General features: G+C 36.8%; 1 non-coding gene and 1 pseudogene across 1 annotated transcript; both read left to right on the top strand.

Moving 5' to 3' along the window:
- The first annotated feature begins 25,472 nt into the window (after nucleotides 1–25,472).
- LOC120096411 (small nucleolar RNA SNORA17) lies at nucleotides 25,473–25,603 on the top strand. Its single transcript, XR_015636432.1, has one exon. It is a non-coding gene; the product is annotated as a small nucleolar RNA SNORA17 (small nucleolar RNA).
- An 8,363-nt stretch (nucleotides 25,604–33,966) lies between these two features.
- Mpeg1-ps1 (macrophage expressed 1, pseudogene 1) lies at nucleotides 33,967–35,897 on the top strand (annotated as a pseudogene).
- Nucleotides 35,898–72,089: the final 36,192 nt, after the last annotated feature.

The raw sequence follows: 72,089 nt of genomic DNA, 5'->3' as shown, positions 1-72,089 counted from the left end.
TCAGTTATTTTCTTTTCCAGTGGTCACATTTTCTGTTTACCAAAGTACAAGAAATTGTTATTTGAAATGTGGCTTCTTTTCCCATTGTTTTCTTTCTTACGTAGGCTACAGGAAAACTCATTAAGTCTGTGCCTCAAATTTTTGAATTGTAAAATGCTAGAGATGTGGAGCACATTGTAGGAAAAATTTAGACTACCTCACAAAGGTGGCTGTCTTCCATTTCTTTTTTTTATGTCCTTGTTTTTATTGAATATTTTTTTATTTACTTACATTTCAAATGTTATCCCTTTTTCAGTTACCCACCCACAACCCCCCTATCCCATCCCCATCCCCCTGCTTCTATGAGGGTGTTTCCCCACCTATCCATCCACCCTCTCCTGTCTCCCCACCCTGACATTGCCCTGAACTAAGGGTGTCCAGCCTTGGCAGGACCAAGGACTTCTCCCATTGGTGCCCAACAAGGCCATCCTCTGCTACATATTCAGATGGAGCCATGGATCTTTCCATCTGTACTGTCTATGTACTGGTTTTGTCCCTGGGAGCTCTGGTTGGTTGGTATTTTTGTTCTTATGGGGTTGCAAACACCTTCAGCTGCTTCAATCCTTTCTCTAACTCCTCCAATGGGGACCTTATTCTCAGTTCAGTGGTTGGCTGTGAATGTTCCCCTTTGTATTTGTCATGTGCTGGCAGCATGTGTTGAGATTTTGCTACAGTGGTGAGAATAGTCACTATAAACCCATATCCAAGTATTTTTTTTAATCTTCACATGTAATGTTCTCAATTTACACTTAGTATAAGGTGATAGAATTTGAAAAGTCATTTATCGTTGTCTCCCAATATTGTCAACTTCTTGCTTTACCTAAGTCCTCTGAAATCTTGATTGCTGTAGGAAAACATTTTAAAAAATCCTTTTGATCTATGTACCTTGATAGTTACTAATGTTAATGAAATGATTTTAAATAAAACCAGTGCTAAAATTCTTGCAAGATTTATGTAAAGAAGAAATTGTAGAGGGAATTCAAATTTCAACAGTAAATCACTGTGCAGGGCGGTATATTTTAGGTAGGATTTGTTTCCCTATTTCCATACTTACATACAGTTTCTTCTATTGTTGCCAACTGCAATTTAGTAGATGAGAGTTAGTTTTGATAATATAAAGTACTTCAGAGGGAAAATTATCCTGGAAATTATGTTTCTATTACTTCTACTGTCTAATAATAAAGGAAAATATAGTAACTAAGAGAATATCACAATATTGATAATATCCAATATTGGGAGTTAGATTATAGATATTAAAATGTGAAAAATTTACATTGATTACATAATTTGATATATGAATACTGTGAAATTTTTAAAAATATATATTGGCAAAATTATGCTCAAGGTTATCATTGTTATTGCTGCTGTTAATTTTGTCATTTAAGTGCATTTTATGGAAAACAAATTATCCAGAAATTTTTATTTGAAAAATAAAGACACAAGATGATTACATAACTTACATTATCTTATTAATTTAACATAATTATAGATAATATTATTACTATATGCATTTATCAGTAGATATTTTATCCATTATATCTTACTGCACATACTTTTATTATTATCTTTCTTTACTATTTCACAAGTTGAGAGCTACATTGCAGTGACCATTAAAGATGAATTCTCTGAAGAACATCTGTAAGTTTTTCATCCTATTTAATAGATTATGGAATCAGACATACCAGTTTGCAGTCCTTTAATAGAAAGTTGAATTTAATGGCTTCGTGTAGATTTATATTCCTTACTTGTTAAAAAATCAAAAGTATGTATATATTCCTGTCTCTCTCCATTTTCTATTTTTTCTGCCATGCTTGTCTTGCTAATGATTTTCCTTTCCATTTGATTTGGTGGCTGCATTATTTAATTGTCTCACTAAGAAAGAAGGAAGAAGACATAATGTATTTGAAATTTTTGTTGTGATAGTTGTTGTTAGGCTTCGATGTAGATTTACATTTTGCTTTAAGTGAACTTTAATTAAAAAAATGGATAACATGTTAAAACACAAACAAAATTTTACAAAATATTTGAATTTAATTCACACTTCACTTTACCCAATTGAATCAAAAATTCAAACTATTGCTACAAACTGATTGCTGGAAAACATTGCTGATTAACATAGACTTTTGGAGTTCTTTATAGAATGGTGTCTATTAAAGAAAACAGCAAAATTCTGAATGTAAACGAAATAATAAAGCACAGGCAGCCCTATGGAGAAGCTAGAGGAAGGACTGAAGGAGCTGAAGGGGTTTGCAACCCCATAGGAAAAACAACAATATCAACCAACCAAACCCCAAGAGTAAACCACCATCCAAAGAAGACACATGGAGGGTCCTGTGGCTCCAGCTGCATAAGTAGCTGATGATGGCATTGCCTGGCATCCATAGGAGATGCACTTGGTGCTGTAAAGGTTTATTTTTTCCAGTGTTATAGAATGTCAGGGTGCTGATGTAGGAATACGTGGGTTGGAGCAGGAGCATTTTCATGGGAGCATGGAGTAGGGAGGAGTAATGGGAGGAGGGAAAGAGGATACCATTTGAAATGTAAAATTAAAGAAAACTACTCTTGAGCACCACAAAAAAAAAAAAAGGAAATGATGTTCAGGTTGTTTAGGTTCATTCAGATTCCAGCCTACAAATAGATTTTAATACAATAATCAGATACATTTATTTCCGTCTTCTCATTGATTAAACAATAAAATAAAACTTACTGTGGCAAGAATATGAAAATTTAATATGATTATGTGGATCACATATTAAAATACCTGCTTCATATTTGTTTACAATTAGAAAGTTTGGGCTTATGTAGAAATTATAAGCTGCATTTAATAAATACCAATTGTTGTGTCATGGGAATGCATTAGTTTGCAGTTATTAAAACTAAAAAGGAATTCTCAAATAATTGTATTAAGCCATAAGTTCAAGTAAAATAAATGGAGCATCAAGGAGTAATCTATGAATGTTCCATTCTACAGCCATATCCTACTCTATTTATTTTTATTTCATGAAATTTAATTTCATAGTTTGACTCCATGTATTTCCATTTAGTCTCTGTAATTCTCTTTTATAATTAATTCTGTTTTTTATTTTTACACACAAGATTTTATTCCCCTCCCGTTCCACCCTCCTACTTTCCACATCCCATACCTCCTCCAGCCCTGCTCCACGCCCCAGGTCTCCACTAGGATGTCCCCACCCAACCCACACCACCAAACCACTAAATTCCCTGAGGCCTCAAGTCTCCTGAGTACTAGAAGCATCTTCCCTGACTAAACCCAGACACAGCAGTCCTCTGCTTGGAAAAAAAATATATATATATATATGTATGTATGTATATTGGGGTACTCATTTCAGCTGGTGTATGCTGCCTTGTTGGAGAGATATTGGGGTTCCAAGCTAATTGAGACTGCTGATCCTCTTACAGGGCTGCCTTCTTCCTCAGGTTTTTCCAGCTTTTCCCTAATTCATCTACAGGGTTCAGCAGCTTCTGTTCATTGGTTGGGTGCACATATCTGCATCTGACTCTTTCAGCTGCTTGTTGGGTCTTTCAGAGGGCAGTCATGATAGTTCCCTTTTTGTGAGTGCTTCATAGCTTCAGTAATGCTGTCAGGCCTTGGGGCCTCCCCTTGAGTTGGATACACTTTTGGGCCTGTCCCTGGATCTTTTCTTCCTCAGGCTCTTCACCATTTCCATCCCTGCAGTTCTTTCAGACAGGAGCAAATGGATCAGAGTTTTGACTGTGGTATAGCAACCCCATCCCACACTTGATACCCTGTCTTTCTGTTGGAAATGGGCTCTACAATTCCCTCTCCCCTCTGTAAGGACACTTCATTCAGGGTCCCTATATTGGATTCCTGAGAATCTCTCACCTCTCAGGTCTCTGGTACATCCTAGAGGGTCCACCCAACCTCCTACCTCCTGAGGTCTTCTGGTTCCATTCTTTCTGCTGACTCTCGGGCTTCAATCCTTTCCCCCACCCAATACTAGATCATGTTCCCCTCTCACAACCCTTGTCCTAGTTCCCTACTCAGTCCATCCCTCCTTCTCCCTTGTGATTGCTTTCTTCTCTCTCCCAAGTGGGACTGAGGCATCCTCACTTGGACAATGCAGCTTGTTGAGCTTTCTGAATTCTTTGGACTGTATCTTGTGTATTCTGTACCTTTTTTTCGGCTAATATCCAAATATTAGTGAGTACATTCATGTTCTTTTGGGCCTGAGTTTCCTCACTTAGGATGATATTTTCTATTTCCATCCATTAGTGAGGATTTCCTACTTCTTAATCGCTGAGTAGTATTCAATTATGTAAATGAAGCACGTTTTCTGTATCCATTCTTCTGTCGTGGGACATCTGGGTTGTTTCTATCTTCTGGCTATCACAAATAAGGCTGCTATGAACACAGTGAAATAGGTGCTTCTGTGACATTTTGGCACATCTTTTGGGTATATACCCAGGATTGGTATGGCTAGGTAATACGATGTCCAATTTTTTGAGGAACCTCCAAATCGATTTCCAGAGTGGTTGTACCAATTTGCAATCCCACCAACAAAAGAGGAGTGTTCTCTTTCTCCACATCCTCTCTAACATGTGTTGTCACTTCAGGTTTTGATCTTAGCCATTCTGATTGGTTGAACCTCAGGGTCATTTGATTTGCATTTCTCTGACCACTAAGGAATTTGAACATTTCTTTAGGCATTTCTCAGCCACTCGAGATTCCTCTGTTGTGAATTCTCTGTTTAGTTTTATACCCAATTTCTGACTGGTTTCTTTCTTTTTTTTTTTTTAGTGGTTAGTTTCTTGTGCTCTTCATATATTTTGTATAGTAGCCCTCTATCGAATGTGGGGTTAGCGCAGATTTTATTCCCCAGTCTTCAGGTTGACAATTTGTCTTATTGACTATGTCAATTGCCTTCCAGAGGCTTTCCAGTTTCATGAGCTGCCATATATTAATTCTTGATCTTAGAGTGTGAGCCTTTGGCTGGGTCAATGAGTTCAAGGCTCTTTCTCATTTTCTCTTGTGTTAGATTCAGTATATCTGGTTTTATGTTTAGGTCCTTGATTCGCTTAGACTTGAGCTTTGTGCCAGGTGACAAATTTGGGTCTATTTTCCTTTTTCTACATACAGACAGCCAGTTAGACCAGCAACATTATTGAAGATTCTTCCTTTTTTTCCATTCTATATTTTCGGCTTCTTTGTCCAATATCAAGTGTGCATAAATTTGTGGTTTTATTTTGCGGTCTTCAATTCTATTCCATTGATCTACCTGTCTGTCTCTGTACCAGTGCCATGCATTTTTTTTATCACTATTGCTCTATAGTAGAGCTTGAGGTCAGGGATGGTGATTCCTCCAGTTGTTCTTTTATTGTTAAGAATTTTTTTTGCTATTCTGCTTTTTTTTTTTTTTTTTTTTTTTTTTTTTTTTTTTTTGCCTTTCCAGGTGCATTTGAAAATGGCTTTTTCCATGTATTTGAAGTATTGCATTGGAATTTTGATGGTGATTCCATATCACCTTTGGTCGGTTAGCCATTTTTATTATGTTAATTCTTACAATCCATGAGCATGGGAGATTTCTTCACTTTCTGATATCTTTGATTTTTTTCTTGAGAGACTTGAAGTTATTGTCATGAAGATTTTTCACTTGATTGGTTAGTATTACTCTAAGACATTGCATATTATTGTGGCTATTGTAAAGGGGATTGTTTCTCTAATTTCTTTCTCAGCCTGCTTATCATTTGTATAAAGGAAGGCTACTGATTTAGTTGAGTTAATTTTATACCCAGCCACTTTGCTGAAATTGTTCATCAGCTAAAGAAACTCTCTGGCAGAATTGATGGGGATGCTTAAGTATATGATCATATCATCTACAAATAGTGATACTTTTATATCTTTTTTACCAATTTATATCCCTTTGATCTCTGGGTTGTTTTAATGTTCTTGTTAGCACTTCAAAGACTACACTGAATAAATGTGGGGTTGGTAGGCATCCTTGTCTTGTACCAGATTTTAAGTGGATTACTTCAAGTATCTCACACTTTACTTTGATACTGGTAGTTGGTTTACAGTAAATTGTTTTTATTATGTCTAGGTATGGACCTTGATTTCCAGATCTTTTTGATACTTTAACATGAAGGGGTGTTGTATTTTTTCAAATGCTTTTTCTGCATCTAAGGAGATGATCATGTGATTTCTTTCTTCTTTGAGTTTGTGTATATAATGGATTACATTAATGGGTTTTCACATATTATAACAACTTTGCATCCCTGGGATGAAGCCTACTTGATTGTGGTGAATGATTGTTTTGATGTGTTCTTGGATTCAGTCTGCATGGATTTTATTGAGTATTTTTGCATCAATATTCATAAGCAAGATTTGTCTTAAGTTCTCTTTTTTGGTGGGTCATTGTGTGGTTTAGGTATCAGAGCAATTGTTGCTTTATAGAATAAATTAGGTAGTGTTCCTTCTGTTCGCATTTCATGGAATAGTGTAGGGAGACATATTGGATTTGGGTGTGGCCGCTTTGTGACTGCATAACTCAAGGTGGCTGCTATGTGACTCTGGGCTGTATGGCCACAGATGCTCACCCGTAGGTGGCTGCTGTAAGATTATGAGATTGTTGGACTAAAGCCTCTCCCAGGAAGACCCCGGGAACAATCACAGGATGTTTCAGCCTGAGCAAAACACCGGATGTCCCTGAGCAGATTCCTGAGATGGGTTCGACCTTTTCAAAGAACATGTCCCCGGAAGACTGTTGCCTCTTTGTTTAAGGAGGATATCTTGCAGTTTAGTGATTCACCCTATAACCCTGGGCACTTCACAATACTCCCCCACCCTAATCTTCAGGTCCCCCTTCTATTCCTGTCTCAGAGCTTTAAATGCTGTACATTTCTCTCAATAAATGAGACCTTGACAACAGAACTTTTCCTTGGTCTCCTTCTTTTCTCCACCCCTTTGACTTACAGGTAGAAAGCCTCTTCGGGACCATGAATAACTGGGTCTCCGCTGGCGGAGGCAGAATACTATGACAATTATTTGTATTAAGTCTTCTTTGAAGGTCTAGTAGAATTCTGAACTAAATCTATCTGGCCCTGTGCTTTTTTGGTTGGGAGGTTATTGATGTTTTCTATTTCCTTATGGGATATGAACCTGTTTAGTAAGTTTACCTGCTCTTGACTTAACTTTGGCTTTTGGTATCTGTCTAAAAAACTGTCCATTTCACCTAGATTTTCCAGTATTGTTCAGAATAGGTTTTTGTTATAGGATCTGATGATTTTCTGTTTCAGTTGTTATGTCTACCTTTTGTTTACTGACTTTGTGAATCTGGATATTGCCTCTGTGCCATTTATTACTTTGGCTAGGGGTTTAATTTGTCTTTTTAATTCCCTCAAAAAACCACTTTGCTTCTGTTGATTCCTTGTATTTTTCTCTTTGTTTCTATTTGGTTGACTTCAGGCCTGAGTCTGACTCTTTCCTACCTTCTACTGCGCTTGGGTGAATTTGCTTCTGTTTATTCTAGAGTTCTCAGGTGTGCTGTTAAATTGCTAGTGTGAAATCTCTTGAGTTTCTTTACAAGGGCACTTAGTGATTTAAATTTCCTCTCAGAATTGCCTTCATTGTGTCCCATAAATTTGGCTATGACGTGTCAACATTTTCACTATTCTGAGAAGTTTTTAATTTCTTTTTTTTTATTTCTTCCCCCAAAAAATTATCATTGAGTAGACAGTTGTTCAGTTTCCACATGAATTTGGGTGTTCTATTTTTTCTGATGTTATTAAAAACCAGCTTTAGGGCAGGGTAGACAGATAGGGTGCATGAGATTATTTCAATCTTCTTTTACTGATTGATGTTTGCTTTGTGACCAATTAAATGGTTGATTTTGGAGACAGTATTAGGAGGTGCTGAGAAAAAGGTGTATTCTTCTGCTTTAGGGTGAAATGTTCTATAGACATCTGTTAAATCAATTTGGTTCATAATCTGTACTAGATTTAGTGTACTTCTGTTTTGTTTCTGTTTCAATGATCTTTCCGTTGGTGTTGAAGTCTCCTATCACTATGGTGTGGGGTTCAATGGGTGTTTTGAACTTAAGTAAAGTTTCTTTTTAGAATGTGGGTGCCCTTGAGTTTGGTGAACAGATGTTCAGAACTGAAATTTTCTTTTCATGGGTTTTTCCTTTGATGAATATAAAATGTCATTCCTCATCATGCTTAATAACTTATGGTTGAAAGTTTATTTTATTGGATATTAGGATGGCAACTCCAGGTTGTTTCTTGGGACCATTTACTTGGAAGGCCTTTAGCCATCTTTGTACTCTGAGATAGTCTCTGTCTCTTATTGAGGTAGGTTTGTTGTGTGCATCAAAATGCTGGCTCTTGTTTACGTATCAAGTCTGTTAGCTTGTCTTTGTTGAGATGAGTTGAGTCCATAAACACTGAGGCATATTAAAGCTAGATGATTGTTGGTTCCTGTTATATTTGTTTTCGTAGGTGGTTTCATGGGCTTGTGGTTCTCTCCTTTTGGCTTTTTTTGTGAGATGCTTAATGTCTTGTCTTTTTTTTGGTGTAGGTACCTTCATTTTGTTGGCCTTTTCCTTCTAGGATCTTCTAGGAGTGTTGGATTGCTAGATAGATACTGTTTGAATTTCCTTTATTCCTGTAATATTTTGGTTTCCCCATCTATGTTGATTGAGTTTTGCAGTGTGTAGTAGCCTGAGCTGGCATTTGTGTTGTTTAAGAGTTTGTATGATCTCTGACCAGTCTCTTCTGGTTTTCATAGTCTCTGTTGAGAGGTCTGGTGTAATTCTAGTAAGTCTTCCTTTGTATATTACTTGGCTCTATAACCTTGCAGATTCTAATATTCTAACCTTGTTCCGTGGGTTTAGTGTTTTGATGATTATGTGATGAGCAGATTTGCTTTTCTGGTCCCATTTGGTTGATGTTCTATAAGCTTATTGTACCTTTAGGGCCATCTCTTTCTTTAAGTTGGGGAAGTTGTCATCTTTGATTTTGTTGAAGATGTTTTCAGGACCTTTGAGCTGGGAATCTCCAGCTCCATTCTCCTCTATTCCAATTATTCTTTGATTTTGTCTTTTCATTGTGTCCTGAATTTCCTGGATATTTTTGGGGTAGAAGTTTTTATATGTTTAGAATTTTCTTTGACAATTGTGTCAATCTCCTTTTTATATATTTTTCTTTCTCTCTTTCTTTCTTTTATTCTTGCTTTTTTATGAATTGGATTTTTTTATTAACATTTTGAACATTATTGCCTTTCCCAGTTTTGTGGCCATAAGCCCCCTATCCCATCTTCTTTCGCTTCTTCTATGAGGGTTTTCCCCCACCCCAATTACCCCCTTTCCCACCCCTCTGACATTCCTCATGTGTCAATCTCTTCTAAGGTATCTACTGCACCTGATATTCTCTCTTGTATTCTGTTGGTGAGACTTACATCTGTAATTCCTGACCTCTTTCCTAGGTTTTTCACTTCCAGATTTGCCTCCATTTGTGTAATATTTTATTTTTTTATTGTTTCTACTTCCACTTTTAGGTCTTGCACCACGTGATCCAATTTCTTTACCTGTTCGATTTGTTTTTCTTTATTTCTTTAAGGAATTATTTTTTTGTTTCCTCTTCCAGGGCTTTGACCTGTTTACTTGTATTTTTTTTTTCTGCCTTTCTTTCAGTGAGGTATTTATATCCTCTTAAAGGACTCTAGTATCTTCATGAGATAGAATTTTAGGTCAGCATCCTGCTTTTTCAGGTGTGTTGGTATATGCAGGGATTGCTGTGGTGTCAGTTGCCCATGTGCCCTGTATACAGAGGTACTTCTGCGATGCCTTCAAGCTGTGGAGTCCTGAGTGCATTGGACCCCTGGGATGCCTCAATCTATGGTGTCAGATACCATGGGTGCAGCAGATCTCCTTGGATACTTTATTAAATGGTATCAAATGCTCTAGGTGCTGACAATCTTCTGATATGGCTTCTTCTGGAGAGCAGACTAGCTATGAGTGAAATGCTCTGAGTGCAGTACATCCTCTGGTATGCCTCAGGAGATAGCCTCTTCCTGGGAAGAGCAGCTATGGGACAGTGGGAGGGTGCTTACCAAATGGTCTGATTGAAAGAGGATTCTCTGGTATGCCTCAAGATATAGCCTCTTCCAGGGAGCAGACTAGCTAACTGTCTGTCCCACCACAAAGGATCAGGTGGAAGCTAGCCTCTGGATTTCTATGCTTCAAACAACCTCAACAGTTGTCATTTTTTGAAAAAGACAGTGTAGCAACAAGTTAGTCCCAGCACATGGGAGTCAAGGGGAGGTAGATTTCTGTGAATTCAAACTAGACTTGTTTGCACATGAAGTGCCCAGTTAGACAGGATTACATAATTAGGTACTGTCAACAAGAAAAAGAAAAATGAAAAAATGCATTCTAAGACTTAGTTTAATTTCAAATTATTTGTTTGGCAAGCTGAAGATGGATGATACAGAAAAATTAATTTCATATAGTAATCAAAATTCCCACTATTCATGGATTGACATGTTTGACTGTTTTTGTGTCTTCTATTTCTTCACATTCTGTCCAGAAGATGTCCTGACATACTCGAAATTTTTATGGACACAATTTCCTAATCTTCTATCTAAGTGACATTTGTTTCTTCTTCATACAAATGAGCCTGCAGAGGACCAAATCAAATTCAATACTTTTTAAATATTTTTTTTCTCAGAGCTGGGGACCGAACCCAGGGCCTTGTACTTGCTAGGCAAGCGCTCTACCACTGAGCCAAATCCCCAACCCCCATATATTTCTGAATGTTATTATTTTGATTCAGTTATTTTTTTCTGAGGCAGTCCTATAGTAGTAAATATTTGTACTGCTAAGTTTTACAAATAGAAGTAATGTTTAATTAGACACATTAGATTATATACCACAGAATTATGTATGGATAATTTTGAGTGAAAACAAAAGGATTCAAAAGCATGTAAACCGGGATGATATTTTGAAAAGCTAAGTAGGATTGGGCAGTCATGATGGTCTATGCTTGTAATCGCAATGTTGAAAAGCAGAAACTGCTTTCATTAGTTCCATCTATTCCTGGCCTTTCTGACAGTCAGAAGTCTGTCTACAAGTATAGCAGAGTATCATTATGAAGCATATCTCTTCTTTCTTTCTTTCTTTCTTCCTTCTTTCTTTCTTTTTCTTTCTTTTTACTTCCTTTCTTCCTTTCCTTCTTTCATTCTTCGATGAATATTTGACTCCTTTGTTGTTTTCTGTGCCATCCATCCTCTGTTTTCTGGTAATCCACTTAGTGTCAAGTTGGAATTTCTCTTAGGACATTGGTCTCAAGCTGATCAAAATACTAGGTTAGCCATCCCACAATTTCTGTCCCCATTTATGCCAGCACATTATACTTATGGTACAATTGTAGATCTGTTATATTCTGCAGATCGAGGACAAATTGGTTCTGTGGGTTTCTGGTCCAGCTGGAAATGCTCAAAGTGTTACAGCTCTCAGAAGCAAAGCCCACGCAAGGTACAAGATCTGCCTGCTACTGTGGCAACACCAATGCCAGAAGCAGAGGATGGTTACAGCAGGTGGGGAGGGCAGTGAAGGGCAGTGGCATTAGCCTGCTTTGCCAGGTAGGTCCAAGATCCAGCAAAAAAAAAAAAATAATAATAAATGCTTCGGGAGAAAAAACTCTTCCTCAAAGTGTTACAACTCAGTAAATTATCCACTCTCAGGACATTCTCAGCGAAATAACTTTTGCACTTTATTGCATCTATATAAGAACTTTATAAACATGGAAGAGTAAGTTGGGATACAGAAGTAGATGGTTTTGCTCAGCTTAAGATTGCTAGTGATGCTCTACTTGTATGGGGTAGGACTTCAGGTGTTTTCCCTAGTGATTGATTGCCATGGCCCTCTCAGTGGACTGTCATCATTACCTTTTCCAAAGCAAATAGAGTCAGGCAGGGAGTTGGCCCCACTTCTACCTTTTTCAATTCTGACTTTCATGGAGTTTGTGATCACATAACCTTACCAGTTGTTCTGTCTGGTAGCACAATCCACTTGCCCCACATAGATCAAAGCTTTCGTGGCTGGTTTGGGGTCCTAATCCCTCTACGGGAAGCATTGTTCAGCTACAGGAGATGGCTGATTCAGGCTTCATATCCTCCCTTACTAGGAATCTTAGCTAGGATCACACTAATTGATGCCTGGGAGTTTCCATTTCACAGTTTCTACCTTGCCCTCAAATTCCCTCCCAATTTTAGTTGTCTCTCCCAGTAATCCATCCTTCCCCATATCATTCCTCCTCTTTCTATCCTCACCTACCCTGATTACACCTGCAATATCTATTCTGTTTTTACTTCCCAGGGATATCCATGCATCATATCTTGACCATTCCTTGTTATGTAGTTTCTCTGGGTTTTTATATTACACCATGACTACCCTTTGATTTAGAGTCAACACCAACTTATAAATTATTATATACCTATATTAGTGTTTCTGTGTCTGAGTTACCTCACTCAGGATGGTTTCTTTACAGTTCCATTCATTTTCCTACAAAATTCATGATGTTTTTGTTTTTAATGAATGAATAGCATATGAATGTATAGATGTATCATTTTTCTTTATCTATTCTTCAGTTGAGGAAGATTTAGGTTATTTCCAGCTTTTGACTATTTTGAATAAAGCTGCTATGGCTGTAGTTGAGCGAGTTTCCTTGTGATGTAGTGGGGTGTCTTTTGGGCATATGGACATTGTTGATATAGATGGGTCTTGAGGTAGCTGGTATCCAAATTTTCTAAGAAACTGCCATAGTGATTTGTAAACTGGCTGTACAAGTTTCAGCTCTCATGAGCATGCATTACTGAATTTTGGTAAGCTTTCATGTTTTCTAGATAGCTATGAGTTTGTTTTGTCCACTATTAGGTGGAAACTTTATTTATTTATTCTTCTATCATACAATACACCCCAACAACAGTTTACCTTCTGTTCACTTCTTCCTATTCCTCCCTATCACATTTTCCATATTCATTTAATGTCTTAAGTTTCTCTTCAGAAATAAACAGGCCTCTCAGTATATTAAGATACAACAGAAGTAGCCACAAACCATATCAACGCCAGACTCACAACTCTGTAAGAAGAAAAGGGTCCCAAGTGTAGGAAAAAGAGTTAGATACACACCCACTCTCACATTTAGAAATTTAGTAAAACACAAATGTCACAATTATAGCATATTATAACAGATATAGTCAAGATGCATGTAGGCTCTGTGATTGATGTTCCAGCCTCTGTGAGACCCCACAAACCCTGCTTCGTTAATTCAGTTAGCTATATTTTCATGCTGTCCTTGGTGCCATTTCTTCAAGTACTCAAGTTCCAAAGGGAACAATCAGATAGAGAGATTTTGGCTCTCTCTTCACCTAAGGTTTGCTTAAAAGTCTCTGCATCTGCTCTCATCAGATGACCTAGAAAGTCTCTTTGATGATGGATGCTCTAGTCACTTATATGTGAGTATAGAAGAATATCATTAGAATTTTTATTTTCATTCGTTGTCTGTTCTGTCTCTGGGCTCTTTCAAGAAGTATGCTAGCCAAGCAGGCATGGGCTCTATCTGTTGGCATGGGCCTGAAATTAGACCAGTTATTGGTTAGTCACTTCCCCTAATTCTGTGTCTCCATTGCTTCAGAGATCTTACAGGATGGACAGTTTGCAAAAGAAAGGTTTTATGACTGGGTCGATGTACCAGTCCCATACTGGATACAGAGAATGACCATCACAGACTCCATATCCTCTATTACCATTAGTCCTTGATAGGATCACACTCCTACCAACCTGAATTTCTACTGAAATGTGTTTCCACATTGCTACCCAAATGTCCTCCAATTCCAGTCATCTCTCAGTATATTCTCCTCAGTATATTTTCTCAGTATATTTCTCATCTCCCAAACCTGTTCCCCACTGTTACCGCCCCCTAGCCCTCTCACAAAATCCATTGTATTTCCCCTTCCTAGGTAGATCTATGTAATCCCCTTTGAGCTTACCTTGTTATTTTGCTTTACTGGTTGTACAGATTGTAGCATAATTATCATTTACTTAATAGGTAATAGCTATCGATATGTAAGTATATACCAAATTTGTCTTTCTGGTTCTGGGTTACTTCACCCAGCATGACTTTTTTTTTGTTCCATCCATTTGCCTGAAATATTATGATCTTCTCTGTTAAACAGCTCAATAATATCCCAATCATATAAGACCACATTCTATTTTCCATTCTTCAGTTTCAATATATAGGCTGTTTAGAGGTTTAGGTTATTATAAATAAAGACAACATGAAATTAGTCTTTGCAGTAAGATAGATTGTCCATAGAATATATGGTATAATTGGGTTTTGAGGTACATGGATGCCTGGTTTTCTGAGGAATTATCACATTGATTTTCATAGTGGTTGTACACATTTGTACTCCTATTAGCAATAGAGGAGTGATCTGCTTCGCACACTTACTAGCTGTCACTGTGCTATTGATCTTAGAGATTCTGACAAGATTAAGGTAGGGTCCTAAAATACACTGGTTTTCATTTCCCTGATAGCTACGGGTTTTAATTATTAGCCATTGAGATCCCTCTATTTAGAATTTTCTGTCTAGTCCTATAACCCATTTCTAAATTAGATTGTTTGGTTTGCTGATTTCTAGTTTTTGAATTCCTTATATATTTAAGATATTATCCATTTGTTAGATATGGAATTGGTGAAAATCATTTTCTAATTTGTAGGCTACCAGGAAAGTTTTACCATTTTGTGTGTGTGCTACTCAGCACTAAATATGAGGATGCTTAGTGAAGTATTTCATGAGAGATTAAATTAAATTGACATCTGTAAATTCATGCCATCCAAACATAGAATTTAATATATATGTAATATATACATAATATATACATGCATTCATACATGTGTGTGCATGTGCATGTGCGTGTGCATGTGCGTGTGCATGTGTGTGTGTGTGTGTGTGTTTGTGTGTGTGCTATTATTGAGTCAGTCTTTGTAGTGGAAATTTCTGGTTTCTACACCAACTCATTTGTGTCACAGAAAGCAAACACTTGTGAAGGCACATGATATGTAGAAAGAATATAAATTGAACCCCATAAACAGTGAGAGGAGGGTCTTGTATTGCTATGCTGTGCAACCCTTCACTGGTCTACATTGGTCTTTGTTGATATTCACTAAGTAGAGAGATGAATGTCAAAGAACTTATTGTGGTAGTCCAGATGCTATGACTGACTTGTGCTCATTGGGCAGAGTCTTGCTATTTCTGCTAGATTATGCCACCTCTACTATTTCAAATGTGATGTTTCTATTGAACTGGACTGATGTTATCCTTACAGTGAAGTGCAGAATCACCCCCAAGGAACTATTTTTAAACAGACACCCAATACCCTTTTCCTATTAACCTTCTTTTATACCTACCACTGGTTGGTGGGTTAGAAGGGAGGTTGAAGTGTTTAAGAATGTTAAATAAAATAAGTTTTGAAAAAAAAGTCTAAGTCTACAAATCTCCATTTGCACTTGTGACATATTGGGATGAACATCTATTACATACCTTCCTCTAAATTTACCTTGCTAAATATTCAATACTACGTGAAACTTTCCCTTGCTTCATCTATTTTTTCAGAAAACTTCAATTAGAGAATTCAATGTCATACATAGTACATTTTACAGGGTGTCTGCTGTCTGCCATGAGTGCTTAGTAAGAAATAATATGACTTTTGGCCTTAATTATATTCTGAGCATGTGGTGAGGCTTTACTTTATTGATCTCTCATTCAGTTTATTTTGCATTACACTGTCCGTGCACTCAGTGTAGATGTGCAGTTGCTTGTTTTATCACTATTTCTTTGTAAATGATTTTTTTCATGTGTAAAGATTGCACAGCAAATAAAAGATTCCATGGTTAAAATTAAGCATTATTGATTCCCATATTTTTCATCATGGTTGCATTTTTCTTGGGAGAATACAATTATATCCAGAAGTTACGGCAATTATCCTGAATACCTAATATTACTAAGGTGGAAATTTGAAAAGTTATTTCCATTACTGGATTTTGTTTTTTCTATATATAAAATATGACATATGTTTTGCATAAATTCTGTTGTCGTTTATAAAAGCTCTGATATATATATATATATGTATACATACATATATATATGCAATTTTATAAAATGTTCTTGAAAATAAAATTCCTGATACATTATATATTACATTTGTATATTATTTACATTTTTTGCATTATGTACTCATTATATAACTATATTAAAGCATATATAATATACAAAGTATAGTGTTATATGTATTTTTCATTATAACTTCTTTCCAGTTAATATTAAAGCATAAGCATTTATAATTTTTTAGATATCGTAGGAAATCACTGTCAAAGTTATCAAATAGTAGCTCTTACCTTTTGAAGGAACAACATTTAGTTTATGCTTCATATTGTTGGTAAATACTTCAAAATAATATACATAGTAGAATGTATTTTCTATCTACCATATTTATCAATAATGATTATTTTATTAAAAATATATAACTATGCTGTTGGGTGGATAAATTATCATAAAAATCTTACATTTTTTTATTCTTAACTCTGATCAAACTATAGTTTAGAACACGTCAGTCTCTCACCATTGTGTCTCTAGTATGGAAAAATAAAACTCATGATTGCTATTTTTATTAAATTACAATTCAATATACAGCGTCTTTCAATAAGCTTTGATGATATCTGCTGGGTATAGTACTAAAAAGCATGCTAACCAATTTTGGTTGCACACCTTACGCTGTAGTTTGTGTAATATAGGTTATATCAGTTTAAATGCAGTGGGATGGGCCTGGAAACACATTTCTCTGAAAACTCTTCACACCCACACGCACACCCATGCGCACTCGCACTCGCACACACATACACATACACACACACACACGCACACACACACACACACTTACAAGCACATACGCGCATGTGTGTGTGTGCGCGCACACACACGATCAAAAGTTATGAAGTCATCTTGAAATTAGTAAAACAAACAAACCAAAAAGCTAGAGCCCAACCAAGAAATGGATAGCCTGATTGTTCCCGGTTAATTGCGGCTGAATACATCAATAACCAGAGTAATTCTACAATGGCTATCCCTTATGAGGGATGAGGGGTGAAAACTAAAATACTCAGGTGACAAGGCTGGAGCTAGTAAGTGAAACATTTTCTAGAAGCTACTGATCTCTAAATCATGATGAAATCTTAGCAACTCTTGGGCTACCATTAGTGTAAGAACAGCAATGACAGCAACAGATCAAAGCAACTGGGAAGCAAGAGGAAGGGTCACATCTCTTATTATTTTTTTCAACCTTACATATTCACCGTTTCTTCTTTTCCACATTATCTTCTTCTTCCTCCTCCTCCTCTTCCTCCTCCTCTTACTCTTCCTCTTCCACCTTTTATGTCTCCGCCATCTTCTTCTTCACCCGCTCCCCCTCCTTCTCTTTTACCCCTTTGCTGCTGCTGCTGCTGCTGCTGCTCCTCCTCCTCCTCCTCCTCCTGGTACTGCTTCTCTTCCTCCTCTTCCTCTTCCTCTTTTTTCTTTATGGACTGCTACTAAAATGTTCTGCCTACAATTAAGTGAAGATTTCTCCCCTATTCAAGGCAATCAAGAAGATTCTTCTAGAGAACATCCTTACTCATTTAATTTTATTTGATATTTGAGCCTACAATAACACTCACCAAAACTTCTAGGCATGTTTACTCAATAGAATGTTTCCAATTAAGATGGAATCATGAAAATGATGTCATGTTTTCAATAAAGACTGATATTTAATGTGGAAGAAAGCCTCCTGCCTATTCCATAATTAAAACGTCCAAATAAAAGTGTTCCTATTCTAAGAAGCAGAAATTTCAATATAGTAAATAGTCAAGAAAATGTATTTACTCTACATAGTTTCTGTTTACTTATCAGAGTTTTCTGGTCTAAATAGTCACACAAATTCTCCTGCTTTGGAAAGGAATGTGCACTCCAAACAGTGAGTTGCATCCAAGGACATATTATTTGTAAAAAGGTCTCACATCTCTTTTTTTTTTTAAAGATTTATTTATTTATTATATATAAGTACACTGTAGCTGTCTTCAGATACACCAGAAGAGGGCATCAGATCTCTTTACAGATGGTTGTGAGCCACCATGTGGTTGCTGGGAATTGAACTCATGACCTCTGGAAGAGCAGTCGGGTGCTCTTAACCGCTGAGCCATCTCTCCAGCCCAAGGTCTCACATCTCTTAAGCTATTTCAACAAGATACTCTAGTATCATTGTGATTGCTTTAACAATGTATGGTTGTTGCTATTATTATATTATCGTTATTTTACAAATTATCAAATGATTTCTTCAAAGATACAGATTAGTGATTACTAATCCAACAGAAAAGCTACACTGTAAATTCTATCCTTCCTCACTATTGAAGTATATATGATATATGTTTATTAATTTAGGTGGCATTTTCACATAATTTCACAAGAAACTAAAAATGTAGAGGTAACTATCCTGTCAGCTTTGGCTCAATTATATATCTTAATACACAATGCTGCCATTTCTAGTAGCAGTCTGCTTCTTTACATGGTGAAATCATTGTATACCTCAGCATTACTTTACTTCTGCTGTCCCAATTTCTATGGCTAGTAAACCATACCAGAGTCTTTTTTCTTCAAACATTTTGTAAATTTTTTTCAAGTACTCTACTTGATTTCTCTCTCTCTCTCTCTCTCTCTCTCTCTCTCTCTCTCTCTCTCTCTCTCTCTCTCTCTCACACACACACACACACACACACACACACAGTCTTATCGTTACCAAATACCAAATACTGAGATATTGTGTACTTTTTAAAAAATATATTCCAACATACAATGGAGATGAATTATTTGATCAAAATTACTTAGAATTGTTTTAATTAGTACCTAAATATATGTTTTTTGGTTTTTTTTTAAATGATTATCAACTTGAGTACTTCTTATTTATATTTCGATTGTTATTCCCCTTCCCGGTTTCCAGGCCAACATTCCCCTAACCCCTCCCCCTCCCCTTCTATATTGATGTTCCCCTCCCCAAACTATATGGGCTTCCCCTCCCCATCCTCCCCCCATTACCACCCTCCTCCCAACAATCACGTTCACTGGGAGTTCAGTCTTGGCAGGACCAAGGGCTTCCCCTTCCACTGGTGCTCTTACTAGGCTATTCATTGTTTTATAGCTATTGCTTTTATTAATTTATAATCTAATTGATTGCCTGTCAAAGATTATAAGCATCATTTCAGTCATTCATATTTGTTTTAGATCTTTCAATATGGCAGAGTATATGATGGGATTTTTTTAAAAAATAAATGCTCTGCACTACACTGAAAGGTGCTTATGCTATGGTTCTAATGCACTCTAACATTATGTTACAGTCAAGTATTCTGACAATGATAGTCAAATCTTCATATCTAATTAATAGTTATTATTAGCATATTTTGTCTTATATTATTTAGAGGGCTGGGACCAAGTCATTAAAATGATAGGATAATTTAATCATTTAATTTTTATATCAGCTTTATTGTAGAAATATAAAACATAAAATGTTGTTGATTTGGCAAATGTTTTTCCATGGTAAATATGTATTCAGGCTTATTAATAATTTTTGCATTGCAGTTTAATTTGGTATGATATTTTCATAATAATATTAGTGCTGAATAGCATAGATACATATATAATTGATATTATTTCTTTTCTATTCTACAAAATTCCATATGTAAACAAACTTATTTGGATCATTTTGTATAGTTTTGCAATATTTAATTTGAGCATGTAACATGTTTTGTTTTTTCATTTTGTTTTGTTTTTATGTTTCAATGACAGTAACCATTCGGTTTTTATAACTTGTCTTTTTCCATTTTTAACCTAATTTTCGATAAATTTTAAGTTTTTAAATATGTCAGAGTTCTTTCATTCCATGTTCTCTTTCACAAAATAAAGTGAAATAACATATTGTATAAAGGTGCTGATACAAATCTGAGAACCTGAGTTTGATATTCATATCCTATCACTGAAGAAGAAAAGGGATACTGAAATCGGTCCTGTAATATTTGCAAGTATATATAAATGAAATGTAAAAAAAGGAACATTTATTGGTATATATTGATTAATATATGTATCTAATTTTAGAAATAACTGGCATTACTCTTATGTAGAAATATAGGCATAATTAGATTGTCATGAGTTTGTCATGCATGTTATTATATTGCTATTGTTACTTTTTCTGAAAGAATTATCTGAGTTTGCTTTTTTCCTTTTTTGCTTTTTTCTTTTCTTTTCTTTGGAATCTGGGCATATATCTTGATTTATTATTTTTCTTCAAAATGTCCTATACATTCTCCTTATTTCCATTAATTTACATGTACTGATATCAGAATAATAGTATATTTTCTGCTACATTTTCACATTTTCAAAAAAGAAGTGAAAGTACTTTCATAGAGAATGAAGACTATTTTAGTTAATTTTCCTACTGACAATTTTATTACATTTGTTTTCCTAAACACACACATATATAGGTATCCATCAATCATTTTCATATTGTGATTAATTTCAAAGTAAATTCATTTCATAGAAATGATTCAAATTTCTTCTAACATGCCTTGGAGTGCACATTTCTCTCCAACATGCCCAACCTTTTAGTACAATATTTCAGGATATCTCCTAAGTTAATAGAATTCATCAAAACATTTGTCTTTGTCTGAACTCTGTACCTCTAGCACTCCTAAGATGTCATAGCTCAGTGCACAAACTATAGCCAGGAGCAACATTTCATAAAACTTTCCCCTACCCTACTCCCTTTCTCCCACATTTCTGCTCTGTTCTTTTCCTAACATTTAAAATATAATGTAAGTTGTACATGACATATTGATTCTGTATTCTCTTTGTACTCATATATGAACTGGTTAGAAGTTGCTCATGGATTAATCCGTGAACTAATCTTGCTACTGCCAAATGCCTTTGGCAGCTTTACCTTTTAATGTCTATCATATTTACTTGGTTCTTAACTAATGAACACTGCTCTGCCATCCATAACTTTAATCCTCTTCTACTATTAGAATTTTGCCTTTTTACATACACTTTGTTAGTAAATAAACATCAGAAAGAATAGTTTTTATTGGGTCATGTATAGATTTGCATGAAATATTTTAATGATTGGCTTCCTTACAAACAAGGTATGCAATTGTGTGCTTTTTGGTTTGCTGTTGCCTGCGCTCATAATATGCTGTCTAGCAATTATGTCACAGTTGCTCTTTCATTGACACCTTTGTATCATCAAAACTTTTCTTATTTCTTGAGAACTTCAACTTCTAATAACTCTAAATCTTGTAAACACTGTTTCATGTTTATAGGATTTTGCTTTCCTACAATATGAACAAAATTATTTAAAGTAAGAAATACTTGGCCAGGATGCACGTTCTTTCTTATATAAGAATATAGGTAAAGAGATATCTAGTTGGGTAATAAAACATCTCACTTTGAAAATATGTTATTTATTTAATTAAAGATCTTTATTTTTCTAAACAGTTTTTATATAGCTGATAATATATACTTTGCAATCCAGATTATAAAAAATACACTATAAACAGTCATAGCAAATTAGGCCTGTATCGTCAGCAATGACTTTCCAGGTAACAGAATCCATTGTGTTTATGAGGAAAAAAAAAAGCCAAGTCTCATAGATGTTTGGTTTTTACCTTGAATATGTTTACAAAAGGCCTCAGAGATAATCAGTAGCATGCTGCTTAAATCCTATAGAGAAACTGTAGCATAATAAATATTAAAATATGAAATTTTCTTTTGGAATATAATTTTGTTATATGTTAGATTTCCTAGTGCTTGGATAGCTACACTTAGACTCTTTTTTTTTGTTTCATCTTTATTAAGTTGGGTATTTCTTATTGACATTTCAATTGTTATTCCCTTTCCAGGTTTCTAGGCCAACATACCCTTAACCCTTCCCTCTCCCCTTCTCTATGGGTGTTCCCCTCCCTATCCTCTCCCCATTACTGCCATCCCCGCAACAATCACATTCACTGGGGGTTCAGTCTTGGCAGGAACAAGGGCTTCCCCTTCCACTGGTGCTCTTACTATGCTATTAATTTCTACCTATGAGGTTTGAGCACAGGGTCAGTCCATGTATAGACTTTGGGTAGTGGCTTAGTCCCTGGAAGCTCTAGTTGGTTGACATTGTTGTTCATATGGGGTCTCAAGCTCCTTAAGCTCTTTCAGTCCTTTCTAAGATTCCTTCAACAGGGGTTCCCATTCTCAGTTCAGTGATTTAATGATGGAATTCGCCTATGTATTTGCTGTATTCTGACTCTGTCTCTCAGGATAGATCTACAACCGATTCCTGTCGGCCTGCACTTCTTTGCTTCATCCATCTTATCAAGTTTGGTGGCTGTATATGTATGGGCCACATGTAGGGCAGGCACTGAATGGGTGTTTCTTCTGCCTCTTTTCTAAATTTTGCTTCCCTATTCCCTGCCAAAGGTACTCTTGTTCCCCTTTTTAAGAAGGTATGCTAACACTCTTATCGACATACATATACACTCACTTTGTCCCCTCTAGACATGTCTAAATCTACAAGCATCAATCTCTCAACTCCATGAGCTGTCTACAGCAATTACTCATGAAAAGATTATTTCACAGCAATACTGATAATATACTGGTTTTAATCTTATAATTTCAAATCAGACGCTCAATTAAAATCATATTCACTAGTCAAAGAAATGCTTACACATATATGTTTTACTCTACTTGAGAAAAATATTGACTAGCAACCCTCATGTCTTTTGGAAAAACAAAAATATTTTTCCTTTTATTATTCCTATCATATTTTTACTGTGAACACAATGTCTCTTGCTTCATAGGAAAGAAAATGAACAACTTAACATATGTATCTTCTTTTCAGAGTAAAAGTGCAATGAGCATTGTCAGGACTTTTCAAGCACCATAAGGAAACAACCTTATAAAAACACCAATCATTTTTTTCTTGCTTTGAGAATATTTGTTTTTCTTTAATAAAATGTTTTTGATTTTGGAATTACCAATGTCTCAGAAAAAAATTACAACAAATTTCTCTAAAAGCATTGCATAGTTGCTTTTTGGATGTTGAATAATACATAGAGGAAAGAAAGAAAAGATTTGGCAAAGATGTGCTCATAAATTAAATGAAAAATCACCATGTTGTTCTTTGCCAAATTGCTAAAATATGTGTGTAATATTGCTTATGTAGGTTTAAGTTTTCCAATACCACGTCACTCATGATAATCACTATGATTGTAATAAATTATATCTATAGTTTAACAGTTTAGAAACTGGTATATTCTAGTGAAACTTAGAGTACATTTACTTTGAAAATGAATATTTATTTCAGGTTTCAGTATTTAAATAATGAAACATCGTGGAAGTCAATGTTAAAAAATGTATGGCATATGTGATTTATATCTTAGTAAGATCTTGTGGTAATAGATGGGAGTGAATCATCTATATTATAATGTATGATGTTTTTTACTTATGAGAAAATGTATTTTCTAGAGTTTCAGTCATGAATAAATTTACAAGGTCTGAGTACACCTAGAAAAATTTATAAAGCACTTGGACTCTTGGGCTGTAATCAACTACGTGAGAACAAATGATAACTTTCTGACCTCGGAAAATTTACTTTTCCTTGTTTGTCCCAGTTTCTGACCTATAAGTTTGTATAATATGAACAATAATTTGATTAGGTAATTTTAAATGACGAAGTGGCAAAAAAACCCCACAATTTGCCATCTGTTGTAAGCCCCAAACATAAAAACTCATGAATTTGATTTAACGATTTGTAATAGAATACATTGATTAACTTTCTAAATCCTCTGGGCTCAGACTATTTTTTTCTATGAATTCACTTTAAAAATTAATTTGCCAAGAATTTTGATACATATGTAAAATCACAAACTCAGTCTGGCTTACATAAAGAGACATTTTTTTTTTCTAAAAAGAGGAGAAAGTAGAAGAAATAGAAGAGAAGGAAGAAGAAACAAAATCTGAAAATTTTTCTCATGAACATTGCATTTTCATTTATACAATTTGATTTTTCTTGTTGTATTTATCTTTTCAAAATCTGAAAAGTAGGGATTTTTTACAAATACAAAAGCTACAATATTCTCTGTGATTCTGATTTACTTAGTTAAAACTGAGATGGTAGTGAAATAAAAGTGCATCTTTGCAAAATTTTATGCACAATGATTTAAAATTTATTCATTTCTGTTTAAATGCTTGAGTGTTTTGCTTACATGTAGTTAAATATAATATATAGTGCCTGCAAAGACCAGAAGAGGGTACTCATTCCTCTAACACTGGAGTTACAGTTGTTTGTGGCCTGGCTCCTTGTTTTCATCTTCACAAAGACAACTAACTGAGGTAGCTCTCCAGCTTCCAAAGAGATTTTTTAAAAATAAAATATTCAGAATGATTTGATTCTTTGTTTAGTTGATGTTGAGAGAGATATGAACATTTGCTATTCAATGGGAAAGATGTCTTAAAATTTAGATACTGTATTATACTTAATAATAAATATTTTAATGTATGTGAATTTATTATGAACATAAATTATTCAATTTTTTTCATACAAAGGAGTTAATTCAGACACACTGTCTATAAAATCAATGTATTTTACACTTAAAATAAAAGTCTGTAGTTAGCAATACTGAAAAATTAAATCTTTCCATATTTTTGGTGAATAGTAAGTTGACTGTTATACTATACATATTCGAATAACATTATAAACCTTGAAATTGCATCTGTAAAATTTTAGAGTTATTTGACTCATCAAAGCCACAGCTTCTATGGTGTTTCATTTGCTACCTTATAAAAGTAGATACTTTGCAAATCTGATAGAACATATAAGTAATTTTATGGTATTTTTCCTGAGATATGGAGTTTATAAATGAGAACAGAAGAGCATAGTCAGCCAGCTTAGTTCCTGGCTATAGTCTCTGGTCTAAAGAAGTCTCGATGTTTCATGAATGTTCCCATAATCTTATCTGCAGACATTTAGAAATTTCCTGAAATGTAGTGGAAATTGCAAACCTAAATTGTTTTCATTATAAATATTTCAGAAAAAGAAAATTTTGGCTGGAGAGATGGCTCAGCAGTTGGAGCACTGTCTGCTTTTCTAGAGGTACTAAGTTCAATTCCCAGCAACCACATGGTGGCCCACAACCATCTGTAATGGGATCTATTGCCTTCTTCTGGTGTGTCTGAAGACAGTTACAATGTACTCACATACAATAAAATAAGTAAAACCTAAAAATAAAAAAAAGAAAAAGAAAAGAAAAGAAAAACAAACTAAATAAAAACTTGCTTTCCTGCCTCTACAGGCAAGGTAAGTGTGGCAGTTGAATCATATGTGCATTAGTAGGTGGCATAGAGAAGAGGTGATATGTTCATGCCCAGTATTATACCTGTGGGAATATGAATGATTAATAACCTAACATTCCCTGAAAAACTCAAGCCTGAGAATATCACCAGTCTGTTGCCAGGTAGACCTGGAGAGGTTCCCAGGACAGGAAGCTAGCTGGAGACTACACAAAGCCCTCTTGGGATCACAGGTCCCAGGCCAGAGTAAGCCTGAAACAGTGGAAGAGAATGCCAGGGCAGAGAGGCAAGAGTGGGTGGGTAGGTGTGAACATGCTCATAGAAGAATGGTGATAGGATAGGGTGTTTCTAGAGGGAAAACTGGGAAAGATGATAACATTTGAAATGTAAGTAAAGAAAATATCCAGTTTAAAAAAAAGTGTCCACTTAGGCTGACTTGGTGAGGAGTGAGCTTGAGAGAATAACCGGATTAATGTCATGGGGCACAGTCAGGTAGCAAGACTGAGATGACTAACAGCCTGTTGCTGCTCAAGCAGTTTGGCGTATCAGTTATAGTGTATGTAGATCATGCCTTAGATGACCGCAGTCATTCAAAGACCCCAAGTAAGAGGTAAAGAAATAGATGAGAAAGAGAAACAGAACGGTGTTCAATGAAGGTGCAAAGAACTGGAGATTTTAAGGTAGGGAGAAAAAAACCTGTGTGAGTAGCCTATGATGCCACGCAGGACAATTGTGGGATCCTGGCTTGTGCTACTACTGGAGATCATGCCTAACTCCATGCCCCTGCAGCAGCAATGGTTTGTAACCAACACCAAAACCTGGGAGGACAACTATGAACTTGGTTACCTTCTATCACACTTGTCAATATCTGAGGCCTATACATAACTAGCCCCACCTCTTACCTGGGCTTCCTGCAGGCATCAGACCAGGAGAACTGATCATGCTCCTAGACTGCTTCAGTACTTTGGATAGCCTCCAACAATACCATTACTGCCCCTTAGGAGGAGCAAGGCCCTGAGGGTAGAGCATGAGAGTACATGCCTCTGCTTTAACACTGGCAAGGGAGTGACATATTCTCTTAACCCTTACCTTCTACTGAAGGTAGGAGAGCTGTCCCCATGTTTATCAGAGAGGGAGAGCTGGTCTTGTCTCTTACCAGTTGCACTCAGGAGAGCATGCACTATGTTTCATGACAGTGGCAAAATAGAGCGAACCCAAGGTATGGGGCTTGTGGGTGAGATGGCCTCAAAGGCATGAGAGCCAGAGAGCCAGTGGCCCGACCTGTACAGATAGCTCTCAGGCCCAGAATAGAGGCTTAGCTTTGGCTCACCCCAACATTTCTATCATCAATTAACCACTATAGTGCCTTAGCGGGCCAGACCAATAGATCAAAAACTACAATATATCCATGCCACAAGGCAACAGCAGGATGTCTGAAAAGAATCCCAGTGAAATTCCAGTATTGATAAAGTAGCAAAAGCTAGAAGACTCTTCATAAAGCAAGGACTCCTTGCAGTAAACATTTACAAGTAAAGAAGTGTGAACAAAATGGTATACTGTAGGACATACTGTGACATTCTACAGCTTCCACAACAAAATTTTTATTTTTTTCTCTGTTGGTGGTGGGAATTTCAAGGGTAAAAGGCACCTACAAGAGGAAGGAAATGAGTAGAGGTGGGTACACAATGGGAAATTCACAAAAAACCAATAAAAATTTAAGTAAGTACAATATTCCAAAACTAACAAACAAAATTTGTATTCTTTTGGTATAGTCCTCCATTTCTTTCTATTTTCCTAATATGTTCTTCTTTACACTTAAAAATACTTTTTCTTAAAAATATTTCTTTTACCATAGACACATATAAATATAATTTATAATGGAGAAAATTAATTTCATTCAATCACACTTAAATGGCACAAATCATTGGTCTAGTCTTTGTTATGGAGTAGTGGTGTTGAATGAATAGTGACTGTAAATGATGTTAAAAGGAAGTCTGATAATAATGTCTAGTAGCTCAAACACAGCTGCATCTGTGTCGTGAGCGTACATTTATTATAATATGTCAACACTGATGGATCATTGTGTTCAAGCTCTCTCTTGCACAGCCACAAATGACTAGAAAAAGAACCAGAGAAGTAAAAAAAAATCAGTCACATTGTTTTTGTTAACTTTCAGATTCTTTATCTTATTATATTAGTAAATATTAAAATATTTATTGACAAAATGATAGAAATATATTTGAAGAGAAATCATTTGCACTTCATATGCAGTTCTTTGCACAGCTCATGTTTTCAGAATTATTCTGATCTTCATGAGTTTTAAAGAAAAAAAAACTATAACACTGATTTCTGTATATTACAGGCTTGTTGAGTGAGGCTAGAGTTAGGGAGCATGAACAAGTAAGCTACCAGGTACATTCACCAGTAAAACAATTCCCTTTTGTCAGCTATAGATGTCAATTGCTAGGAGAGAGCAGCTCACCCAAGGGCAGCAATATGCTTGAAAAGTTAAATCATAAATCAGTCAGCGAACACCCCCCAAATGATCTATTTCCTCTTAATTAAAACATCTCCTATTTAAGATAATCTTTATATTTCTACTTTTAAAACACTGCAAACGACAAGTAGACCAAAGAGGATAGTACTCTTTTCCAGGTACAGTTTTTATTTAACTTCTTATTAAGTCTTTTAAAGGAGCATATGTTTCTTCTTAATCTTTCCACCATCTATTTATATCTGTTCCACAATTTCATCTTTAAAACATCTGATTATAAAAAGAAAAACTTGCTAATGAGCACCTTTCCTTCTCAAAGCCACAAGAAAAGTAGAAGAGAGTCATATGCAGTTGAAATCACATTGTAAGTTAATAATTACAATGACACATACCACACAATCAGCTGTTAGGACTAGCTGCAAATTAAATGTTTAATTTTTAATTTATGTTAGTATACAAGTATGTGTTCAAATAAAATTTAATATTAAAAGTAATCATAAGACCCCTCCCACTAATCCCCTGTGTGCTGAGTTAACCTGAAGCATAGCAATGAGAAATTCACGAAGATGAAATTTCAATCCTGACTATTTATGCTCCAAATATAAGGGCACATACATTCATAAATGAAACCTTACTAAAGCTCAAAGCACACATTACACTTCTAACAATAATAGTGGGAGACTTCAGCATCCCATTCTCAGCATTGGACAGATCATAGAAATAGAAACTAAACAGAGACACAGAAAAACTAACAAAAGTTATGAACCAAATGGACTTAACAGATATTTATAGAAGGTTTCGTGATAAAACCAAAGAATATACTTTCTTCTCAGAACTTCATGGTACCTTCTCTAAAACTAACTATATAATCGGTCATACAAATGCCACAACAGACCCAAGAGGATTGAAATAATCCAATGCATCCTATCAGATCACCACGGACTAAGGCCGGTCTTCAATAGCAACAAAAATGACAAAAAGTCTGCATGTAAATTGAAGTTGAACAATGCTGTTCTCAATGATGACTTAGTCAAGGAAGAAATAAATAAATTAAACACTTTTCAGAATTTAATGAAGATGAAGGCACAACAACTTATGCGAACTTATGGGACATAATAAATACAGTGCTAAGAGGAAAACTCATAGCTTTGAGTGCCTCCAAAAAGAAACCAGAGAGAACATACATTAGCAGCTTGACAGCACATCTGAAAGCTCTAGAACCAAAAGAAGCAAATACACCTAAGAGGAGTAGATGTAAGGAAATAATAAAACTCAAGGCAGAAATCAATCAAGTAAAAACAAAAAGAACTATACGAAGAAAATCAAACAAAATCAGGAGCTGGTCCTTTGAAAAAAATCAACAAAATGATAAATCCTTACCCAGACTAACCAGCAAGCACAGAGAGAAGATCCAAAATAACAAAATCAGAAATGAAAAGGGAGACATAACACCAGAATATGAGCAAATTAAAAAAAAGTCATCAGATCCTACTATAAAAGTCTATATTCAACAAAACTGGAAAATCTGGGTGAAAAGGACAATTGTCTAGGCAGATATCAGGTACCAAAGTTAAATCAGGAACAGATAAACCGTCTAAATAGTCCCATAACTGCTAAAGAAATAGAAGCAGTTGTTATATGTCTCTCAGACAAAAAAAAAAAAAAAAAAAAAAAGCCCAGGACCAGACAGCTTATTGGACAATTCTATCAAACCTTTATAGAAGAACAAATACCAATATTGTCCAAATTATTCCACAAAATAGAAACAAAAGTAACACTACCCAAGTCCTTCTATGAATCTACAAGTATGATTATACTTAAACCATACAAAGACTCAACAAAGAAAGAGAACTTCAGACCAATTTCCCTTATGAATATGGATGCAAAAATACTCAATATAATTCTCACAAATTGAATCCAAGAACACACTCAAACAATCACTAAGATCATGTACTCTTCATTCCAGGGATACAGGGATGGTTCAATATACAGAAATTCATCAACATGATTCACTATATAAATAAACTCAAAGAAAAAAAAAGCACATGATCATCTCATTAGATACTGAGAAAGCATTTAACAAAATTCAAAACTCCTTCATGTTAAAAGTCTTGGAAAGATAAATAATTCAAGGTCCATACCTAAACATAGTAAAATTAATACACAGCTAACCAGTAGCCAACATCAAAATAAATGAAAAGAAACTTGAAGCAATCCAACAAAAATCAGGGACAAGACAAGCCTGTCCACTCTCTCCCTACTTATTCAATATAGTACTCAAAGACCTATCCGGAGCAATCAGACAACAAAAGGAATTAAAGATATAAAAACTGGAAATGAAGAAGTTAAATTATTACTATTTGCAAGTTATATGATAGTATACTTAAGTGACCCCAAAAGTTCCACCAGAGAACTACTAAGTCTGATAAACAACTTGAGCAAAGTGTCTGGATATAAAATTAACTCAAACAAAACAGTAGCCTCCCTTTTCTCAAAGAATAAATAGTCTGAAAAAGAAATTAGGGAATGAACACCCTTCACAATAGTCACAAATAATATAAAATACCTCAGTGTGACTCTATCCAAGCAAGTGAAAAATCTGTATGACGAGAACTTCAAGTCAGAGAAGAAAGAAATTTAAGCAGACATCAGAAGATGGAAAGGTTTCCTATGCTATGAATTGGCAGCATTATTATTATAAACATGGTCAAGTTGCCAAAAGCAATCTACAGATTCAGTTCAATCCCCATCAAAATTCAAACTCAATCCTTCAAAGAGTTAGAAAGAGCAATATTCAAATTCATTTGGAATAAAAAAAAACAAAAACAAAACAAAACAGGATAGTGAAAACTATCTTCAGCAACAAAAGTACTTCTGGGCAAAACATCATCCCTGACCTCATATTGTATTTCAGAACAATAGTGATAAAACTGTATGGTATTGTTACAGACACAGGCAGGTAGATCAATGAAATACAATTGAAGACCCAGAAATGAACCCACATACCTATGGTCACTTGATCTTTGACAAAGGAGCTATCACCTTCCAGTGAAAAACAAATAGCATTTTCAACAAATAGTGCCGGTTCAACTGGAGATCAGCAGGAAGAAGAACACAAATTGATCCCTTCTTATCGCCCTATACAAAGCTCAAGTCCAAGTGGATCAAGGACCTCCACATAAAAACAGATACACTTAAACTGATAGTAGAAAAACTGCGGGAGAGCCTCAAAGAAAATAGGTATTGGGGTTGGGGATTTAGCTCAGTGGTAGAGCGCTTGCCTAGCAAGCGCAAGGCCCTGGGTTCGGTCCCCAGCTCCGAAAAAAAGAAAAAAAAAATAGGTACTGTGGAAAATTTCCCAAACAGAACACCAATGGCTTATGTTCTAAGATGAAGAATCAATAAATGGGACCTCATAAAATTGCAAAGCTTTTAGAAAGCAAAGGACGCTGTCATTAAGACAAAATGTCAACCAACAGATTGGGAAAAGATCTTTATCAGACCTACATCAGATAGATGGGTAATATCCAATAATACAAGGAACTCAAGAAGTTAGACCCCAAATAATCAAATAACCTTAATAAAAATGGGATACAGAGCTAAAGTGAGAATTCTCAGCTGAGGAATATTGAATGGCTGAGAAGTACCTAAAGAAGTGTTCAACATCCGTAGTCATCAGGGAAATGCAAATCAAAACAACCCTTAGTTTCCACATCACAACAGTCAGGAGTGGCTAAGATCAAAAACTCTGGTGAAAAAGGTGCTGGGGAGGGTGTGCAGACAGAAGAACACTTCTCCATTGTTGTGGTTGCAAGCAAGTACAACCACACTGGAAATCAGTCTGTTGGTTCCTCAGAAAATTGGACATAGTACTTACTTGAGGACTCACCTATACCACTCCTTGGCATATACCTAAATGTTGCAAACATAGAACTACGACACATGCTCCACTATGTTCTCAGCAACCTTATTTATAATAGCCATTATCGAGAAACAACACAAATGTCTGTTAAATAGGAATAGATACAGAAATTGTGGTCTATCAACGTAATGGTGTATTACTCAAATATTAAAAGCAATGACTTCATGAAATCCATAGGCAAATGGATGGAAATAAAAAAATATTATCATGAATGAGGGAACGACAACACACACAGAGACACACACAAAAACACAAAACATACATGGTATACACTCACTGATAAGTGACTATTAGCCCAAAAGCTCAGATTACCTAAGTTTCAATGAGCAGACCACATTGATTTCAAGAAGGAGGATGACAAAAGTGGGGATGCTTCAGTCCTTGAACAAAAAATATTCATAGAGAAGATATGGAGACAAAATGTAGAGCAGAACTGAAGGGGTGTCCATTTAGTTCCTAGTGTACCTGGGGATCCAGCCCATATGCATTCAATCACCAAACCCAGGAACTGCCAGGAAGTGCATGCTGACAGGATCCTGATATAGCTGTCTCCTGAGAGGGTCTGAGACCAGAGCATGAAAAATACAGAGGGGAATGCTCATAGCCAACCATTGAACTGAGCAAAGGGTCCCCTTTGGAGCATTTAGAGAAAGGAATGAAGGAGCTGAAAGGGCTTGCAACCCCATAAGAACAACAATACCAACCAACCATACCTCCCAGAGACTGAACCATCATCCAAAGAGTACAAAAGGGCAGACCTATGTCTCCAGCTGCATATGTAGCAAAGGATGGCCTTGTTAGGCACCAGAGAGAGGAGAAGGCCTTTGTACTGTCAAGGCTGAACCTCCCAGTGTAGGGGAATGTCAGGGCAGGGAGGCAGGAAGGGGTGAGTGGTTGTGTGGGGGAAATGGGATAACATTTGAAATGTAAATAAAAAAATCCAATCACACACACACACACACACAAACACACACAAAAGGGAACTAGTATCACTGCCTGACAAAAAGAGAAGGAGGTAGGTGTCGAGCAAAGAATACTCATTATGTTTTCCTGACAATAGAAGTAATGAACTTAATATTTTATTCTAAGTAATAAGGATCATCTTTCCATTTTTCTGTGTTTATGCTGATGGGATGAAAAATTTAAACATGTGGTCAGCTACTGCTTAATTTATAATTTCACAAATGAAGAAGGTCAGATAAATGTTTAGACACATGTACACGTGTTCCTGGGACACTGTATGCTTTGAGTAAACCCAAATTTATAGTGTTACTTTTATCTTCTCTTAAATATTTCTATTGGAATGGAGAAAATCAGAGCAGTTTGGAACCCCTCACCACTACTCAGGATGCTCAGGACAATTCAGGCTGAGTTCTCCCAGAAGATAGCATGATTTGCTGAGTAGTTCTGCCCTATATATCTCCAAACCAGTACTGTGTGAGTTTGTAACACTGAGATTTCACTAAGTATGCATCTGGGGTCCTTTACCCTTTCATTCTCAGAGGACAGCCTCCAACTTCAGTATGCCAATGAGATATCGAAGATTTGTCCTAGACCCAGAAAAGCCTGCCTAGTGGAGGCAGGGTAGGTAAATCATCAAAAGGTTGCTACTAACTCCTGTATTTTCTGTAAAAAGAAACGAATATTGCATTTCACAAAAGAAGAGCAAGGAAGACTTTGAAGTCAATCAAAGAGGGAGCCAAAAGCCAGACAGAGCCTTCTGACAGAGATGATTTAAGGTGTTGAATCCATACTTTTACTGTGTGACAAACCACTTCAGCAGAAGAAAGACAGGGTGATGGACACTGAAGAAGGAGGGTTTGGTGAAGAGTGTATATGTGCATATCCAGTGTAAAATAATTTTTACAAGGTACTAATGTTCTCTAATATTCCAGCCAACTTTCATTTCTCTATTTTGCAATTAGAGCAGCATAAGGAGTAACTAATGGGTTTAGGTGAACTGTAGAAATTTTTGTTTCAGCAACTGCATTCTTTCCCATCCTTCTATTTGCTCTAGTCTTGCTGGTAAATGCTTTTGGCTGGTATTTGGCTGGAAACGACTGCACCATGAGCAGCTTCATGACCATTGCCCTCATCTGGATTATGACAGCATTTTCTGAAGCAGACAAGTTTCTTAGAGACATGAGTATGACTGGGTTTCAAATATGCAAGGATACCTTGAACTTCCCTGTCTTGGAGGTTCTACCAGGAGGAGGCTAGGATAATCTGAAAAACACAGACATGGAATAGGTGATGGACTTGACATATACCAACTGTAAGACCATAGAAAGAGAGCTACCTGGAGATGAATTCAGAAATCCTGGAATCCTGGAAGAATTGCCATAGTACCACCTCAGTTTGTGTCCACACAAAGCTCTCTCTTTTCTCTAAAGTCTATGACAAGTTTTCTACTGACTTCCAAAAGATGAAGACCTTCAAGTAAAGGACCAAGCTGTAACTACCTGTGTTCAGGTAAGAAACCAAATTTACACAGTCAAAACCAGCTCAACTTCAGAGTGCAGCTTGGGGTTTACAAAAGCACATATGAAGATCTGTGACCAACTAGAGAAAAACCAGAGGAAGATGGCCACCTACATGGCAGAACTCTCAGTCCTCAACTACAGCATACATGTAATCACTAGTGTATATGCTGGGTCTGCACTGGTTCAAGAGGATCACATAAGGTCCTCCTTCCTCCTAGACAACCAGAACAGCCATTATACTGTGACTGCTTCTGCTGGGATTACCTTCTTAAACATTGTGAACGTCAACATTGAAACAGACTACACCTCTCAGACTACATTGACCAAGAGCTACCAGTCTAACGGAATGAACTCCAGGGTTCAGAGCTTTGGAGGGGTCCTCTTCTATCCAGGCATCACCTTAGAAACCTGGCAGAAGGGCATCACTAAGAACCTAGTGGCAATAGACTATGCTGGCTTTCCTCTGCATTTCTTCATTAAGCCTGACAAACTGCCTGGCTTGCTGAGTCCCCTGGTGAAGAAGCTGTCGAAGACAGTGGAAACTGCTATGAGACACTATTATATTTTTAACACTGACACCGACTGCACAAATATTGACTCCCCAACTTCAATTTTCAAGACAATATGGACTATGTTTCATTGATGCAAAAGTAACTACCTTCACCTTTGGTGGAATTTATCAGGAATGCACTGAACTTTCAGGTGATGTTCTTTGCTAAAATTCGGAGCAGAAGAATCTGAGCACTGGGGACTTCTCTTGTTCCTCTGTCTATACCCCACCATATGCTGTTTCAGACCCATGAGAAGGGTTATAGTCACCTAGAATGCAAAAAAAATGCACCTTCAAGATTTTCTGTAAGACAGTGTGTGAAGATGTGAGTGGCCAAGGCTGAATTCAGGGCTTATTGGTTTCTGCCACTGGCCAAGAACCTAACTCAGGACTTCCCTTTGGAGGTGTCTTCACTATCAAGAGCATCAACCCTCTGACAAATGCACAATCATGTCCAGCTGGCTAAATTCCAGTAAACCTGTTTGATAGCCTTAAGGTATGTGTGTCCCTGGATTGAGTTGGGGTACAATTTTTCAGTTCCCTTTGGAACCCTGATGGTTTCTTCAGTTGAATAATGGGGAACACATTGGTAAATTCTGATACAGACAAAGACATAGAAACACCATCTCTGAAAATGTGTCCTGGGGGCTTCAGCCAGCACCTAACTGTTATCAGTGAAATATGCCAAGTTTCCTGTGTCAAGGCTGAAATCTTTACAGGAGGGTCCCTGTTCCTAGTCAGGGTCTGACCTAACACTGAACCACCACTCAAGAGACAACTTGCCACCAACACTGTCATAGTGACCAGTAGTGAGACTGCCAAATCCTGGATTAAGGATCCTTAGACCAACCAGTGGAAACTGGGAGAGCCTCTGGACCTTCATAGAGCCATGACAGTCATCCATGGGAACAATAATGGAATGTCAGGAGGGGAAGCTGCTGGAATCACTTTGGCAGTCATCATAGCACTAGGAGTTGTCATTACCTTGGCCATCTAGAGTACTCAGAAGTATAAGAAGGAATACCTGGAAATTGAGGAACAGGAGAGTTTGCTTGGAAGCTTCGCAACAGATGTACCAGCCCCTAATGGAGAACAGGATGCAAGTCCAGTTTATTGTCCCCAAAGGAAACAGTTTCCAGACACAGCTTCAAGTACATCTTTCTCTTTGTTTTCTCTGCTTCAGCCTTCCTAGGTACTGAAGTGACAGTTGCAATAGGAAGAAAGCAGGTATTATAATGCTGGGAATATATGTTTAGGCCACTGCACCAGGAAATTAAAGGATCCATGTTAATGGGTGTGTGGAGGGGTAAGCTAAGGTGTGTGTGTGTGTCCATTTTCCTGTTATCTTTACCTGAATGCATGTGCATGAAAAGAGGAGAGGTGGGGAGCTTAGATTTGGAGATTTTGCATTTAGTCTGAATTTGAAAGGCTTTCCAGTTTGTGAGCTGAAGACATTTGTGCTTTAAGTAAGTTATTACTTTTATTTTGTTTTCAAAAAAGCCTTGTAGGTTTCAATCTAGAGAAAAACATGCCCCTGTAATGCCACAGGAGGCCTACAAGCCCCCTGCTCTTTAGCTTTAAGGACTTGGTGTTGATTGACAATATCCTTCCCCCATGAGTTACCCCAAAAGCATGTGAAGGAGAGGTGGGTGGGGTTTATATTTCCCAACTTTCTCACAGCTAATCTAAGTCAGTCTTGAGCTTCTGAACAGTGCGAACAAGTCTTCAGGAAAAAAATATGTAACATAATTTTCTGTTAGTGGGTGAAGGATGAAAAAACAGGAAACAATAAATAAATTAATGATAAAAACTGGGGTTCTAGAGACTAAAAGTGCATTCCAGGAAAGTTTGAATTCTCAGATCTGTCAAGTAACAACACTATAAATGAAGAATTGAACAGAACTCTAGTTTGGATAGATCAAGCAGTATGGTTTCATGTTCATGTGTCAAAAATATAACTCCTTTCTCTCCATGAACAGCCTTTATCCTTTTCTTCTCATCACAGCCAAGGATGGAGAGAGATGCACATAAACACCCTATATTGCAACAAGAAGCTTTAACTTTCCCAGGGGCAAAACTGCACTTAAGTACTACTTCCTCCCTAAATCTAAAACTGTGGAGAAAGTGCTGTCTTCTGTCTGTTTGATTTGCTTTTTTACTTTGCTAAGAAGAGGACTTAGGTGATTAAAAATAAAACAAAACTGGTGTCACTAAGTTAGCTGGAAAAGGCTGTGACATGCATTTCAGATCTGGGATGGCTTCCAAGGGACATCTAGCAGGAACCATGATTGACACCTGGCAATTGTTGGGGGTTTACTCAATTTTCACATCTGATAATTTAATTGTCTACAACATGAAATTCCTCCACAGATGTCTTAGAAATTATGTAACTATTCACCATAGCACATCTTCAGTGAGCTATCTTCTATAAAAGATGATGTGTTCTCTCTTTAGTATTTACAGTCAAGGGCTTGTGCACACAGTAAGCCCTACTGAAGAGCTCCAGGTATTTCAGTCTCTGGTAATGGGGATAAATTACTCATTCTTTTTCAGTTTAGATCCAGAGAGAAATGAATGACTGAATTTGAACTGAATTTGAAGTCCTACCAACTGTCTAGTCAAGAATGCTGATTGTATAAACTCTCCATTGAACCTGCCCCTTGAGCATTAAAATGTTTTCCTTAACCTCTGTGTGCTTTGTGGTTTGGAGGTATATTTTAATGTTTCATTGAAGCCAGTCACATTTCTGAAAATACTGCCTTCCTTTTGTAAATTCTTTAACAATTACTAAGCCTGAAAAACAAGACACAGCAGAAGACTCCCAGCCCTTTATTGCACAAAATCCTGTTAATGTTTCTAACATTTGTTCCATAAACATGTAGCTCTATTAAGAAAATGTATATAAATATGCCTGAAAGTATGTATTTAGCAAAACAAATGTTGTCATCTCTTTAGATGTTAGTAAAGTCTTGGAGATACTTTCAATACCCCATTGCATTAAAACTCTTGAAGACAGCAGGGATTCAAGGGTCATACCTAAAAACATATATATGTATAAGACAATACACAACAAGCCAATAGCCAAAACAAAATTAGGAGGAGAAAAACTTAAATTAATTCCACTACAATTAGGGACAAGACTAGGCTGGGCATTGTCTCCATATCTATTCAATAAAGTACGTGAAGTTTCAGCTAGAGCAATAAGACAACTAAGGCAGATAAAACAGGTATGAATTAAAAAGGAAGAAGTAAAAGAATCGGTATTACCAAATGGAAATTTATCAACGAACTCCTTTAGCTGATGAGCACCTTCAGCAAAGTCACTGGAGACACTGTTAAGTAAAAAACAACAATGTCTTAGTTAGGGTTTTACTGCTGTGAACAGACCATGACTAAAGCAAGTCTTATAAAGACAACATTTAATTGGGGCTGGCTTCAATTTCAGAGGTTCAGTCCTTTATCATCAAGGCCTTTATCACATGGCAACATCAAGGCAGGCATGGTGCACGAGGAGCTGAGAGTTCTATATCTTCATCTGAAGGCTACTAGCAGAAGACTGACCTCCAGGCAGCTAGCAAAGCCCACACCCACAGTAACACACCTACTCCAACAATGGTACATATACTACAACAGGGCCACACCTTCTAACAGTGCTACTTCTTGGGCCAAGCTTCTACAAACCACAACATAAGACAATGATGTTCTTGAAAAAGAAATTGAAGAAGATCTCAGAAGATGGAAAGTTCTCCATGTTCATGGATCTGTGGGATTAACATAACAAAACTGGTCATGTTGCCAAAATCATTCTACCTATTCAGTGCAATTCCCACCAAATTCCAAAACATCTTTTTCAGACCTTGAAAGAGCAATTTTGGCTTCATGCAGAACAATAAAAGTCCCAGGATAGCTAAAACAGTCCTGTACCATTAAATAAATTTTGAAAATATTAGAATCCTTGATTTCAAGTTGTACTACAGAAGAATAGCAATAAGAACTGCATGGCCTTAACATAAAAAGAGAGAGGTTTAAAATAAAATTGAAGACCCATAAATAAACCAACATAGCTACTGACACTTGATTTTAGACAAAGAAGCCAACACTTTGCCAAGTAAAACAGAAAATATATTCATCAAATGGTGTTCTAACTGGATGTCGTCTTTTGGATCGCCCTATTCACATTGTAGTCTACCATATCAGGACTGATTTCCTGGGGCAAAATGTAGGACTTATTTTCTTAGTCAGTCCTCCTTTTCTCTGTCTGATCTGAGAAACCCAAATATACATACACTACCATAGAAATGTCACATAGTCTTTGTCAAAAGTACAGGTTCAACTTTCTTGCTCCAAAAAAAGAGCCTGCTCTGTGGACCCATGAAATTCCAGGAATGCTTTTCCATGCAAGGGAGTCATTTTCCGTGGTATGTTTAAGCTCCAGCTAATGATGCACTTTCACCCTAAAAAAAATTCCTTGCCACTATCCAAGGTTCACAGAGCATTTGTTTACCCCAAATAAAGCACACAAGCTATTTACCTGAATATAGTCTAAGATAGCTGTTTTACTGATTATCTTCTAAGAGAACTGTAACCCTACTGGAAAAGGTTTTCTCCAACAACACTGACTGCTGGACAGAAATCTGACTGACCTACCTTTTCTGGACTTCACTTTATACTTTCTTCTTTGCTGTGTAGTACTCCCTATATATCCTGAGGGAGAAGGGGTAACTCAGAACCACAGTCTACATATAGAATAATGTAAATAAATCCATATTAAATATCCAGATCCTCCTAATTTAATAGAAGAGAAATTGGGGAGTATCCTTAAACACATTGAAACAGGAAAGGACTTTCTGAACAGAATACAGACATCTCGGGTACTAAAATAAACAATTAGCAAATAGTACCTCATGAAACTAAAATTCTTTTGTAAAGGAAAGGATACTGTCAATAGGACAAAACAACTGGCTACATAATGGTGAACAAACTTCATCAATCTCAAATCTGACAGAAGGCTAATATCCAAATTATATAAAGAACTGAAGACTTTAGACACAAACAAATAAAATAACCCAACTAAAAAGTATAGACCTAATCAGAGAATTCACAATACAGTAGAAGAATGGCCAAGAAGCATGGAAACACTTGCAGCAGTTGAACAGTACCTGAGTGGGGGGGTGAGCATGATTAAAGGAAAGACAGAAAGAAGACACAGACTTAAGAGTTAGATTTGGGATGACTGTCAATGAATACTGACACTGTCCTGACTTTAGTTTACATAAACTTTTTATATCCCAATGTGCCATGGGAAGCAATACCACAAGATAGCAGAAACATTGCTGACATATACACAGAATATCTGTTTTTATCCATAAGCCTCCACATTCCTTCCATCAAAGACAATATAATGTGCAGTCCCTAGCCTTGAGCCTCAAGCTTATCTCCTCCTATCATTCCATGCATCAGAAGGCCAAGAAATCTGCCAGCAAAATGGCCTTTACTCTGCCTGGCAGGCAGACTTTCACATTGCATCTACTTTGTATTTACTCTGCCTCAGAGAACCAAGCAAATGCCTCCGTAAGATATATTCACCATCCTTACTCATGAAGGAAATGCAAATAAAAGTGACTCTGAGATTCAATTCTACACATGTCAGAATGGAATGACTAAGATCAAAAGCTGAAAGAACTTCACATGCTGGTGGTGATCAGGAACATCGCTGGTGGAAGTAAAAACTTGTACAACCAATTTAGAAATTACTTTTGTGTTTTCTCAGGAAATTAGAAATTGATCTACCTCAAGATTTGACTATATATTTGAACATATATTCAAAAGATGCTCAATCATGCCAAAAGGACAATTGTTGATCCATGCTCATAGTAGACTTACTCACAGTAGTCAGAAACTAGAAAACCCCAAATATCTCTCAACTGAAGAATAGACAAATAAAATGTAGTGCATTTACACAATGCACAGAGTAACACCAAGCTGTGGAAAACAGGGTCATCATGAAATTTGCAGGCAATTGATAGGAACTAGAAAAAATATCATCTTTAGTGAGGAACCCAGACACCAAAAGACATAAATGGTATATTCTTACTTATTATTGAATATTGGCCATATAGTACATGATAACCATTCTATAGTCTGCAGACTCAAAGAAACTAAGCAGCAAGGAGGACCCAAGGAAGAATGATTGAAATTCACTCACAAGAGGAAATAAAATAAACATAGGTGGTTATTGCAGGGAAGGACTGGCTAGGAAGCAGGGAAGGGAAAGGAACTGAAGTGGAAACAAAGGTGAGAAGAATGGGAGAGGGGTGAGCAGAAAAGGCTAGGAGAGAAAATTGAAATCTTTTGGGAAGCATCTCTGGGAAGAACCTGAGAATTGCAATGGGGCAAGTTGCTGGGATTTTAAGGGAATGGCACTTGCCTAGACTCCTAGAAGAGGGGACATGGAACTGGGAGTACAGTGTCCTGTAGCAAGTTGGAATTTCCAGTAGAAGAATGGGGTCCCCAACATACCCACAGAAACTTGGGTCCAAAGTATTTCCTGTCTACAAGATGTGCAGGAATAAAAATGGAGTAGAGATTGAGAGAATGACCAAACAATGACTGATCAGCTTGAGACAGGTCCCATGGGAGAAAGCCAAATGCTGACACTAGTAATTAGAAGTTGATGTGCTTGTAGAAAAAACTTCACATAATTGTCTTCTGAAAAACTTTATCCAGCAGCTGGTAGAAACAGATACAGAGACCCACAGCAAAACATTAAACTGATCCCTTGGAGTCTTGTGGAAAAGATAAGGAAAGACTAAGAGACTGGGAAAGAAGAGCAAAAGAGACTAACCTGAAACCATAGCAGCTCACATAGTCTGAACCACAACCTAAACAACATGTATGGTGTGGACCTCGGTCCCCTACACATCTGTAGCAGATATGCAGGGTGCTCTTCATGTGCATACCGTAAAAGTAGGAGCCAGGCTGTCTCTGACTTTTTCTCTTCCTTTGAATCCCTTTCTCGTAGCTGTGCCACCTTGTCTATGCTCAGTGGGAGAAGATTCACCTAGTCCTACTATGACTTGATGTGCCAACGTGGGATGGTCATCCCATTTTTTGAGAAGAAAGGGAGAAGGGAATAGGGAAATAAGGATTGGACTGGGAGGAGGTTTCTCTACTCAAGCTCTTAAGTGAATAACTAACTAATGAAAAAATTATAAACACAACTCCTATTTTTTAAAATAAATGTGACATGAAATTTTAAATCTTGTATATCATTTGAAATTTTAGATTCCATTACTCTTTTGTTGGTCAGCATTGATTCTTTGTATATATTGAAAACCAGTCTTTGATTAAGGAAATAAAATCCATGCTCAGAATCTCAAGATTTTTGTATTTTCCCAACCTTAAATATCATTTTTTCAAGAAGAAACCATAAGATAGAAGGTACATTGGGAACTAATTTGAATTTGAAATATCTACTTTGGCAACACAATTTGAATCTAAGAGCTATAGGAAAGTATGTCTTTTCAGAAAAAGAAAAATATATTAGATGTAACTTATTATTATTAAGAGTCAAATGTTCCTTTACAATGCCAATTTTTCTAATATTTATAAAATTAATTTCTAAGCACTCAAATTTGATTTATATCTAAATACTAATTACATTCTCTTTTAATTCCTTCACTTGTGATCCTGAAATTGATCAAAATAATATTTAAAGTAATTAATTTCTATCAATAATAAAGACAAAATTGCATTAGTAATTTCAATTGTTTTGATACAATAGTACACTTGTTTTATATGATCAGATATGGTCAATGCTATAAAAATCTATAGTTAGATTGTGTTTTCCTATTTAAAATAACTACACAAATAAAAACTAGTCTATATATATATATATATATATATATATATATATATATATATTATTAACTTGAGTATTTCTTATATACATTTCGAGTGTTATTCCTATTCCCGGTTTCCGGGCATATATCCCTCTAATCCCTCCCCCTCCCCTTCTTTATGGCTGTTCCCCTCCCCATCCGCCCCCCATTGCCGCTCTCCCCCCAACAATCTAGTTCACTGGGGGTTCAGTCTTAGCAGGACCCAGGGCTTCCCCTTCCAATGGTGCTCTTACTAGGATATTCATTGCTACCTATAAAGTCAGAGTCCAGGGTCAGTCCATGTATAGTCTTTAGGTAGTGGCTTAGTCCCTGGAAGCTCTGGTTGCTTGGCATTGTTGTACATATGGGGTCTTGAGCCCCTTCAAGCTCTTCCAGTTCTTTGTCTGATTCCTTCAACGGGGGTCCTGTTCTCAGTTCAGTGGTTTGCTGCTGGCATTTGCCTCTATATTTGCTGTATTCTGGCTGTGTCTCTCAGGAGCGATCTACATCCGGCTCCTGTCTGTCTGCACTTCTTTGCTTCATCCATCTTGTCTAATTGGGTGGCTGTATATGTATGGGCCACATGTGGGGCAGGCTCTGAATGGGTGTTCCTTCGGTAAAAACTAAGTCTTAATAAGTGTGTTAGTTACTTTTCTGCTACTGTGGTTAAATAACACAAGCAAAAGCAATGTAATGAATAGAGAAGTTCCACAAGGAAGGTATTCACAATGGCAGGAAGGCAGAGCAGACCAGCAAAATCAAGTGCCTGACTGTTTTCCTTTCATTTGTTTCCAGGAAGCAGAGAAAATGAACCGAAAAATTGGAGACCTGCTAAAACTTCAAAATCCTGCCTGGGATTTCCTCCATATTTCATCGAGCAAGTATTCACTTCTTTTTTTTTGGGGGGGGGAGTAAACTGTTTTTTATTTAATAACACTTCGTAAAACTGATGACAATTTATATAGAAACAATAAAAATGATTAGCCTTTTTCATTAAAATGTTCATGATAGTATGTTGTGGAAGATAATTCTATTGTAGAATTTATTTTTTTTTCAACTGGGTTATACATTTTATTGACTTCATAAATTTCCAAAGCAGTCCCACCTGCTTGGGATCAAATATTAAACACATGATCTAAGGTATACATTGCCTGTTTAAACCACACTGCCATCTTAGGTATACATAGATATTTCCATCTATAAACAGATTTTCCAGGTATTTAGAAATTTCTCCAAGATTTTGATGATTTTTAATGCTCTCTAAAAGTTTCTACTTTTATTAATGCCTTTAATGAAAACCTTCAGACTGAGTAAACTGTCAGACATTTTCCTATTTGTTTATAATTGACCACCATCAGTCAATATTATTTTACATTAGAAGAAATGAACTTTGTCCACAAGCATGTAGTTCATATTCATGTTGTACATATCCAACCAATATGTAGGTGGTCCTCATGTCTTTAGTTCAGTGTATCAAAAGACTTTAAGTCAAAGCATATTTTTCTGCATCTGACTATTTCCTACTTCCTGGTTGCCTATGAACAATTAACTGATTCCCTAACAATACATCTTGGTTTTTTTTTTTTTCTTTTTGCAGGTGTAGTCTGGATTTATTTCAGGGATGTATTTTTTTTATTAACGAGTATTTCTTATATACATTTTGAGTGTTATTCCCTTTCCCCTTTTCTGGGCAAACATTCCCCCCCTCCCCTTCCTTATGGGTGTTCCCCGCCCACCCTCCCCCCATTGCCGCCCACCCCCAACGGTAAAGTTCACTGGGGGTTCAGTCTAAGCAGGACCCAGGGCTTCCCCTTCCACTGGTGCTCTTACTAGGATATTCATTGCTACCTATGAGGTCAGAGTCCAGGGTCAGTCCATGTACAGACTTTAGGTAGTGGCTTAGTCCCTGGAAGCTCTGGTTGCTTGGCATTGTTGTACATATGGGGTCTCAAGCCCCTTTAAGCTCTTCCACTTCTTTCTCTGATTCCTTCAACGGGGGTCCTATTCTCAGTTCAGTGGTTTCCTGCTGGCATTCGCCTCTGTATTTGCTGTATTCTGACTGTGCCTCTCAAGAGCGATCTACATCCGGCTCCTGTCTGTCTGCACTTCTTTGCTTCATCCATCTTGTCTAATTGGGTGGCTGTATATGTATGGGCCACAGGTGGGGCAGGCTCTGAATGGGTGTTCCTTCAGTCTCTGTTTTAATCTTTGCCTCTCTATTCCCTGCAAAGGGTATTCGTGTTCCCCTTTTAAAGAAGGAGTGAAGCATTCACATTTTGATCATGCATCTTGAGTTTCATTTGTTCTAGGCATCTAGGGTAATTCCAGCATTTTGGCTAATAGCCACTTATCAATGAGTGCATACCATGTATGTACTTCTATGATTGGGTTAGCTTCCTTAGGATGATATTTTCCAGTTCCAACCATTTGACTACGAATTTCATAAAGTCATTGTTTTTGATAGCTGAGTAATATTCCATTGTGTAGATGTACCACATTTTCTGTATCCATTCCTCTGTTGAAGGGCATCTGGGTTCTTTCCAGCTTATGGCTATTATAAATAATGCCGCGATGAACATAGTGGAACACGTGTCTTTTTTATATGTTGGGGCATCTTTTGGGTATATGCCCAAGAGAGGTATAGCAGGATCCTCAGGCACTTCAATGTCCAATTTTCTGAGGAACCTCCAGACTGATTTCCAGAATGGTTGTACCAGTCTGCAACCCCACCATCAATGGAGGAGTGTTCCTCTTTCTCCGCATCCTCGCCAGCATTTGCTGTCTCCTGAGTTTTTGATCTTAGCCATTCTCACTGGTGTGAGGTGAAATCTCAGGGTTGTTTTGATTTGCATTTCCCTTATGACTAAAGATGTTGAACATTTCTTTAGGTGTTTCTCAGCCATTCAGCATTCCTCAGCTGTGAATTCTTTGTTTAGCTCTGAACCCCATTTTTAATAGGGTTATTTGTCTCCCTGCGGTCTAACTTCTTGCGTTCTTTGTATATTTTGGATATAAGGCCCCTATCTGTTGTAGGATTGGTAAAGATCTTTTCCCAATCTGTTGGTTGCCGTTTTGTCCTAACCACAGTGTCCTTTGCCTTACAGAAGCTTTGAAGTTTTAGGAGATCCCATTTGTCGATTCTTGATCTTAGAGCATAAGCCATTGGTGTTTTGTTCAGGAAATTTTTTCCAGTGCCCATGTGTTCCAGATGCTTCCCTAGTTTTTCTTCTATTAGTTTGAGTGTGACTGGTTTGATATGGAGGTCCTTGATCCACTTGGACTTAAGCTTTGTAGAGGGTGATAAGCATGGATCGATAACCTGGTCAAGGAAGAAATAAAGAAAGAAATTAAAAACTTTTTAGAATTTAATGAAAATGAAGGTACAACATACCCAAACTTATGGGACACAATGAAAGCTGTGCTAAGAGGAAAACTCAGCGCTGAGTGCTTGCAGAAAGAAACAGGAAAGAGCATATGTCAGCAGCTTGACAGCACACCTAAAAGCTCTAGAACAAAAAGAAGCAATTACACCCAGGTGGAGTAGAAGGCAGGAAATTATCAAACTCAGAGCTGAAATCAACCAAGTAGAAAAAAAAAGGACCATAGAAAGAATCAACAGAACCAGAAGTTGGTTCTTTGAGAAAATCAACAAGATAGGTAAACCCTTAGCCAGACTAACGAGAGGACACAGAGAGTGTGGCCAAATTAACAAAATCAGAAATAAAAAGGGAGACATAAGTACAGATTCGGAGGAAATTCAAAAAATCATCAGATCTTACTATAAAAGCCTATATTCAACAAAACTTGAAAATCTGCAGGAAATGGACTATTTCCTAGACAGATACCAGGTAACGAAGTTAAATCAGGAACAGATAAACCAGTTAAACAACCCCAAAACTCCTAAGGAAATAGAAGCAGTCATTAAAGGTCTCCCAACCAAAAAGAGCCCAGGTCCAGATGGATTTAATGCAGAATTCTATCAGACCTTCATAGAAGACCTCACACCAATTCTATCCAAACTATTCCACAAAATTGAAACAGATGGAGCACTACCCAATTCCTTCTATGAAGCCACAATTACTCTTATACCTAAACCACACAAAGACCCAACAAAGAAAGAGAACTTCAGACCAATTTCCCTTATGAATATCGACACAAAAATATTCAATAAAATTCTGGCAAACCGAATCCAAGAGCACATCAAAACAATCATCCACCATGATCAAGTAGGCTTCATCCCAGGCATGTAGGGATGGTTTAATATACAGAAAACCATCAACGTGATCCATTATATAAACAAACTGAAAGAACAAAACCACATGATCATTTCATTAGATGCTGAAAAAGCATTTGACAAAATTCAATACCTCTTCATGATAAAAGTCCTGGAAAGAATAGGAATTCAAGGCCCATACCTAAACATAGTAAAAACCATATACAACAAACCAGTTGCTAACATTAAACTAAATGGAGAGAAACTTGAAGCAATCCCACTAAAATCAGGGACTAGACAAGGCTGCCCACTCTCTCCCTACTTATTCAATATAGTTCTTGAAGTTCTAGCCAGAGCAATCAGACAACAAAAGGAGGTCAAGGGGATACAGATCAGAAAATAAGAAGTCAAAATATCACTATTTGCAGATGACATGATAGTATATTTATGTGATCCCAAAAGTTCCACCAGAGAACTACTAAAGCTGATAAACAACTTCAGCAAAGTGGCTGGGTATAAAATTAACTCAAATAAATCAGTAGCCTTTCTCTAGACAAAAGAGAAACAAGCCGAGAAAGAAATTAGGGAAACGACACCCTTCATAATAGACCCAAATAATATAAGGTACCTCGGTGTGACTTATAACCAAGCAAGTAAAAGATTTGTACAATAAGAACTTCAAGACACTGAAGAAAGAAATTGAAGAAGACCTCAGAAAATGAAAAGATCTCCCATGCTCATGGATTGACAGGATTAATATAGTAAAAATGGCCATTTTACCAAAAGTGATCTACAGATTCAATGCAATCCTCATCAAAATACCAATCCAATTCTTCAAAGAGTTAGACAGAACAATTTGCAAATTCATCTGGAATAACAAAAAACCCAGGATAGCTAAAACTATCCTCAACAATAAAAGGAATTCAGGGGGAATCACTATCCCTGAACTCAAGCAGTATTACAGAGCTATAGTGATAAAAACTGCATGGTATTGGTACAGAGACAGACTGATAGACCAATGGAATAGAATTGAAGACCCAGAAATGAACCCACACACCTATGGTCACTTTATTTTTGACAAAGGAGCCAAAACCATCCAATGGAAAAAAGATAGCATTTTAAGCAAATGGTGCTGGTTCAACTGGAGGTCCACATGTAGAAGAATACAGATCTATCCATGCTTATCACCCTGTACAAAACTTAAGTATTCATTTCTTAAAGGATGCAAAACTTCCCAAACAACAGAAATGACTGAGGAACTAACCATTGATGTACATAAGCCTATGGGAGCATGTCTTATTCAAACCACTGCAGTAGAGCAAATTAAAATTGAAGGTAACATTTTATATTTGACATTCTAAAAGGACACTGTTCAGGGTGAAGTAGATTTATGTAAGAGGCATCATAGTATGCTCACTGAAAGGGAAAGGCTGTGGGAAGAATTAATTAGACAGGATTATTTGTTCATTACACTCAGGGCAGGTCAAAATTATGGGACTGTTTTATCCTGGAAATATAAAATAGGTTTTTATAAACCACGCGCAGATGCTCTTTTGACTGATGTAAAAATGGACTGCTTCTTAATGTATCTTTTAGGAGATGTTTTGTTCAAATCCACTGTGTTTGGTGGAAGAAGAAGGACAGGAGGACTGTGTGAAGAATAAGTGCCATTTCCACATACCTTCTGTTAGAACGCCTAGCCATTTGGAGGCAGAAGAAAGCTGCACAGAAGAAAGAGCCTGATGTTTTCTACTGCAGCGTGAAATGAAATAGAACAAGCTAAGAAACCACATTACCAAAGAAGGGATCATTTTTTCTCTGCCCTCCCCTATATCGTGTGAACTTTCTGCAGCCTCTTAATTGTTATTCATCCACAGCAATAACAAGAATAGAGATTGCATATGAAAGACCAGGTGTCTTTGATACTATTTTATGCTTTTTTAACATTTAGTAAAGGGTGTGTTTCATCGTTTAACGTTGATTAAAGGAAGAGTTTACACTAGCATCTAGCTTAAACTAAAAAAAGGACTAATGTTTTTTAGACCATCAGATTTAGGATGAACATTCACTGTTCCTTTACTGAAAACTAGAGGTTTTGGATGGGGGATGAGGCTGTCTTTGTCTTTCAGATGTGCAATTTGGTGTTCCTGAAGGAACATTTGGTGATCTGAGCTTAAGACTGCACACAACTAAGAAGATCACCAGGATTCTTATATGGAGCTGCAGTTAAAAGGCAACTGTGAATTCATGTGAGAATCTATCCCTGGACTTTCATTCATAGGAATCAGTATTCTTTTATCCTTTGAAAGTACAATTTGTTTCGGAGTTCCAAATAATAACTAAAATCAACTTATTTTGCCACTCAATATGACCCATATAGCTGATAGTAAATACCATTTATCTGCTTTCTAGTTTTATGTATTGCAAACCATGGGGCAAGGAACAAAAAATAAATTGTGATGGTTCAATGGAAGCATTAGAATAATAGAATGCAACGAGGGTAAAATTATGGTGTTAGCTCAATTATGTTTTCTTTATTACTGGTGATGCTTCCAGAATATCATTTACTGAGAGGAAGAAAGACAAGATGTGTTTTGGGAAATGAGACATAGCCATGCTTGAGTGTATTATTATGTCTCCAAGGGCTCAAGAAACTACTCAGGCTATATTTTTGTGTTTTTATCCAACCATCTGCTATTCAAATGTTTCCTATTAACTATGGCCACTAATGGTTTAACCTTTCTAAATCCTTCAAACGTCTTTTTGACAGTCAAAAAGAAACTGAAAATAAGCAACAGGAATGTGAAAAAAATCCACTTGGAGCCTTATATCCTTAAATCATGCAATCACCCAAGTGAGTACTATGAGCACTGTCCTATTTTTAATCTAGCTACATTATGAAAAGTCATGAAATAGCTTTCTTGATATTTTATAACCATCAAATGTAGAATTTAACAGCAGAGCAAACATTGTCTGACATCCACCTCTTAGGGAAGAAGAGACAATATGGAAGATCTAAAGCTTAACCAAGATGACACCAGAAGCGGAAAATGAATGCTAAGTGTGATCCTGTGTGTTAGACTGAAAATCACAGCTGAACAAAATGTCTTGCCTGTCATAAAAATAACTTCTAAACATATTTCAAACCCAAATGCTTATTTCTTCCTTTGTAAGAGCATACACAATGTAAATCTGTTCTATGCTCTTTGTATTAGCTGAGGAAAGCAGCTATTGTGTCACAAATCAAATACCTTCACATAGTATCCTCCTTTCATTCAGTCAAAAATGCAAAGGATATCAGAGTTGTCTGAATAAATGATTCTTTTTCTTTAACACTGCTACTGAGGAGCAAGGTTTACAGCTTTTGAAAAATAAAGAACTTTCAGAGACTAAGAAGGGAGCCCAAATTGTTTATCCTCACTGTGTAAAGAAGATAAGGCAGTCAACCTGAACATGGTTACATTATTCTTGTAGTACATTATACATGTAAAGAATTGGTAACGATTACAAACATTTTTAAATGACAGAAATCCTCCAGTTCTGCTTGACATATATTCACTGTATAAACTTAGCAAATTTTAAAGAATGATACATTGAAAACAATGATGTTTAGTTATTGATAAATAGTCTTTCAGAAGAATAAATATGCAAAAGGGGCAGAGATATGCTGAAAAGAAGTAAGACTTCAAATAGAGTGTTAGAATAGTGAAATTATTTGCAATAAAAGCTTAATTTACTTACACTTCAGTTATTTATGATAAGTACTTAGTAGATTCTGGAACCTTTCTCTGTATATTTTACTTTTTAATTCTCTGTGTGTGTGTGTGTGTGTGTGTGTGTGCATGTGTGTGTGTGTGTCTGTATGTTTGGACTACTGAAAAGTGTAAAAACAGAATGCAAACGATGGTCTTGGGGCTTTGGAGCTTAGGTACAGGGATCCATACGCTGCCTGACAGGGGTGCTTGGTGCAGATCTCAAGTTTTCTTTAAGAGCAATACAAATTTTTCTCCTATGCAAGCCTAGCTATCCCTATGTATATCAATCAAAGATTTTAACCTGCCTTTTCGTGTCAGTGGTGGTATTGTAGACATGTACCACAACATGCTTCTCTGATTTGCATTTTAAACCATTGGTCCATCTCTCTAGCACCCATGGGATCTAGAATCTGTTTGGTTCTCCTTTCACAAGTTGTCAGCTATGAAAAGAAACAGAACACAATTATGTTCAAGCCTAAGTTTTGTTTATACGACCCTCTAGGAAAAAACAGGGGCTTTTCAGAAATACCCGATTACGTGACATGGAAAATAGGAATGTCCTCTAAATAAATCCTACACAATAAAAATAAGTAAAAAAAGTTAAAGATCAAATACTGAGAATCTCTGAGTGCAACAAAACCATAAATATTCATGAAAGTAAACTAGAAGATGGAAAGTAACAAGGAATGTGAATTTGAGATATGCAATCTAAAAACTAGACATTAAAAATATTGAAAAAATCATTTATACATGAGGTTGGAAATTTACTAACTTGATTAGTCATCAATGTCTAAAGAAAAGGAAGCAATTACATGAGGTAGAAAATAGAAAACATTTTTTTATTTTAGCATATTGTATTTATTAGTTGTTTTACTTTGATTTTTTAAGCCATTATACTTTTTAGATTATAATATAATGACAAATTCCCCTTCTAATTTACCCACTCCAAGCACTCTTACATACCCCTCCAACTCTGTATCAAATCCATGATTTAAATGTTATTGCATCCATACATTTACATGTATATATATATATATGCCTAAATATAACCTATCCTGTTGAAATAATGTTGCCTTTATTAATGTTCTCAGGCTGGCCGTTTCTCAGTGGACAACCAATGGGTTTCCTGTTTCCTGAGGAAGTTGAAATCTCCTGCTTCTAGCTTTTCAAATTTGCCCGTAGAAGAGCAGAAACAGGCACCCTTGAGAGATAGGAGGAGGGAAGACCCTTTTCTAGAATGTACCAAAGACCTGGAAATGAGAGACTCTTGGGACTCAATGACAGGAATCTTAGATGAAATGCCCTACAGTGCGGAAAAGGAACATGTGGAGTCCACTTCCATTAGAAAGACAAAACATCAAGTGGAGGAGTGAGGTTGTCGTCCCACTGTCAAAAACTCTCATCCAGAATTTTTCCTGTTTAAAAAACTACAGAGCCAAAAATGGAGAAGAGACTAAGAAAAAGGAGGTCTAGTGACAGGACAAAATTGCCTGTTTCTACTCTTTCTGCTGGCCCTCGGGGCTTCACTCCTGCCCTCCCCACAATACCTGACCATATTTCCCTTTTTCTCTCCCCGACCCCTTTCCTACCTAGGTCCCTCCTTCCCTCTACCTCCCCCTATGATTGCTCTCTTCTCTCTCCTAAGTGGGATTGAAACATTCTGAATTGGGCCCTTGAGCTTGTTAAACTTTTTTGATTTCTATAGATTCCCCAACCCCGGATTTTCAAGTCCAAATGGATCAATTCCCAGTTCAAGGGAAAGCCCCAAGACCTGGCACTATTACTGATACCGTGATGTGCTTAAAGACAGAAGCCTAGAGGCCCAATAAGCAACTGAAATAGTCAGACCCAGATACTTATACCAACCAATGGACAGAAGCTGTGGTTCTAGTTCAACACCTGTGGTTGAGTTAGGGAAAAGTTGAAAGAAGCTGAGGAGGAGGGCAATCCCATAGGAAGACCAGCAGACTCAATTAATCTGGACCCCCAAGATTTCTCAGACACTAAACCACCAAACAGGTAATATATACTAGCTGATATGAGGCTCCCAGACACATATACTGCAAAGGACTGCCTTGGCAGGCTTAAATAAGAGAAGATGCACCTAACCCTGGAGTGAGACTTTAGGCATTAGGGAATGGGGAGATTTTGTGTGGTAGAGTTAGGGTGTTGGGATATGCACTTGGGGACTGGGGGAAGGGGATAAAGAAGAGTCAGAGGGCAGACAGACTGGGAGGGGGATAAAAATTGAATTGTAAGTAAGGCTTAATAATAAGTATAATAGTAATAAAATTTTAAAAAAAAGAAATTGAGAAAGAAAGTGGGGCATTGTTACACTGTGTTTTCTTACAGTTACCCAATAGTATATGGGAAACATGTATTTTATTTAAAATCCTGTTTTAGGGGAAATGGACAGAGATGCTCTTGTAATCCATCATGTGGTAAATTAAAGGAAGTTTAATAACAGATAGTTTTACTGTACACACATAGCATAGACGCTTCGACAGGTACAATAAATCTCTTTGAGGTGAAGGCTCTATAAAACTGTATTTAGAAAATAACTCCTTTTTTATTGAAGGTAGAAATGCATTTACAGAAGAGGTATGTCAGGAAGACATGAGAACTTTTCATCCAGATAATCTCGCCACTTTGCAGTCTTTTCATGCATATTTGGAAAAAGTCCAATATGAAAATTAGATAAAGATCAATTGGCATTCCCATGTGGTTATCCCTAGATCTCCAGAATCATTCAAAGCTTTGATACCTAGATGGAAATTCAGTGTTGTAGTTCTGCTATGATATTTCAAATGGGAAACTGTAGTTTATGTTTTGTTTTGTATATTTTTTTAGTTGGTTTGGTTATAACTGAGCTGCAGGCTTAATTTGTTGTTGTTTTCTGTAAAGGAGCTATATCTCTTGAACTGTATAAATGTATTAACTATTATCTGTTTATACTTTCTGAGGCATAAAGGTTATATATGTAGTTATCTGTGAATATGCACATGCAGTGAGTAGTGAACCCAAACTTTCTATATGGGTATCATTCAGGAATTTTGTTGACTCTTGATTAACTGGGGAAGAAAAAGTATAACACACAGACAGTGAAAGACCAAAGTCTCTAATCATGTAATATTTGAGATTAAGAATCCCTGAATGTAAAACATTTGGTTTACTGTTACAGTTCATGCTACTTAGCTGCAGCTAAAGAATCTGTTTTATTAAGAAGAAACAAACAACTGAGGTTGTATCTTCTGGGATGTATTTTCTAAAGGGCATTCCACAAAAATCATGATCCAGAGATAGCAACATTGTATCTCTAGTTGCAATTTAACTTGAAAAATTGTAGAGGCTCATACTCATTAGTAGGTTTAGTAGCATAAAAGCTCTAGGATTGAAAGGAGTTGTAAAAGCAATAAAGCAGCCCAAAATATACTCATTTACCAGATTTTCAAATTATGTGCCATTAACAACTATAATAATTAGTGTTAACAACTTGAAGCATATAGAACCAGTACTCACGAGTCTCTGGACACACATGTGATAGAATATCTAGATAACATTAGTTATTGAAATATCTTCTGAGTTAGTATAGTTAAGGTTGGAACCGTGACCAGTACTATCCCATAGGCTGAGGTTTTTGGAACTAATAAAAAGCACAATGTGATCTGTACAATCACTAATGTCTGTTTCTTGACTGGATGAAGTGTGGTCCTAACTTTTCTGTTATTATGGGCTGTCAGAATTCCCTTAAATGATCATAGTCATAGAAAATTCCACTTTAGGATTCTGTCGAGTAGGGATATAAACCATTTTGAGACTCCTGGAAAACTGATGAATAGGAAAGGGGATAGCTATTGAGCCTGGTCTTTCATTATTTAATATTTAAACACTCTCAGAATGTTATGTATAATTCATTGTCACCTCTTTCTTAAATCTTTACTTGTGTAGATAATAGAGAACATTTTACTATTTCTACTGTGCACAAAGATTGTGTGCATATGTGGGGTATACACTTTATGTGTGGTGAAAGACATGGTATAATATGTGTAGGTGTTTGGGGTGTGCTTGTGTGTGTGTGTGTGTGTGTGTGTGTGTGTGGCGTATTATATATGTGTGTGGTGTGAGGTATGTGTTTTTGTGTGTGTATGGATGTTTGTATGTGTTTATGTGTGGCAAGTGAGTAGTGTGTATCTACATGCACATGTGTGTATATGCATGTGGTAGAGTGTATGTGATATATATTTATATGTGTGTGTGTGTATGTGTGTGTGTCTGATAGGGTATGTTGTGTGTGAAGTATGTGTGTATATGTATATATGTATAGCCAATGTGTGGTGTGTATATTTGTTTGTTGTGTGGTATGTGGTGTATGATATGTGCGTGTATATATTTGTTTGTGTGTATAGGTGTGTTTGTGGTATATATATTCATATATCTGGTGTATGTATGTGCATGGGTGTGTGCTGTTTTCTCATGTTTTTCTGTCTGTGACTGGTATACAAAATCTCCTCACTCCTTTTGGGTCATTAATTAAAAGATGCCTTGAACTTAGTACCACTTTTTGTGAAAAGCCTCCACAGTACCTAAAACATTTGTATATCATCTAATATATCAAAATTCATGTTATTCATAAATCTGATTTTTTAGTTCTTAAAAATAATGTAATCTGATTCTTCTTGGAGGAAGAGATCAGTTTTTACACATTCCCAGTATCTGCAATTTAGAATGCAATTTGATGTTTTGCTTTCATTAAAAACTTCCTCAGAAAAACAAACAGAACTAAAAGTGATTAAAAGTTATTTTGCACATACATTTTGTGAATATTTTACTAAAATATATTGAATACCAGTATTGCACCAGCATTGCATTGATATTGTTGTTGATGCAACAATAAAAAAAGATGACTTAAGTCTTGTTGTAGTAGGATCTATTGTCTGAGGTTAACAGGTTAGTTTTACACAACAAATATAGCATATAATATATCCTACTTAGGCTAATGTAATTCTGAAAAAAATCTGAAAAAAATTACTGGTGTCATATGTCAGGGACAAAAAATAAAACAATAAAAAAAATCCATGATTTCTGAAATGTTGAAATTGAGTCTGTGTGTGTGTGTGTGTGTGTGTGTGTGTGTGTGTGTGTGTATGTACAAAAGAGTTTCAACCTGTTCCTGAATGTGATAAGAAGAACTATTAGTTCTATCGGAAAACACACAAAAGTACAGCATCTTTGATTGTGTGACTAAAACTAATTTTTGAGTCTTCCTTTCTTACAATATGTATATTTTCTTATACAATTTTATTAAACTATTTGTTTCCAAGAACCAAGTGTTTGATTTGACTGAGGCCTCTATCACAGAGGATGGTGAAATTCCAACACACAGATTTTACTTTTCCTGAGAGGACTGAACTTACCATCAGCTTAATTTCACTTGTAATATATACTAAAAATAAATAAATTAAAGGCATCTGCCACCCATGGATATTTGTGGGAAGTAAATGAATAAAGATAATCATTTTATAAACCACTTTCACCATTTGTAAAACTATCAATAAAAACTTAACCGTATTACATATCATTTTGTATCACAGGAACATTAGTACTAAAGCAACGCAATTTGTAACCATTGGCTGATCTTGTAGAGACTACAGACTTGATTCTCAGGACCCACATATTAACTCACATCTTCCAAAGATAGTTTTGGGAAATTCAAAGACCTCTCATGACATCTGTAAGTGCAACTCATTCACATGGTTCATAAATAAACAAACATCCAGGCAAAATATCTATACATGAAAATTTAATAAGCATAAAAATATAATAGAAGATATTGAGAGCTAATGAAGAATAGAACTTGATTTTGCCTCCTGACACAAAAACTGTGATGGTGGCTTAAAGAAGGATACAAAGTGAATCCTAAAAAAAAATGGAGTTATTATGGTTAGAGCCAGAATTCTAAGAGTTAGCCATTAGGACAAGTTTGACTACCTATTGTAAATAAACCATTTAAACAAAAACATAAATGTGAAAAATTAAAGAAGGTATCTAAAGATGGAATAATGTCCCATGTTCATGGATTGGTAGGATTAACAAAGTAAAAATGCCTATCCTACCAAAAGCAATCTATAAATTAAATTCAGTCACTATCTATGCCAATTTGAAGAAGGTTGCCCCATGGGACATGGCCTTATTGTGGGGTATGGACTTGTTTGAAGAGGTGTGCCCTTGTTGGAGGTAGTGTGTTACTCTGTAGGCAGGCATTTAGGTCTATGTCCAGGCTCATCCCAGTGTGCAAAAATCCTACTCCTAACTGCCTATGAGTCAGTCTCCTTATTCCCTTCAGGACAAGAGGTAGAACTGTCAGATCTCTCTCAAGCACCATGTCTGCCTGGACATGGCCATGGTTCTACCTTAATGATAATGTAATGAACTTCTGAACCTGTAAGCTAGCAACAATTAAATGTTGTTCCTTATAAAATTGCCTTGGTCATGTTGTCTCTTCACAGCAATGAAACACAAATTAAATCTTTGAACTTCCAACACAATTCTTTTCAGAAATCAAAAGAGCAAATATCAGTTTCCTATGGAAAAACAAAGTCCCGTGATAGTTTAAAAATTCTGAACAAAGCTAGGAAGATGGTTCAGAGGTAAAAAACACTGGCTGCTCTTCTAGAGTAATTCCTAGCAACCACATGGTGGCTCACAACCATCTGTAATTATATCTGATTCCCTCTTCTGATGTGTCTGATAAAAGCTACATTGTACTCATACACATAGAATAAATGAATAACTCTTAAGAATAATTCTGAACAATAAAAGAACTGCATTAGATATAATGATCCTTGATTCTGAGTGCTCTAGTAATAAAAAAAATATCCCATAGTATTAGGATAAAGTCAGACATATTCATCAAAGTTTGAAATGAAGACCCAGATACAAATATACACAAGTATAGACATACCTAAATATGATAAAGAAGCCAGTATAGATTCAATTTCTTTCTTTAAAGATATGAAGATTTTATCAGACAAGTTATTCACTTGTCTGCAGAGAGTGTTCTGAAGATGATATATATGAGGATATTGTGAAGGTTGTTGTTTCCCCAATTTTTGTCACAGTCCATTTGTCCTTTGTATTTGTATTCTGTTTTGCTATTGCATTGATGTATTTGTATTATTTAAATTTCATCATACTCTGGAGTAATGAAAGCTTTTTCAACATATGTTATTGGTTAAACTGGCTCTCAGAATAATGCAAATAGATCCATATCTATCATCCTGAACAAAACTCCATTCCAAGTGGATTAAAGACCTCGACATAAAACAAAATACAAGGGCCTGAGAGAAGAGAAAGTGGGAAAAAGTCAGGCAAGAATAGGGGCTGGAGAAACTTTGTGAATAATGCCGTAGTGCAGGTAAGAAGATCAACAATTAATAAATGGGACCTCAAAAACTGAAAAGTTTCTGTGAGGTAAAGTACAGTGTCAATAGGACAAAAGGCAGCATACAAATTGTCTTAATCAGGGTTCTCTGGAATCACAGAACTTATGAGTAGTCTCATTATAGTAAGAGAACTGTTTGATGACTTAGTAGTCCAACTCTCCAAAAATGATAATCAACAGCAGTGAATAGGATTCCAAGGATCTAGTAGTGGCTCAGTCCTACAAGACAGACAGGCATGAGAAAAAGAGAGACTCTCCCTTCTTCCAATATAAGTCTCGCTTCTTCTTATATAAGTCTCCAGAATGTGTGTCCCAGATTAAAGGTGTGCACCACCACACCTCCATCTGTGACTTGCTTTGTCCCAGGTGACATTGAACCCAAAAGATCTCCTTGCCTTAAGCTCCTGGGATTCACAGTGACTTTGCCTCAAGATCTCCATACCAAGATCCGGTCCGAAACTTGTATCTCCCAACCTTAATATCAGGATTAAAGGTGAGCCTTCCAATTCTGGATTGTAGTTTATACCAGATATAGTCAAGTAGACAACCAGGAATACCCACTACACAGATGGTTATAATATCTTCACCATACATCTATCTTATGGAGAGCTAATATAAACCATAGGTCAGGAACTCTAAAAGTTAAGTACCAACAATCCAAACAATTCAATTCAAAATAGGGCACAGAGATAAACAAAAACTTTTCATCAGAAGAATCTCATGGTCATGAAACACTTTAAAAATGTTCAATGCCCTTATTCATCAAGAAAATACAAACTGAAATTATTCTGATATTCCATCTCATACCTATCAGAATGGTTAAAATAAATAATACAAGTGACAGTTCATGCTGGTGAGGATGTGAAAAAATGGGGGGTATTTCTTTATTGCGGGAGGGAGTTCACTACTATAGTAATCAATGCAGTGATTTCTACAAATTGAGAATAGTTATTCCTCAAGACTCAGTTATACAAAGTGCTATCCTAACATAATGATAATTGAGTAACTTCTCTTTGTGTAACTGGATATTGTCTAGACATTTTTCAGCTGAATAATGGATAAAAAACATGGTTCATTTACCCAATGGAGTAACTTCATTAATAAAGATAAAGGAAGGAAAGAAGAAAGGAAGGAAGGAAGAAGAAAAAACATAACATCATCATGAAATTATCACCCAAGTGAATGGAACTATTAAAATAAACCATAATGAGTGAGGGAACCCAGATCCAGAAAGATAAATAAGGTACATATTCATTTATAAATATATATTAGCTCTGAAATAAATGAAAATCAAGTTACCATCCACAGAGCCAGAGAGGTTAGGTAAAGAGAAGGTCTCTATTATGGATGCATGGGACTTTCTGGTAAGCAGAAATAGTATAAATATTGCAGGTAAACTGAGACAAGGTAGGGGAAAATGGAGAAGAAGATACAGTCATAAACATTTGGGATTGAGCAGCTTTGAGGGAGGCGGCTTGAGTGAAAATCTAGTGCAGTGGAAACTTCCTAGAAACTATGAGTGTGTCCCCAGTGAAGATTCCTTGAAATAAAGGATACAAAATATGAACTAACCATCTTTCATTAGCAGGCAAGACTTTTCTTCCCACCTTTATTAAATTGGGTATTTCTATTTACATTTCAATTATTACCTTTCCTGGTTTCAAGGCCAAAATCCCCCTAATCCCTCCCCCTCCCCTTCTAGATAGGTGTTCCCCTCCCCATCCACCCCTATTACTGCCCTCCCCTAAGAATCCCGTTTACTTTGAGTCCAGCCTTGGCAGGACCAAGGGCTTCCCCTTCCACTGGTGCTCTTACTAGGCTATTCATTGCTACCTACGTCGGTGGAGTCCAGGTTCAGTCTATGTATAGTCTTTGGGTAGTGGCTTAGTTCCTGAAAGCTCTGGTTGGTTGGCACTGTTGTTCATATGGGGTCTCAACCCCCTTCAAGCTCTTTCAGTCCTTTCTCTGATGCCTTCAACAGGGGTCCCGTTCTCAGGTCAGGGGTTTCCTGCTGGCAATCGCCTATGTATTTGCCATATTCTGGCTGTGTCTCTCAGGAGAAATCTACATCTGGTTCTGTCAGCCTGCACTTCTTTGCTTCATCCATTTTATCTACTTTGGTGGCTGTATATGGATGGGCCACATGTGGGGCAGGCTCTGAATGCGTGTTCTTTCAGTCTCTGTTCTAAACTTTGCTACTATCTACTCCTAAGGGTATTCTTGTTCCCTGTTTAAAGAAGGAGTGAAGCATTAGCAGTTTGGTGACCCTTCTTGAGTTTCATGCGCTCCATGCATCTAGGGTAATTCAAAAATTTGGGCTAATATGTGTGTTTTTCTGTGATTGGGTTGCCATATTCAGGATGATATTTTCCACCCATTTGCCTATGAATTTCATTAAGTCATTGTTTTTGATAGCTGAGTAATATTCCACTGTGTAGATGTAGCACATTTTCTGTCTCCATTCCTCTGTTGAAGGACATCTGGGTTCTTTCCAGCTTCTGGCTATTATAAATAAGGCTGCTATGAACATAGCGGAGCATGTGTGTTTATTATATGCTGGATCAACTTTTGGGTATATGCCCAAGAGAGGTATAGCTGCGTCCTCTGGTAGTCTTATATCCAATTTTCTGAGGAACCTCCAGACTGATTTCCAGAATGGTTGTACCAGTCTGCAATCCCACCAACAATTGAGGAGTGTTCCTCGTTCTCCACATCCTCACCAGAATCTGCTGTCACCTGAGTTTTTGATCTTAGCCATTCTGACTGGTTTGAGGTAGAATCGCAGGTTTGTTTTATTTGCATTTCCCTTATGACTAAAGATGTTTAACATTTCTTTAGGTGTTTCTCAACCATTTGACCTTCCTTAGCTGACACTTCTTTGTTTAGCTCTGAACCCTATTTTCTTTATTAACTTTATTTCTTATATACATTTCGAGTGTTATTCCCTTTCCTGGTTTATGGGCCAACGTCCCCCTAAACCCTCGCCCTCCCCTTCTGTATCGGTGTTCCCCTCCCCATCCTCCCCCCATTACTGCCCTCCCCCCAACAATCACATTCACTGGGTGTTCAGTCTTAGCAGGACCCAGGGTTTCCCCTTACACAGGTGATCTTACTAGGATATTCAATGCTACCTATGAGGTCAGAGTCCAGGGTCAGTTCATGTATAGTCTTTAGGTAGTGGCTTAGTCCCTGGAAGCTCTGGTTTCTTGGCATTGTTGTTCATACGGGGTCACGAGCCCCTTCAAGCTTTCCAGTTCTTTCTCTGATTCCTTCAACAGGGGTCCTATTCTCAGTTCAGTGGTTTGCTGCTGGCATTTGCCTCTGTATTTGCTGTATTCTGGCTGTGTCTCTCAGGAGAGATCTACATCTGGCTCCTGTCGGCCTGCACGTCTTTGCTCCATTCATCTTGTCTAATTGGGTGGCTGTATATGTATGGGCCACATGTGGGGAAGGCTCTGAATGGGTGTTCCTTCAGTCTCTGTTTTAATCTTTGCCTCTCTATTCCCTGCCAAGGGTATTCTTGTTCCCCGTTTAAAGAAGGAGTGAACATTCACATTTTGATCATCCGTCTTGAGTTTCATTTGTTCTAGGCATCTAGGGAAATTCAAGCATCTGGGTTAATAGCCACTTATCAATGAGTGCATACCATGTGTGTTTTTCTGTGATTGGGTTACCTCACTCAGGATGATATTTTCCAGTTCCAACCATTTGCCTATGAATTTCATAAAGTCATAGTTTTTGATAGCTGAGTAATATTCCATTGTGTAGATGTACCACATTTTCTGTATCCGTTCCTCTGTTGAAGGGTATCTGGGTTCTTTCCAGCTTCTGGCTATTATAAATAAGGCTGCTATGACCATAGTGGAGCATGTGTCTTTTTTATATGTTGGGGCATCTTTTGGGTATATGCCCAAGAGAGTTATAGCTGGATCCTCAGGCAAAATGTCCAATTTTCTGAGGAACCTCCAGACTGATTTCCAGAATGGTTGTACCAGTCTGCAATCCCACCAACAATGGAGGAGTGTTCCCCTTTCTCCACATCCTCGCCACCATTTGCTGTCACGTTAGTTTTTGATCTTAGCCATTCTCACTGGTGTGAGGTGAAATCTCAGGGTTGTTTTGATTTGCATTTCCCTTATGACTAAAGATGTTGAACAATTCTTTAGGTGTTTCTCAGCCATTCGGCATTCCTCAGCTGTAAATTATTTGTTTAGCTCTGAACCCCATTTTTTAATAGGGTTATTTGTCTCCCTGTGGTCTAACTTCTTGAGCTGAACCCCATTTTTTAATAAAGTTATTTTTCTTACTGCAGTCTAACTTTGTGAGTTAAATATATATTTTGGATATAAGCCCTCTATCAGAATTAGGATTGGTAAATATCTTTTTCCAATCTGTTGATTGTTGGTTTGTCCTAACCACAGAGTTCTTTACCTTACTGAGGCTTTGAAGTTTTATCAGATTCCATTTGTTGATTCTTGATCTCAGAGCATAAGCCATTGGTGTTTTGTTCAGGAAATTTTCTCCATTGACCATGTGTTCGAGATGCTTCCCCACTTTTTCTTATCTTAGTTTGAGTGTATCTGGTTTGACGTGGAGGTCCTTGATCCACTTGGACTTAAGCTTTGTACAGGGTGATAAGCATGGATCGATCTGCATTCTTCTACATGCTGACCTCCAGTTAAACCAGAACCATTTGCTGAAAGTGTTATCTTTTTTCCATTGGATGGTTTTGGCTCCTTTGCCAAAAATCAAGTGACCATAGGTTTGTGAGTCCATTTGTGGGTCTTCAGTTCTATTCCACTCGTCTATCTGCCAGTCTCTGTACCAATAGCATACAGTTTTTATCACTATTTCTCTTTAATAGTGCTTGAGTTCGGGGATAGTCATTCCTTCTGAAGTCCTTTTATTGTTGAGGATACATTTAGCTCTCCTGGTTTTTGTTATACTAGATGAATTTGCAAATTGTTCTTTCTAACTCTATGAAGAATCAGATTGGAATTTTGATGGGGATTGCATTGAATCTGCAGATCGCTTTTGGTAAAATGGCCATTTTTACTATATTAATCCTGCCAATCCATGAGTATGGGAGATCTTTCCATCTTCTGAGATCTTCAATTTCTTTCTTCAGAGGTTTGTAGTTCTTACCATACATATCCTTCACTTGCTTGGTTAAATTCACACTGAGGTTCTTTATATTTTTAGGACTATTGTGAAGGGTGTCATTTCTCTAATTTATTTCTCAGATTTTTTCTTTGTGTAGAGAAAGGCTACTGATTTATTTGAGTTAATTTTATACCCAGCCACATTGCTGAAGCTGTTTATCAAATTTATTACTTCTCTGGTTGAACATTTGAGATCACTTAAATATACTATCACATCATCTGCAAATAGTGATATTTTTACTTCTTCCCTTCCAATTTGTATACCTTTGATCTCCTTTTGTTGTCTAATTACTTTGTCAACGACTTTGAGAACTATATTGAATAAAGAGGGAGAGTGGGCATCCTTGTCTAGTCCCTGATTTTAGTGGGATTGCTTCAAGTATCTCTCCATTAAGTTTGATGTGATATTAGGTACTGGTTTGCTATATATGGCTTTTAGTATGTTTAGGTATGGTCCTAGAATTCCTCTTCTTTCCAGGACTTTTATCATGAAGGGGTGTAGAATTTTGTCCAATGCTTTCTCAGCATCTAATGAAATGATCATGTGGTATTTATCTTTCAGTTTGTTTATATAGTGGAATACGTTGATGGTTTTCCGTATAGTAAATCATTCCTGCATTCCTGGGATGAAGCTTACTTGAACATGATAGATGATTGTTTTCATTTGCTCTTGGATTCGGTTTGCAAGAATTTTATTGAGTATTTTTCAGTTATTATTCATAAGGGAAATTGGTCTGAAGTTCTCTTTCTCTGTTTGTTCTTAGAGTTGTTTTGGTATGAGAGTAATTCTTGCTTCATAGAAGGAATTTGGTAGTCCTCTGTTTCAATTTTTTGGAATATTGTGGACAGTATTGGTATGAGGTCTTCTATGAAGGTCTGATAGAATTCTGCACTGAACATGTCTGGACTTGGGCTCTTTTTGTTTGGGAGATTTTTAATGACTGATTCTACTTCGTTAGGATTTATGGGGTTGTTTAAATGGTTTATATGTTCCTGATTTAACTTAGGTACTTGGTATCTGTCTAGGAAATTGTCCATTTCCTCCAGATTTTCAAGTTTTGTTGAATATAGGCTTTTGTAGTAGTGTGTGATGATTTTTTGGATTTCCTCTGATTTGTTTGTTAGTCTCTGTTTTTCTTTCTGATTTTGTTAATTTGGACACACTTTCTGTGACCTCTGGTTAGTCTGGTTAAGGGTTTATCTATCTTGTTGTTTTTCTCAAAGGACCAGCTTTTGGTTCTGTTGACTCTTTGCATAGTCCTTTTTGTTTCTACTTGGTTATTTCAGCTCTGAGTTTTATCATTTCCTGCCTTCAAATCCTCTTAGGCGTATTTGCTTCTTCTTGTTCTAGAGCTTTTAGGTGTACTGTCAAACTGCTGATATATGCTCTCTCCTGTTTCTTTCTGCAGGCACTTAAACATATGAATTTTTCTCTTAGCACAGCTTTCATTGTGTTTCCATAAGTTTGGGTATGTTGTACCTTCATTTTCATTAAATTATAAGAAGTCTTTAGTTTCTTTATTTCTTCCTTGACCAGGTTATCAGAGTGTAGAGCACTTTTCAACTTCCATGTATGTGGAAGCATTCTTTCCTTATTGTTATTGAAGACAAGTTTTAGCCCATGGTGGTCTGATAGGACGCATGTGATTATTTCTATCTTTCTGTATCTGTTGAGTCCTGTTTTGTGCCTGATTATATTGTCAGTTTTGGGGAAAGTACCATGATATGGTAGGAAGAAGGTACATCCTTCTGTTATAGGATAGAATGTTTTATAAATATCTGTTAAGTCCATTTGGTTCATAACTTCTGTTAGTCTATGTCTCTGTTTAATTAATGTTTCCATGATGTGTCCATTGATGGAGTGGGACATTGAAATCTCCTACTATTATTATGTGAGTTACAATGTGTGCTTTGAGCTTTAGTAAGGTTTCTTTAATGTATGTAAGTGCCCTTGTATTTGGAGCATATATATTTAAGATTGAGAGTTCATCTTGGTGGATTTTTTCCTTTGATAAATACAAAGTGTCCTTGTTTATATTTTTTGATAGCTTTTGGTTGAAATTTGATTTTATTCGATATTAGAATGGCTACTCCAGCTTACTTCTTAAGACCATTTGCTTGGAAAGTTGTTTTCCAGCCTTTTACTCAGAGGTAGTGTCTGTTTTTTTCTCTGATGTGTATTTCCTGCAGGCAGTAAAATGCTGGGTGTTCATTACATATCCAGTTTGTGAATCTGTGTCTTTTTATCGGGGAATTGAGTCCACTGATGTTGAGAGATATTAAGGAATAGTGATTGATGCTTCTTTTTATCTTCATATTTGGAGGTGAGATTATGTTTTTGTGCTTGTCTTCTCTTTGTTTTGTTGCAAAACGATTAGTTTCTTGCTTTTTCTAGGATGTAGCTTGCCTCCTTGTTTTGGGTTTTACCATTTATTATCCTTTGTAGGGCTGGATTTGTAGAAAGATATTGAGTAAATTTGGTTTTGTCATGGTATATGTTAGTTTCTCAATCCATGTTAATTGAGAGTTTTGCTGAATACAGTAACCTGGGCTGGCACTTGTGTTCTCTTAGGGTCTGTTTGACATCTATCCAGGATCTTCTGGCTTTCCTGGTCTCTGGTGAGAAGTCTTGTATAATTCTGATGGGTCTGCCTTTCTATGTTACTTAACCTTTTTTCCCTTATTGCTTTTAATATTCTTTCTTTGTTTTGTTCATTTTGTGTTTTGACTATTATGTGACGGGAGGAGTTTCTTTTCTGGTCCAATATATTTGGAATTTTGTAGGCTTCGTGTATGTTTATGGCATCTCTTTCTTTATGTTAGGGATGTTTGCTTCTATGATTTTGTTGAAGATATTTACTGATCCTTTGAGTTGTGAATTTTTACTCTCTTCTATACCTATTATCCTTAGGTTTGATCTTCTCATTGTGATCTGGATTTCCTGTATGTTTAGGGCCAGTAGCTTTTTTGTTTTACATTATCTTTAACAGTTGTGTCTATGACTTCTATGGACTCTTCTGCTTCTGAGATTCTCTCTTCTATCTCTTGTATTCTGTTGGTGATACTTGTATCTATGGTTCCTTGTCTCTTCTTTTGATTTTCTATATCCATGGTTGTTTCCCTTTATGCTTTCTTTATTGTTTCTATTTCCATTTTCAATTCCTTCACCCATTTGTGTTTTCCTGCATTTTTTAAGGGAGTTCTTTATGTCTTTTATAAAGTCCTCTATCATCATGATCGAATATGATTTTAAATCTAGATCTTGCTTTTCTGGTGTGTTTTGATATTCAGTTTTTGCTTTGGTGGGAGAATTGGGCTCTGATGATGCCATGTAGTCCTGATTTCTGTTGCTTGGGTTCCTGTGCTTGCCTCTTGCCATCAGGTTGTCTCTGCTGTTACCTTGCTCTGCTATTTCTGACAGTGTCTTGACCGTACTATGGGCCTGTGTGTCAGGAAGTGCTGTAGATCTGTTTTCCTGTTTTCTTTCAGCCAGTTATGGGAACAAAGTGTTCTTCTTCCAGGCATGTAGTCATTTCTGTTCACTGGCTTTCAGCTGTTCCTGTGGGTGTGTGTCCAGAGTCTACCAGGCATGTAACATGGAGCAGGAAAGTTTGTCTTACCTCTTGTCTCCGTCCTGAAGTTGCTCCTTGGTGCTGGGTTTCAGCTCTCCTTGAGGGCAGCAACCATAAGGGCCTGCCCCTACTTCTGGGTCCCTGTGTGCATGGGACCCTGATGGCGCTAGGTTTTTTCCTCTAGAGTCAGAAATGTGGGCAGAGAGTAGTCTCCTCTGGTTTCCCAGGAATGTCTGCCCCCCCCCCCCGAATGTCTGGCTCTCCCTCCCATATAATTTGGGTGCAGGGATCTGTTTGACCAGGTCCATTCAGATCGAGGCACATTCTGGACTTCAGGGCTCCTGCAGCTTGACTGCCCCTATCTTCCTGTGCCCAGAGTCCCTATATAGTTTCCTAGTGGGCCAGGGATGTTGGCAAAGGTTGGCAGAAGTGGCAGTCTCTCCTGCTCTGTAGTCTCAGAATTGCACACATGTCTGGGCGATGAGATCTCTCTCCCATGGGCTTTTGGAGCAGGGATGCCAGGCAAGGTTTTAAAGTGTAGAGTTGTACTGCATTCAGTTTAGTTGTTAGATTCCTAAACAACCCCAAACCTTTTCAATTCTAGGATAGAAGGTTGTGCTCTTAAAAATTGATAGTGTGATCACATTCCTAATGAAAACCTGCACATATTTCACTAAGTATAGAAAGGTCCAGCTGGTACTTTCAAGATGATGTCACCCCTATATTCTAGTTTCCATGGCATGAAAAGCTATACAACAGAAAGATAAACCTGGAACCAACACAGTCTCAAAATCTTGCATCTATACTCTGTCCTTTCTGCATGATGTATAGGAGTAGAGGTGGCACAAAATTTGTTTGAGTTACAAACCAATGTTTATTTTAAATCGAGGGCCACACTCCTGGAAGGAGTCAATGCTCTATAGATCTTGGATGTCAGGAACCAGAGAATGAATAGCACAGAGTCCAAGGTTAGAATGAACAGCAGCACCAACAGCAACAACAATAACTTCAGCAACATCGAGGTCAATAAAATGATCCTTATTAATATCCTGTTATATTAGTAGATGGGTTTTTTGTACAGTCATTGTCAGAGAAACTTCTATAGCCTGATGGCAGGAGTGGGTACACAGATACATAGCAAACCAGACAGGATTCAGAGATAGCCTAATATGATGTCTTCATTGTATTGTTAAGCTACAAGATCAGGGAATCATCCAGGAAATAGGGCAGGGTAAGGATTATAGGAGTCAGAAGATAAGGAGGATACCATGAGAACATGGCCTAGTGGATCAACTAATTGTGGTTCATATGGGCAACAGATATTTCTTAATGTATATTATGGATGTTGGCTTGGTATTTTTGTGAGAATCCTAAAAGTGTGAGCACGTATATCAACTGACTTTTTTACTTCGCTCTTGGGAATCATAATTCTATTGGTTGTGCTAGTATAACCTTGAAATAAAGAATTTTGCTTTGTCTTATTGTACCATGTTTTGTCCTGTATGAGCAGTGTCACTTGCTCTTTTCTGAAAAGGAATTGGAGGCAGCATACATCTGGCAGAGAGGGGGAGTGGGAACTCTAGAAGGAGTTAAAAGAGGGGAAACTGGTTGAAATTATTGAATCAAAAAAGAACTTAAATAAATAAATTTAATAAAAAGAACTTAATTAAATAAAATATTTTAATTAAGAAGCAAGATTATAAAGGTCTGCACTAAATCCATCCAGTCCTGGCCTTTTTTTGGTTGGGAGACTTTTAATAACTGCATCTATTTGTTTAGGGTTTATGGGACTGTCTAGATGGTTTATCGGTTCCTGATTTAACTTTGGTGCCTAGAATCTGTCTAGAAAATGATATTTTTCCTCCAGATATTCCTGTTGTGCTGAGTATATGCTTTTGTTGTAGTATAAGTTAATTTTTGAAATTTTCTTAGTTTCTGTTATTTCTCCCTTTTCATTTCTGATTTGGCAATTTGGATACCATGTCTGTGCCTTCTGGTTAATCTGGCTGAGGGTCTACCTATCCTTTTGAATTTCTCAAAGAACCAGCTCCTGGTTTTGTTGATCCTTTGTACACTTCTTTTTGTTTCTACTTGGTTGTTTTGAGCTCTGAGTATGATTATTTCTTTCCATCTACTCTTCCTTGGTATATTTGCCCCACTTTGTTCTAGAGCTTTCAGGTATGCCATCAAGGAGTTAGTGTATGCTCTCTCCAGTTTCTTTTTGGAGACCCTCAACGCTTTGAGTTTTCCTTTTAACACTTCTTTCATTGTAACCCATAAGTTTGGGTATGTTGTGCCTTTCTTTTCTTTAAATTATGAAAAGTCTTTAATTTCTTCTTTATTTCTTCCTTGACAAAGTTATCATTGAGTTATCAATGCTTAGCTTCTATATATATGTGGGCACCTTGTCATTTTTGTTGGTATTGAAGACCAGCTTTAGTCCATTGTGTTCTGATAGAATGCATGGTACCTAAACCAAACAAAGACCCAAAAAGGAAAGAGAACTTCAGACCAATTTCCCTCATAAATATCTATGCCAAAATACTCAATAAGATTCTCAAAAACCAAATCCAAAGCACACATCAAATGATAATCTTTCATGATCAAGTAGTCTTTATTCCAGTTATGCAGGGATGGTTTAATGTGAGGAAATTAATCCATCAATATAATCCCCTATGTAAACAAACTCAAAGAAAAAAACAACAACATGATTATCTCATTAGATACTGAGAAACATTTGACAAAATTCAATACCCCTTCATAAAAGACTTGGAAAGATCAGGAATTCAAAACCAATACCTAAAAACAATAAAAGCAATATACAATACACCAGTAGCCTATATCAAACTAACTGGAGAGAAACTTGAAGCAATCACACTAAAATAAGGGGTTCGACAAGGCTTCCTATTCTCTCCCTACCTATTCAATATAGTACTTGAAGTCCTAGCCACAGAGATTACACCAAAAATGTAGATAAAGGAATACAATTTGGAAAAAAAGGAATTAAAATAGTACTATTTGCAGATGATATGATAGTATATGTAGTATGCTTAAATGACCCCAAAAGTTCTACCAGAGAACTACTCCCACAGCTAATAGACAACTTCAGCAAAGTAGCTGGGTATAACATTAACTCAAATAAATCAGTAGCCTTCCTCCACACAAAGGATATACAGGTTGAGAAAGAAATAAGGGAAAGAACACCCTTTACGATAGTCACACATAATACAAAATACCCTCAGGTGACTCTAACCAAGCAAGTGAAACATCTGTATGACAAGAAATTCAATTCTCTGTAGAAAGAAATTGAAGAAGATCTCAGAAGATAGGAAGCTCATGGATTGGCAGGATTAATACAGTACAAATGGCAGTCTTACAAAAGCCATCTACATACTCAATGCAATCCCCATTAAAATTCCAAGTCAATTCTCCACAGAGTTAAAAAGAGCAATTTGCAAATTCATTTAGAATAAGAAAAAGTTCTGGGTTGGGGATTTAGCTCAGTGGTAGAGTGCTTGCCTAGCAAGCGCAAGGCCCTGGATTCGGTCCCAGCTCCGAAAAATAGAAAAGAAAATGAAAAGAATAAGAAAAAGTTCAAAATAGGGAAAACTATTCTCAACAATAAAAGAACTTCTGGTAGAATCACCATCACTGACCTCGAGCTGTATTACAGAGCAATAGTGATACAAACTTTATGGTATTAGTACAGAAACAGGCAGTTAGACCATTGGAATAGAATTAAAGACACAGAAATATATGTCCACACCTAAAGTCATTTGATCTTTAACAAAAGAGCTAAAACCATCCAGTGGGGGTGGGGAGCAGCCTTTTCAACAAATAGTGCTGGTTCATCTTAAAAGAATGCAAGTAGAATAATTCTTAGTGCCTTGTGCAAAGCTCAAGTAAAAGTGGATCAAGGACCTCCACATAAAACCATATACACTGAAATTAATGGAAGAGAGTGTGGGTTAGAACTGTGAACACATGGACACAGGGGGAATTTTCCTGAAGAGAACATCAATGTCTTATTCTCTAAGATCATGAATCAACAAATCGTACCTCATAAAATTGCAAAGCTTCTGTAAGGCAAAGGACACTGTCATTAGGACAATATGGCAACAAACATATTTGGAAAAGATCTTTACCAATCCTGCCTTGGATGGAGAGCTAATAGACAATATATACAAAGCACTCAAGGAGTTAGACTCCAGGTAATCAAGTAACTATTAAAAATGGGGTAGAATACTAAAAAAAGAATTCTCAACTGAGGAATATCAAATGGGCAAGAAGCAATTGAAAAAAATGTTTGACAGCTTTAGTCATCCAGGAAATGCAAGTTAAAACCACCCTGAGATTCATACTAGTCAGAATTGTTAATATACAAAAACTCAGATAACAGCAGATGATGGCAAGGATGTGGAGAAAGGGGAACAGTCCTCCACTATTTGTGAGATTCCAAGCTAGCACAATGACTCTGGACACCAGTCTGGGGGTTCCTCCAAAAATTGGACATAGTACTACCTCTAGACCCAGCTATACCATTCCTGAACATATACCCAAAAGATGTTACAACATATAGCGAGAAGCTGGAAAGAACCCAGATGCTCTTCAACAGAGGAATGGATACAGAAAATGCTATAGCTTTACACAATGAAATACCACTCAGCTATTAAAACAGTGACTGCATGAAATTCTTAGGCAAATGCATGGGACTAGAAAGTATCATCCTGAGTTATCTAACTGAATCACAAAAGGTCATACATGGTATACAGTCACTAATAAAGGAATATTAGTCCAATAGCTTGGCATACCCAAGATACAATTCACAAATACATGAAGCTCAAGAAGGAGGAAGACCAAAGTATGGGTACTTTTGACCTTCTTAGAAGGTGGAACAAAAATACTCATAAGAGGTAATATGGAGACAAAGTATAGACAGATACTAAAGAAAAGGGCATCCAGAAAGTGCCCTACTTGGGGGATCCATCCCATATATGGAGACCAAATGCAGACAATATTGCAGATGCCAAGAAGTGCATGCTGACAGGAGCGTGATATAGCTGTCTCCTGAGAGGCTCTGTCTGAGCATGACAAATACAGAGGCAATTGCTTGCAGCCATCCATTGAACTGACA

This window comes from Rattus norvegicus, chromosome 13 (genome assembly GCF_021556685.1).
Source record: "Rattus norvegicus strain SHRSP/BbbUtx chromosome 13, alternate assembly SHRSP_T2T, whole genome shotgun sequence".
NCBI classification, from domain to species: Eukaryota; Metazoa; Chordata; class Mammalia; order Rodentia; family Muridae; genus Rattus; species Rattus norvegicus.
This window is presented reverse-complemented; position numbering and strand designations above follow the sequence as displayed.